Source organism: Brassica napus, chromosome C9 (genome assembly GCF_020379485.1).
Source record: "Brassica napus cultivar Da-Ae chromosome C9, Da-Ae, whole genome shotgun sequence".
Lineage (NCBI taxonomy): Eukaryota > Viridiplantae > Streptophyta > Magnoliopsida > Brassicales > Brassicaceae > Brassica > Brassica napus.
In genome coordinates this window covers 46,910,156-46,982,244 of record NC_063452.1, presented here as the reverse complement: position 1 = coordinate 46,982,244, position 72,089 = coordinate 46,910,156, and the positions used below count along the sequence as shown (strand labels likewise).

General features: G+C 35.2%; 1 protein-coding gene and 2 long non-coding RNA genes across 4 annotated transcripts; 1 reads left to right on the top strand and 2 right to left on the bottom strand.

Moving 5' to 3' along the window:
* Positions 1–23,278: 23,278 nt before the first annotated feature.
* On the bottom strand, positions 23,279–24,395 carry LOC125592970. 2 transcript variants are annotated; one of them, XR_007328806.1, is made up of 2 exons: positions 23,756–24,395; positions 23,279–23,686 (listed from the first exon to the last, which is right to left on the bottom strand). It is a non-coding gene; the product is annotated as an uncharacterized LOC125592970 (long non-coding RNA). The 2 variants fall into 2 exon arrangements; XR_007328805.1 differs by having other exon boundaries at positions 23,779–24,395.
* Positions 24,396–38,388: 13,993 nt separating this feature from the next.
* On the top strand, positions 38,389–40,490 carry LOC106435559. Its single transcript, XR_001287000.3, has 4 exons — positions 38,389–38,974; positions 39,116–39,161; positions 39,740–39,789; positions 40,058–40,490. It is a non-coding gene; the product is annotated as an uncharacterized LOC106435559 (long non-coding RNA).
* A 21,861-nt stretch (positions 40,491–62,351) lies between these two features.
* LOC106435560 (L-ascorbate oxidase homolog) lies at positions 62,352–65,636 on the bottom strand. The gene is made up of 4 exons (XM_013876466.3): positions 65,296–65,636; positions 64,498–65,150; positions 63,434–63,893; positions 62,352–62,886 (listed from the first exon to the last, which is right to left on the bottom strand). The coding sequence occupies exons 1-4, from the start codon at positions 65,538–65,540 to the stop codon at positions 62,580–62,582; spliced, it is 1,665 nt and encodes a 554-aa protein (XP_013731920.1). The 5' UTR covers positions 65,541–65,636; the 3' UTR covers positions 62,352–62,579.
* Between the last annotated feature and the right edge of the window lie 6,453 nt (positions 65,637–72,089).

The window sequence follows — 72,089 nt, the reverse complement described above, 5'->3', positions numbered from 1 at the left end:
ACCGACAAGTGCCTCCCCTTCTACGATCTCTTGCGAGGAAATAAGAAGTTCATTTGGGATGAGAAGTGTGAGGATGCATTTACTCAACTCAAGCAATACCTGACAACACCTCCAGTACTCGCTAAGCCGGACGTAGGTGATGTTCTATCTCTCTATGTCGCGGTGTCACAAGCTGCTGTCAGCAGCGTTCTGATAAAGGAAGACCGCGGCGAACAAAAGCCCATTTTTTACACAAGCAGACGCATGACCGGACCAGAGACGCGATACCCGACTCTGGAAAAGATGGCTTTAGCAGTTGTCGAGGCAGCAAGAAAGCTTCGACCGTATTTCCAGTCACATTCAGTGGAGGTACTGACTGATCAACCTCTCCGAACGATACTCCAAAACACCAACAGATCTGGCAGACTCACGAAGTGGGCCATCGAACTCGGCGAGCTCGATATTACCTACAAGAACCGCACAGCGGCGAAGTCCCAAGTCCTCGCGGACTTCCTGGTCGAGTTGGCCCCAGAATTGGAACAAGATCTTATACTCCCAAACTCAAACTGGACGCTTCACGTCGATGGATCATCGACCAACAAGGGAGCAGGAGCCGGAGTCCAACTACAGTCCCCGACCGGAGAGCTAATCAGGCAGTCTTTTAGCTTTGGCTTTCCCGCGTCAAACAACGAAGCAAAATACGAATCTCTGATCGCCGGACTCCGCTTAGCAAAAGCCGTAAAAGCTAAACGACTAAGCGCCTATTGCGACTCTCCATTAGTCGCCAGTCAGTTCAGCGGCGACTACGATGCCCGCATTGACCGAATGGATGCCTATCTCAAAATAGTGCAAAGCCTGACAGCAGAGTTCGAGTTCTTCGAACTCATCAAAGTTCCCAGAGGCGAAAACGTCTGCGCCGACGCCCTCGCGGCCCTTGGCAGCAAGCTTCGTGATCAAGTTAAACGAACCATCCCGATACATCGTATCAAGAAACCAAGCATCGATATTCCTATCGAACAAACCCTCGTTGCCCCGGTCATCGAACCCGCTACTCCAGATGACGACGAATTTGGTCCTGATTGGAGAACTGAGTTTATCGACTACCTCTCGAAGGGAGAACTCCCAAACGAAAAATGGGAAGCTCGCCGACTAAAAACACGCAGCGCCCATTACGTCGTTCTTGACGATGAACTACACCGCTGGACCGCGAGTAAAGTACTCCTAAAATGCATTCATGGCGACGAGACAGCAAGGGTTATGGCAGAGATGCACGAAGGCGCTGGCGGAAATCATTCGGGCGGACGTGCATTAGCAATCAAAGTAAGGAGCTTGGGCTTCTTCTGGCCAACAATGAACGCAGATTGCGAGTCTTACGCGCGAAGCTGCGACAAGTGCCAACGGCACGCACCTAGTATCCATTGTCCAACCGAAATGTTGCGAACAACCACCGCTCCATACCCGTTCATGCGATGGGCAATGGACATCATTGGACCACTTCCCTGTTCCCGCCAAAGACGCTTCATCCTCGTCCTCACCGACTACTTTACCAAATGGATCGAAGCTGAAGCATACGCTCAAGTCACGGACAAAGAAGTCCGCGGTTTCGTCAAGAAAAATATTATTTGCCGCCACGGTTTACCTTATGAGATCGTTACCGATAACGGATCGCAGTTCATGTCAGGCAACTTCAAGGAGTTCCGTGGCAGATGGAACATTCGACTAAGCCCCTCCACTCCTCGTTACCCGCAAGGTAATGGCCAGGCAGAATCCTCCAATAAACTCATCATCGATGGCATTAAAAAGTGCCTGGATCTGAAAAAGGGTCACTGGGCCGACGAGCTCGATGGGGTCCTATGGAGCCATCGCACAACGCCGCGAGGATCGACTAAATCGACACCTTTCTCCCTCGCCTACGGTGTAGAAGCCATGGCTCCCGCTGAAGTCAACGTTTCAAGCCTCCGACGCTCCAAGATGCCTCAATACGTCGAACTCAACAAGGAAATGCTACTCGATGCCCTTGATGAGATAGAAGAATGACGAGATCAAGCTCTGTTGCGCATCCAGAACTATCAACACCAGATCGAGAGTTACTACAACAAAAGGGTTCGTGCCCGACCTCTGGAACTCGGTGACCTCGTCATGCGCAAGGTGTTTGAAAACACTAAGGAGCTAAACGCCGGTAAACTCGGCGCCAGGTGGGAGGGACCTTATAAAATCATCAAAGTCGTCAAACCCGGAGTATACCGACTTCAAACTTCACGTGACGAAGAAGTTCCCCGATCATGGAACTCGATGCACCTAAGATGTTTCTACTCCTAGGTGTATCCCAAAAAAAAAAAAACAAAAAAAAACCCGAGTAGATGCACCCCGTGGTCACTTCTACTCGACCGAGTAAATGCGCCACTCACGGCCACTTTTACTCGGGAAAAACGAACTACGAATGGCTTGATCCTCAACCGAGGTACGTAGGCAGCCTTAAACAGGTCCAGCTGTAACAAAATCAAAGTCAAAATCTTGTTCTTTGTCTCAACTTCTACTGAGTGGATGCCTGTTATCAAACCCAACGGCTCCCGTGTCTCCAGCAGAAGATACGCGGACACTATCGTTCCATTTCCTGGCTATGTCCTGATCAGACACTTAGCCTGAGGACCCAACAGTCGCTAGTCACCTATGCCCAAGGAGCATTGACCGACTAAACGGAGTGAATCTTTAACCTTTCCTCGACTAAACGCGTAATGGACTAGCTACCCAATTACTCGATTGTCATTGAGGAAACGGACGAAAGAACCTTCCACTCTTAGATCCAGTCCCTTGTTTTCGATATAGAACGATGCGCCTAAACGTCGTCTCGATCGAAACGCGACAAGAGCTGAATAAATCCCCTAGCGGTTCGTTTCCTTATCTATTTGCAAAAGCCAAAGGTCGGGAATCTATTGTTTCTAAGCGAACACATCGCAGACACTAAAGATACTGACATTTACTTTAACAAAGTTTGCAAGTACAGATGAGAAACACAACCCACAAATTTAAAGTCCGCTTAAAACAGCGACTTCCCAAAAAAAAAAAAAAAAAATAATAATAAAAGCATGTCTAATCGTACAACAACAGGGTCTATCAAGACCACAACAGACAAGAACATAAGTGAAACGTCAAAGAACAGAATCTTGATCGTCAGGACCCTTGGTAGCAGCAGCAGTTGGGTCCTCCGCCCGAGTAGGAATAGAAGCAAGAGAGTCTACAACGGGACGTGGAGGAACATCTGTATCCCCAGCTTCGTAGATCGTCTCCTCCTCAGCGGGACGTGGCAGCGACGCCTCCTCGATCCCATCGTTATCCTCCTCCCCATCCTCTCGTCCTTCGGAGGAAGAATCCGAGACGAGCACAGGATCCTCGACACCCGCGTTCTCGGTCTCTCCCTCTCGAACCAGAGTGTCGCCTATCTCGAGGCCGTCCTTTCCAGGAAACCCCTTCAGATTCTCATTCTCTGGGCGCTCGTCAAAACCGCTTCCCACCGGGGACTTGACAGGCTCGGTAGGGATAGACGTGACATCAACAAGTAGTTCCTCCGACGGCTCCTCAACAACTTCGAGCGAGGTAACGAGCCGAGAAGCCGTCTCTGGCCCGATCAAATTTACGTTCGACCCATAGGGATCGAATGACGTTCTGAACCGGTCCTCGGCGAAACGAGAAGGAAGGACCAGCGGAGAAAGTGTAAGGTCACTATCGGACAGCGGCTCTACTCGGAGCTTCATAACCTCCGCCTCGTAAAGTTTCTCCTGCTCAGCGAAGACATCGATCATTTCTTGGGGGATCTCTGTCCCACTCGCCTTTATAACCTCGAGGCACTTCTTCGTTCCCGAAGCTTGACCATACAGGTTCTTCGACTTCTCAAAAGCCTCCAGACGAGTAAAATGGCCGCGCACGCGATCAAAATGGCGACTTGCCTTCTCAGCCATAGCAGCCTCAACTCTTTCCCTCTCTCGAGTAACCTCCAAACCCTGGGAGTCCCTCAAGTGTTGCCTCTCTCTGATTAGTTTGTCTACCGCGGCATCTCTCTCTTCGACTAGCTCGGTCTTCTCCTTCTCCAGGTTCGCAGCCGTTTTCTCCAAATGACTTTTCTCTCGAACGAGCTCTTTCCTCGCCGCGCTGGAAGACTTAAGCTTGCCCTCCAGTTCTTCGAACTTTACTCGAAGAATCTCTTTCTCCTATGCGGCCTTCTCGTTGGCCTTCTTATGCTCCGCCCTTACTCTCTCGATGACCTTCAACCTCGTCTGGGCAAGCTTCTCCGAAGATCCCAACTGGATCATCGTCTGTTTCAGAGCACTATCGTATTTCTCAACCAGAAAGTTCATACTCCCGTCACTCTGCAAAAATGACAAACACAGACCACGTGAGACGAGTAAACCCGACGAATCGAATAATGAGATAAAGTATGAAGGGTAGCGCAGTTACCCAAGCTCTCGAAGAAGCAGCGTCTATGTATTCATTCCTAAAGTAATGGTCGTCCAACTGTGGCATCTCCTTCGTCCCACCACGAATTTGGCGCGTCAGCTCCGCGCATCTAAGAGGATTAAGGATTAGGGGGGTCGTCTCGTTGTAGGAAAACTCGACGCGATCGGGGAACTCGATCTTCTTCCTCCTCGCAGTAGAACCCTCTGAACGAGACTCTTTCCTCGCAGACGGATCAGGAATAGATCTCTCACCCGTAACAGGATCACTGCCTGCGCTGAGACCTCTCTCTCCTCAGGAGGGGTTTTTAAGAGAAACGTCTTCTCCCGCGACAACATCGACGAGGCCCGTCTCCGCATCAGAAGGACGCGGCTCTGCCTCGACGGACTTCTTCTTCTTCTTCTTTCTGGAACGATCTTCAGGCGCCGCTTCGGAACGGTCAGACTCGACAGAACCCCTTGTAGCGCCTTCTCGTCCTACTGCCGGCACCTCGCCGCGATCAATGGAGGAAGTAGCCCCTTCGTAAGGCCTCTTCCTTCCTCTCTCTCCCTTCCTTGCTTCCAAACCCTCGGAGGTTTCGTCGAGAGAAGCGATCTCTTCAAGAGGAAGCTCTTCGGTTGCTTTCCTCCTGGGTTTCTTGCTCTTCTTCTTCTTTTTAGGACTTGAGGCAGGAGGCTCCGCCCCAACGTCTTTGTCGACTAAACCAGGAGCTCCTTCCTTGGAAGCTCGGCCTGCGTCAGAACTGGTCGACCCTTGCACATCGGCAGGAATCGATTTCTTCGAAAGCAATTGCAGCTTCCCCTTCAACAGTGCACTCAAATCCGGCACTCCGTCCATCTTCGTAGCTTCGTCCAGAAGTTTCTGCTGTTTCCGAGTAAAAAGGGACAGACGCGACTTACGGGGCCCGAGCACAACAGGAAGCCTCGATTCCCAATCAGCTGTAAAAAAAAGAAGAGAGACTAAGTTGTTGATAGAACTTCTCGGAGAAAGATCGATGAACCCACCTCTAGCAATCCGAGCTTCTTGGCGTCTTATCCACTCTCGACTAAGATCAGGCCAACGAAGATGACTGTGAGCCGCGATCGCCTGAGCACTCTCGAAGAATTTCTCCGGGTATGCGATCGTATTCGGGTGACGAACTGCAACAACAAGAAACACGCCGTTAGGATACTCGAATAAGGCATGATGACAACGAACACTATCTACCAAGCGTTTTGTTCCATAGAACGTGGTAGTCGTCCCCAGGTGGCTCCGAGAAGGCATGCTCGTCAGATTTGATGTAAAAATATGAGTGCTGCCTGTCCTTCGTCTTGTTCGGGTGCCCTGACAAGACGTTGTAGCTCGAGCGCATCTTCACTGAGAATATCCCATGTGGCTCCGCCTTCGTAAAAGTTAACTCTTCGAATACTCTCACACTCATCGAAACATCTATCTCCGCTGCCATCACCATTAACATACGCGATGCGCAGCGACCCGCTAAGCAACTGACAGATGGCGATGTCCCGACGGAATGCGTACGATGTGATCAGTCGGGGAATTGGAAACCAGAGCTTCGTATGGTCTCCAAAATAAGACTCATAGACACACTGATAGCCAATCGGAGGCGACCAAGGACGTTGTCCCTTGGAAGGAATGATGTATGTAACACCGGCACCTCCACTTCGCCTCAATAAATCCCTCACCGTCTTGTGGGAGGAGCAAGAATCGAAGACATTCCCCCACGACTGAGCCCGCGGGTCACGAAGCAATTCGGACAGGAGTGGGCCGAGTTCTTCGAAGATCCCACCAGGATGATAGATCGTGGGTCGGCAGTCTATCTGGTCGAAAGGAATCTCCCGACTAGCTCGTCTCAAAGACCTTGAGGCTTGGCTAGACGCTTCAGAGCCGCTACCGCTCACGTCACTGCTCCCGACTTCAACGCGATCCGCGCGTTCGTCACGGATCATCTTATGAGCATCAGCGACCAAAAGGCGTTGAGATAGGGTCATATTGTCTAAATCCCGAAGAGCGTCACGATGAATCAAGTCGAAATCATCCAGCGGGCTGTCAGCTGCCTGTTCATCTCTGGTCGGACTCGGAGAATCTGCGACGCCCTTCCCTTTTTCTTCTCGCGACAAACGACCTCTCAGAGGCATGATCCTGGATTTAGGGGACGACTACAGCCGCCAGACGATACCGACAAGCCTGTGTAAGGAGAAACGTACCTAGAGAGAGAAAGTAAAAGTAGAGAGAAGGGAGAGAAAGCGGAATACCTGAACTTGCAGAGAAGAATGACGAAAGCGAAAGGGAGGAGTCTATTTATAGCAAAAACAAGGGCACATCCTCCGAAGCGCAATCATTAGGTCTAAAGAAACCTAAATGGGCCTCAAAGGCCGCCTAAATACCCAAAGGCTTACTCGCGACGGTTCAGTTTCTCGTTCAAACCGATCTCTAATCGAGATGCCAAACCGAAATTAATCCCTGATTTCGGTCTAAACCGGTTTTCTAACGAAAACCGATGAGATAAGCTTGAGCTCTTATATCGAAGTAATTCGCCTACCGAGTAAAACGTGCCTCCGTCACAAAAACCTCGGCGAGCAAAGCAGATCATGAAGAAGTACTACTCTAAGCGACTAGAAACGTCAATAAAGCGGCATGCGACTAAACACGCTAGGACCTGATATACGAACAAACCTGACCCACAAATTCACTGAGACCGCTACGCCACTCACAAGTGAACTGGGGGGGGGGACTTATTGAAGGAGATGGATTACATCCCTCCACAAGGCCCATTGAATAACAGGCCCTAGCCCGGCAAGCTTGATCAGTTTAGTCGGCTTAAGTGGCTAAAGGTGTCGGCTCCACCTAGAGTCCTTTTAGCCAATCAGCTAAGCCGACTAAATACGCTCGGCTTATAGAGAACAGTACCAAGGCCCGCATACTCGGCCTTTAACGACAGGGCCCAAAAGATGACACGATTAGGGCATCACGGACGGTTACACTATAAGAGGGGGATGAGGAGACAACGAAAGGAGGACTTTTGGACAACACACACAGAAGCGGCTAGATCTAGGGTTTCCTAATCATCTCTTTGATCCTGTTGCTTAAACATTTGATCCTGTCTCCTTATTTCCCGTCAATCTTGTAACCTCTTATTTGATTCTAATAAAAGCGTCTTTAGTCACCCCATTCATACGTTCATTATTCTAATCAACCGAATCCTGCATAAACAAAGAGTTTGATGGATTGGAGAGATGAGAGAAGGATTGGTTTGCTTAAGGTTATATAGCCAGCGCTTGAGAATCAGAATTGTTGACGTAGCTGACGTCATCTTCGCCGCCTTGCATACATAGTACACGGTGGAGACTGGGGGTGGTCAAGTCTTTTGCCGTTATTGGAAGACTTAGTGACTCCATTGATTAACGTTTTTTTTCTATCGGATTTATGTAAAAGAGACCAAAAAAAAGAGAGGAAGATTTTTAGTTTTGGAGTTGCAAAGCATATACATAAGTGATATACATACACAAACATTCATGCATATTTTGGGGTTTCTCTTTTGGTTATTGGGTCTCGTGAGTGGTTAATTATATTTTTACAAAAATTTATTTATGCTATTCTGAAATGTAAGATGTTTTAAATAATTTTTTATGTTTAAATATATAAGAATTTTTTATAAATTTTAAATAAATTTTAGCTTTATCAGAAACTATGCAACTAATAATATTTTATAGTCTATTTTTTAACTGGTTAAAAACATTTTAGTTTATAATTTAAGAGAAATTACTTAGAATGACTCAAATTATACTAAGAATTACTAGACTAATTCATATAAAATTGTAATTACTAGAATGACACAAGCAACAAGCAAATTTACTAAAAACCATCATTTTACTTCTTTTTTTTATAACGTCAAAACCATCCTTTACTTCATTAACACAAAAGTTCCATTAAAATTAATAAAAATATATGTTCTCTTAACACCTCAAAGAGAACGACCGAAGTCGGAGTAATCTCTTCTCGAGAGTCGGTTTCTTCATTATCCATCTCCGACCCCAACAACATCTTCTCTGTCACAGCCGACATCCGTTTCGTCATGTCTTCCTCAAGTCGCCGTCATCCCTTTGATTCACGAAAACCCTAGCTCCTATTTGGGTTCAATTTTAAATTGACAAAATTGAAACCGTAAGTGCTAAATCTATGCAATTCCAAGTTTTTATTACATGCTTTTAACAAATATTGTTTTATTGAATGTTTAATTTCGAAAATCCTAATTTCCAATTTCATCATTCCTTCGTGTTTGAAATCGAGAGACTGATTATGTTTTTTCTTAAGCTTGGTTATGACATTGGGTTTGATTAAGGTTTCGAAGCTGGCAGAGATAAGTGAACGTTCCCAGCTTCGTACTCTGCGGCTTCCTGACAGCTTGCTACCAGCAAGAGTATGCAGCTTTTGATGATGGAAGCGTGAGTATCTTGACGGCAACGACATTGCAACTGAAGTGCTGCATTGGAAATCATATTTTGCTCTCTTTTCAGGTTATGGGAGAGATCAGGAAACATAAGATGGTGGGATGTAACAACTGGACAGTCATCTGCATTTAATAGTCACAGAGATGAAGTACGTAGAATTAAATTCTCACATGTTGTTGCTGGAGATCGCAGCCGAGGGCGTGTAGCTGTGCTATTTAATGACAATACATTCTTTGTATATGATCTTGTGAGTCCTAAGAGCATGATTATTGGGAGGTTCTTAGAGTGGCGTTCTTAGCGGAATATAAGAACCTGTCTCTTAATTTTTAACTAAAAAAACTAAGAACCGGTTCTTAAATAAGAGTTTTAAGAGCCGGTTCTTAACTTTTTTAGTTAAAAGTTAAGAGACGAGTTCTTATATTCCGCTAAGAACCACACCCTAAGAACCTCCCAATAATCATGCTCTAAGAGAATTCGCTATTTCCTATAAGTTGGGAACGTCTTGTGTTTTCAAAGCTATCTTAATAATATTCTGCAATTTGAGGAAAAAAGAAGCACAATACTGGTTTTCCATTAATTCTAGTGTTTTACTTTTGAAGATGAAAGATGAAGTACATTGAATGTCTGGCTGCTGTTGGATGTACTTTTATGTTATCTTAACCGTTGTAGGACGTGTAATTTGGATCATTTTATTTAGTAGTTTTATTAGTACGTTTAACTTGGATGAATGTATTATTTGGTAGGTTTTTGTTACTTTCGTGGGGATGTCTTACTTGTATGGTTTTACTTTTTCTCAGATGGATATATAAGGTTTGTATGTGGTTTCTTTCACTTGTGTGATCTCAGATGTATATAAAGGCTTGTTTGGACCTACTTCTGAAAAAAAAAAAACTTAATGAAATGTAATGTACCACCAAAGACAAATGACCAACATGTAAATCTAATGTAATACCACCAAATTTAGCACCAACATAAATGAAATCTAATGACCAGTCTCAAACTAAATCGAATACTTATCACTTAAGAGAACATGTGTTTAGAATTATGTATGATTTTTTCACAAAGTTCTCATATCTAGTTTCCTCTTTAGCTACAAGTATGAAACGGAGGAACTTGATAAGAAAGAAAAAGAAAGAAAAGAAGATGAAAAAGATGACGACCGATACCAAAAATTTACCTAATTATGATCTTAATTAACTTAAAAATGAACCAGATTTGAAACTAATGTAAACCAGTTCGAAATTGAATATTAAATTAAGTTTGGTTGACATAAACCTAGATTTCCATCAACAAATCTGCCACAACATAAATTAAGAAGTCTGTCACCACATAGAATAAAAAGTCTACCAACCATTTTAAGTCGGATATATAAATCTGTCATAAGAAAATAAGTCGAACATAAGAAAATAAGTCGATCACACAAATCTACCATTTATAACAAATCTGCTACCTCATTCGCCAAATATATCCTAAAAAATCCGTTTTCTATTCAAATCGGACAATTAACTCTACCGTGGAAACAAATCTGACGTTTCTAAAAAGTCTGACACCACTTTAACGGTAGATTTCTTTTTCTAAACAGATTTATTACTTGATAGATTTATTTTGTTGAAAATAAATATGCCGACGATCAAATGGTAAGGGTACTTTAGTAATAGTTTTTTTTGTTAAAACTATGGGTAAGGGCAATTTGGACCTGAAAAATATTCTAATAATTTTAAAAAAATATGAGTCATTCTAGTAATAACACAATTAATTTGAATCATTTTAGTAAACTTCCCTAATTTTAATGATAATTTTTCAAGAAAAAGAGCATAATTGATATAGTTTATAATTTTAACAATAATTTTAAGGGGAATAAAACCTCAAAATGAGAATTTGAGGGTTGATTACTGCAACCATGAATCCTCAAAAAAATCCTTAAAATTTTATTCATTTGCATTATAGTCCTTAACATTAACAAAAGTTACAAATAATGATAAAAACTTCACAAATACATGTACATTTAATATATTATACACACACAATATTACAATATAATATAAAAGATGATATAAATTACATTTATAGTAAAACAACACACATACACACAAATTTTAGAAAATTACATATAAAATACCAATTCTCAAGCATTGTTCCTGTAATACTCCCACATGTGCTCAATCAACGCATTCCAAATTGATAAATGAGCCTCCTTATTTTTAATTTATAGATTACAAGTTAGAAATTGTTGAAATCGGATATGTTCATTTACTACTATTTCAACAGTTAACTCAAGCGCTGATTTTGCATCTCTAATCGGTGCACTTATATCACGTTCATTCTCGATAATCATGTTATGTATTATGATACACGCTGTCATTATATCATGCATGTCTTCTTTCTTCCAGTAACGTGCAGATCCTACTATGATGGGAAACTAAAATTGTAGAACACCAAAGGCACACTCGACATCTTTTCGACATGCTTCTTGTTTTGCTGCAAACAATTTTTTCTTCGAACCTTACTCAGCGCTTATAGTTTGAACAATAGTTGACCATTTTGGATAAATACCATTGGCTAAATAATAACCTATATTATACTCATTTCCCTGAATAATGTAATTAGCAGGAGGAGCCGTACCTTGAACAAGCTTTGAAAATAAATTTGATGACTTCAAAACGTTACTGTCGTTGTTGCTTCCTGGCGTGCCTCATAATCTGCAACTGCTTCAAGAATGATTGTGGGTGCTCCGCTGCAACCTGCGAATTGTCCGGTCCACTCCGGTCCAAACAGTTGGACAATTTTTCCATTTTCAATGCATACAATCAAGATTCTGTCGATGATGATACACGTGAGTATATGCAATTGGAAAAAGCGAGAATCATGCAAAAGCGAACTCAAGAGAAACAACAACCTTCATTTGATCCAAATATTTATCAACCATATTTTGATTATCTTGGAGGTTAATTCTACCATTTGTAAGATATGTAATATTTAAGTGTTTATGTAATTTTCTTTAATGTGTGCTATAAGTTTGTTTAAAGTATTTTTTATTTTGTGTGAACTTTATTTTATGTATTTTTGTACTGTGTGAACTTTATTTTAATGTTATATAATATTTATCCTATTTTATTTTATTTTGGTGTACTTAAGTTATTAGCTCTAAATTAAGTGTAGTATATGTATTTGTGAAAATAAATAACTATAAAGGCGAAAAAATAAAATAAAAGATAGTTTGGAGGTTCTGAATAGTGAAACTTCAAATTTGAGGTTTCACTATTTAGAACCTCAAAATTCGAGGTTAGGGTTGGAATGATACAAAACCTCAAAATTTAAGGATTTGAAGTTGGGTTGGAGATGCTCTAATAGAAAGTATGCATGAATAAGTGTGCATATACATATATTTTTTTTAATAAAATCTATTTAAAAAACTTAGTCAAACATTATAAATTTGGGAAATTTTTATTTTATATGTCATTTTGTATAAACATTAATATTTACCTGTCGTTTTTATTTTGTTAAATGTTTTAAATACATATAATTGTTATTATAAACTATAATTCTGAAAAAAATATGAGGTTCCGTATTTTGATTTTACCAGTTTATTGATACTTTTAAGAATTTGAAGGGCGACAGTAAATATTTAATATATGGTATGGAACAAAATAGTATATACACAGTATTTCATATATAATAAATAGATCGAAACGAATAAACAGTTAAAAATATGTAAAAAAATAATTTTTTAAAAGAAAAATTGGGTAAAGGGTGGGTTTATGTTAGGAAAATTATATTAGCTAAACTATATATTATTATATTGATTTCTTATTTATTTTTAAAACTATTTAACTTTTTTTGAATTTTTAAAACTAGTTTAACTTGCTAGCTTTTCTATAAATCGTATACTATTATAGCTAACATATTGGTTGTTTATTCACAACAATAGCTAAAAATTAGAAAGTTAGCATGTCTATTTGGATAACGAAATTGCAGATACAAATTCGACATAAAAACAGCAGAAGAAAACTTCTAACACCACATGTAAGAAGAGTCGGTCCTAGTGTTTTTACGGCTGCAAGCCTAGCATGTAAAATGTGGCCGGAAAATATTTTTTTGTGCTCGGATGGTTTTGAACCTGGCTCTTTTCGAAGTGACAAATGATATTTTAACCATTAGACTACACATACTTTAGCTAATTTTGCGGCTGGTTTTGTATTCATAAATTGACGGCCGGAAGCCCATGCTTCATCCGCTTTGGGTTAGGGCCAGCTCTACATGTAAGCTTGTACGCCATTAAATTTTGTGCTTTCAGTATATGCATGATCTTGAAGTTAGGGAAAAAAGTCTTACTCTGTTAATATTTTTCCATACAGGTAGTGAGCGCTGACCATTTTTTAAGTGTCGACATTATCTTCTGTTGAAAACAGTTTGTTGCAAAAACTACCTAGAAAAATTGAAGAGTCTTAATATACTCTATAACCCAAATCAGAACTTTACATTATGTATGTAAGGTGATAAAATTGCCGGATATTCATGTTTCCATCATTTTGTCGTCTGAGACTGAGCCTATGGTTTTGCAAAACCACCTCTGACTTGTAACATAGTGGTTGTTCTAAGAAAATAAAATAATTATATGGAAATATACGATAAACGGATCGTTGCTAATTTTCTAGACAATTTGTAGCAAGGAAGTAAATGTTTTCGCTGATGGTTTTGCAACCATATGTGATATAATTTAGGATTTTGTGATATATACATATACAGGTCGAAGTCAATCTTTAATCTAAAAGAAATGGGCAGTTACGTTTTACATTGTATGCAGCGTTATTTACGAATGTCTTTATCTTTCTGCTCTATATTATTTTCCTCATTTGATTACTTTATACGACGAAAATAAACGTTTCAATCTTCTTTTTTTTTGGGCAAAAAACGTTTCAACCCTTTAAGGTAGCTTTATTCTTCTAGAAAGAGAACTAGGTCTTTATTTATCCATCCTTATCTTCGTCACTTTATCTAGGAATTAACCTTCTATAGATATTGCATGTAATCGCCGGCTATCACTACAAGAAAACAGCGATATTCTGACGGACATTCCGACGGAAAATGAAATCCTCGGAATATACCGAGGAATTTCCGAGGAAATTCCGAGGAAACACAAAATTGGGTTTCCTTGGAATTTCCTCGGAATATACCGACGGAATTCCGAGGAAACTACAGTCCGTCGGAATATTCCGAGGAAATTCCGAGGAAAACTCTGTTCCTCGGAAAAAACCGATGAATTCCGAGGAAATATTATAGCCGTTGGAGAGCCGTTGGGGGATTTTACAAAATTCCGAGGAAATTCCGACGAACTAGTTTTGTCCGTCGGAATTCCGTCGGAATTTCCTCGGTATGTCGGCAGGATTTAAACTATAAATACAAGCACTCCTCTTCCTCTTCATTCACTTCATATCTTCATCCTCCCTCTTACTCTATTTACACACGAATTTGATTCATAAAAAATATGTCTTCTTCAAATTATTTTCGTTCTTGGATCGATCGACCTCATTTGGATCCGAACACGAGATTGCTTACGGAAGAATACCAACGAGGTATAACTGAATTCATGGGGTTAGTTCACCGACAACCGGAAGCAAAAACAGGTATGTTAAGATGTCCTTGCTCTAATTGTAAAAATAGAAAGGTTATTAAAGAGTGGGATGTTTGGACTCATCTATATTTGAGTGGGTTTACACGAAGTTACAAAATTTGGTATTATCATGGGGAAACTGATTATGAACATGGTAGTACTAGTGAACCTCAGCCAGCGGTTAGATTAGAAGAACCAATTAGAACGGATGTAGATTATGGTGTAGGTACTGAGCAGATGGTAAATGATCATTTTAGAGGGGAAGATTTACCCAATGCAGAAGCTAGGAGATTTTATGATATGTTGGATGCTGGAAAGCAACCATTGTACGAAGGTTGCAGAGATGGTCATTCAGCTTTATCATCTGCTACAAGATTGATGGGCATTAAAACAGATTATAATTTGGCTGAAGACTGTGTAGATGCGATTGCTGATTTTGTAAAAGGTATTCTACCCGAGGATAATGTAGCTCCTGGTTCATACTACGAGGTTCAGAAACTCGTAGCTGGTCTTGGTTTATCGTATCAGGTAATAGATGTATGCAGCGACAACTGCATGATTTATTGGAGGGTGGATGAACAGCGGGTTACATGCAAATTTTGTGGAAAGCCTCGTTATAAAGATACAATTGGAAGAGTTCCAGTGCCATATAAAAGGATGTGGTATTTACCTTTGACGGAAAGGTTGCAGAGGTTGTATCTGTCTGAACGCACAGCGCAACCAATGAGATGGCATGCGGAGCACTCAACAGATGGTGAGATCAGACATCCTTCAGATGCAAAAGCGTGGAAGCATTTCCAATCAAAGTATCCCGACTTTGCGTATGAGAGAAGAAATGTCTACCTTGGATTATGTACTGATGGTTTCAGTCCGTTTGGCAAGAGTGGAAGACAGTATTCTCTATGGCCCGTCATTCTTACACCATACAACCTCTCCCCAAACTTGTGCTTGCGACGAGAGTTTTTGTTTCTCTCGATTCTCGTTCCCGGACCAGAGCATCCTAAGAGATCACTTGATGTGTTTCTTCAGCCACTAATATATGAGTTGCAACAACTATGGGCTCAAGGTGCTGAAACATACGATGTTTCGTGTAAAGAAAACTTTCAAATGCGGGCAGTACTAATGTGGACAATAAGTGATTTTCCAGCATATGGTATGTTGTCTGGATGGACAACGCATGGAAGGCTATCATGTCCATATTGTCAAGATAACACTGATGCTTTCCAACTAAAGCACGGAAGGAAAACGTGTTGGTTTGACTGTCACAGGAGATTCCTACCACCTGATCATCCATATCGTAGGAGTAGGAATTTGTTTACGAAGAACAAGAGGGTGTTTGACAGTCCACCTTCGGAAATTTGTGGGAAAGATTTGAAGATACAACTAAGAGATTTTGGTGCAGAAAGGACGCCAGAAGTCGGTGGACATGAGCGTTTTCCGGTAGATGATGTTGGAGAACTACATAACTGGCACAAAAAAAGTATTTTCTGGGATCTGCCATACTGGGAGGATCATCTGCTAAGGCATAATTTAGATGTCATGCATATTGAGAAGAACTTTTTTGACAATCGATCGATCACAATCTTACGGCCCCGTCCATCCTAGTAATCGATCGATGCGTTTTTGTTCTATAACGCATCGATCGATGCATTTTTAAAAAAACATACAAGATTTTCCGATGAAATTCCGAGGAACAATTCAGATTGTCGATAGATCGATGGGTTAATCTCATCGATCAATCACAATCTTACGGCCCGGTCCATCCTAGTAATCGATCGATGTGTTTTTGTTCTATAACGCATCGATCGATGCATTTTTAAAAAAACATACAAGATTTTCCGAGGAAATTCCGAGGAACAATTCAGATTGTCGATAGATCGATGGGATACTCTCATCGATCGATCACAATCTTACGGCCCGGGCCATCTTAGTAATCGATCGATTTGTTTTTGTTCAAAAACGCATCGATCGATGCGTTTTTTTAAAAAAAATTACGTTTTGAAACCCCAAACACTAGTTCGTCGGAATTTCCTCGGAATATTCCGAGGAAATTTCGAGGAAGAAGAGGGTTTCGTCGGAGTTCCCTCGGAATAATCCGAGGAAAATCCGAGGAAATAGGGTTTTTAAACCGAAAACAACGTTTTGCCATTTGAATAACACCTATATAACCCTTATTAAGTGTCTTACGTTCATTATGAAGTCAAAAATTTGTTCCTTACCGTATAATTAACACTTTTCCGATTGTATGAACGAAATCTCGCAACATAAGAGAAACACTTATACCTTTTAACGAACGGTAAAGGGAATACTTTCAATTAGTTTTGAAATTTGTTATTTCATGGTTTATGCTCATGTATACAAAGAATCCTCAATGGTATGCATTACAATTGTATAAGAAATGAAATACGGCAAAAAAAATTGATGTTTTGAAACCCCAAACACTAGTTCCTCGGTATTTCCTCGGAATATTCCGACGGATATTTTACTATCTGTCGGAATTTCCTCGGAATATTTTCATTTTACCGGGCAAATATTTCGCGAAAATTGAAATTAGAATTCCGGCGGAATTCCGACGGATAATGTCCGTCGGACCCTAGGTTTTATAACCACGAGCCCCTTCTTCTTCCCCATTTCTCTCTTCTTCCTCTGCGCGACTCCTCTCTTTCTCTCCGGCGATTTCCCCCTGAAATCCGACGATATCTCCGGCGATCTCCCTCTTCTCTTACACAAATCATGTAAGGACCCTATCCCACTCTCTTAGGTTCTATTTGTTAGGTTTTTGTGTAGTTTTGATAGATTTTTGTTAGGGTGATTGGTTAGGATTGTGATTTGGTTGTATAATAGGTTTAGAATTGTGATTTGGTTGAATAATTTGTTTAGTTGAATTGATTTAGAATTTTTTTATAATTTTTTTTTTTTGTATTTATAAAATCGATTTTTGTATATAAAATCGATTTTTGTATTTTACAAAACGATTTTTCTATATAAATTCGATTTTTTGGATTTTACAAAAAAAAAATTTCTATATAAATTCGATTTTTTGGATTTTACAAAACATTTTAATTATTAAACAATTTTTATTTATTAAAACTATTTTTTGTTTATTAGAACTATTTTTATATATTTATTAAAAAAATTTAATATATATAAATCTTTTTCTGTGATTAAATTATTTGGGATTTTTTTTTTAATAAAAAAAATAATTTATATATTTCTGTATTTATTAAATATATTTTTTTAATTTACAGGTCTCATGATGATCAGACCCGGCCTCGACAGCGTCGTGGTCGTGGTGGTACGGGGAGCCAGTCTCGGGATTCCAGCCATTTTCAGGATTCCCCTTCGCCCCACAGCTCCAACCATACATCTCCCTCTGCTGCACCGCTCATGCTCCTCTCGCTCCCGCTGCTGCATCCGCTCTTGTTCCTCCGGGTCCTCCGGGAGTGATGAGGGTTGCGGAGTTGGTTCAACAGCCCGGTCGTGACCATCTTCCGTATCTCACTCCGTATCCACATGGACGGGGTCAAACATGGTAATTAAACATTTTTTTTTCTTTAAATTTGGATTCATTATTAACCGTTTGTTCTTTTAATAAGGTTCAACCGATCCGGGAACGGGATCAGCGCATGGATCAACCGTATGATGTACTCGGCCCTCGACAGTGGACATCCGACTTTCACTCACTTCCCAACCGACAAGCAGGTTCTGTGGTTTCGTCAGTTTGCGGTAAGTATTCTAATTTTTTACTTATATTTTTAATCTTTAATATAAATTTTCTACTAATTGTGTTTTTTTTTTCAGCAAGAGTTCAACTGGAATTCCGATGAGACGCTCTTTATCTATCACCACTTCGTCCATAAAGTAATGGACAACTATGGGAAGCAGATCCACGAGTGGAAGAAGAAGTGGGAAATCAATAAGGTTCGATTTAATTTATTAAACAATTTTTTAATTTATTAAACTATTTTTTAATTTATTAAACTTTTTCTTTTTTTTTAATTAAAAGGTCCCAAAGTCGATGAACGACACGGTCTGGAAGGAGTTGTGTGCGCATTGGGATAAGGAGGAGACGAAAGAAACTTCTTCCACCAACTCCACCAACCGCAGGAGCGACCGTAAAGGGAAGGGCATCTACAAGCATAACTTGGGTGCTCAATCTATTGCCACTCTCGGAGATCGCATGGTAAGTTCAACCGCTTTTTCTTCAATTATTTGAGTTTCAGAATTTAAATTTATTGTGCATTTCTTCTAATTTCTAATGTTTCTTTAATTTTATGTTTTTTTTCAAGGCGGAAGAAAATGATGGCGAGCCGGTCGATGATCTCGCCCTAATGAGGAGGGCGTATACCAACAAGAAGACCGGCCAGATTGATGACGGTCTTGTGAGGGACGTGGTCGACCTGGTCCAAACTCAGGTGGTAGACGAAGTGTCTCAGCTTCAAACCGAGGATGACGCTTCGACGGCTTCGACCAACTTGTCCCGGTTTCGAATCAACGAAATCGTTGAATCCGTAAGTTCTTTTTTTTTAAGTTCAATTCATTTATTTCTTGGTTTAAATTTCTAAATTTGGCTTTTTTCTATTCAGTCGGTTCCAAAGAAGAAGGGACGTTTGTTCGGTTTGGATCGTCGCACCCGGTCGGTTCCTCCTTCTTCTGCACCACCGCCCTTTGTTGATCCAGAAGTACTTACGGCTCAGTTGAAGGACAAAGATGATCGAATATCTTTGTTGGAGACCCAGATTGCGGCTCAACAGGCGGGCTATGAGGCACAGAGGAGGCTGAACCAGCAAATGATGGAGATGATGCAGAGGATGTACCCGAACGAGGTGTTCCCGGACGTGCCAGACCCGTAGTTTTTTTTTTCCCCAATCTCGGAATGTTTTATTTTTATTTGTGAAACTTTGAATATTAATTAGTATGATTTCAATTTTACTTTTAATTTCATATTTTCGAATTTAAATTTCAGAAATTTTATTTTTTCAAAAAAATTAATATTTTTTACATTCCGAGGAAATTAATTATATTTTTCACTACATCGATCGATGCGTTTTTGAACAAAAACGCATCGATCGATCCGTTTTTTTTTTAAAATATAGCGAGGGACATTTCCCTCGGAATTTTCCGAGGGACAACTCCCTCGGAAAATTCCGAGGAACGGATCCCTCGGAATATACCGAGGGAACAGTTCCTCGGAATAAACCGAGGAAAAAGTCCGTCGGTATACTCCTATCGATCGATGTATATATGTCCAAACACGCATCGATCGATGAACTTCCGAGGAATTATCCCGACGAAGTTCTACCTCGGTATATTCCGAGGACTTTTCCGACAAACAAGGGATCCTCGGAATTTCCTCGGAAATTTATTTCCTCGGAATTCCGTCGGAAAATTCTGAGGGATTTCAGAGGAAAAAAAAAATTCCGAGGAATTATTTCCGACGACGTGTTTCGTCGGAATTGCGTCGGAATAACGATATTCCGATGAAATTCCGACGATTTTTTTCCTCAGAATCCTTGATGTTTTCTTGTAGTGTATTGTGTATCAGTTTCATCTTAATATATTTTCAAAGTGTTAAAAAAAAAGATATTGCCTGTAATTAATATATTATTAACATAAGTAGACTAAAGATTTCGTGGACATCTTATGCTCTCATCTAATAGCACTATAAATATAACTGTTTTCCCTAAATGTGAATTTATCACAAAAACTGAACGAACGTACTCAAAACCACCTCTTTATATTTTTGTTATGGTATAAATTAGTTAAGTAGACTGACTTGCATTGTTTCTTGTTTTGGTTGGTCGAGTAACAAAATATTGTTTATCAAAACAAGAAAGTTCGATTTGGTACATTGGTGGTTGATGTTTTATATTTATTCCCTGTCTTTTGGTTATTAATTTAATATATTTTATTCAGCTGATTGATAAAACTTTTTGACAGGAACACTACTTGCGACTTCTTGATCTTCCCTGTCTTTTGTTTATTAATTTAATATATTTTATTCAGCTGATTGATAAAACTTTTTGACAGGAACACCACTTGCGACTTCTTGATCTCATATAAACTTGTTTACTCTCTTAGTATAGGTTTTCTCTCCATAAACCTTGTCGCCTCTCGTAACTGCGACATAATATTTTCGGTATCATCCAAACTTTGTAATATGTTCATGTTACGGGTTTAAAATCAATTATAGAAGAAAAATTACATTCTATGTTTCTTTAAATTGTGGTTCCTATATCTTTTACCGAAAATATTTTGTACTTTAGAAACTCTGGTTTGGTAAAATTTGTGTCTATGTTCGCTTTCCAGTTCGAGAATTTTGGGATGGAGTGGTACTATGTTTTTTTGTCACGTAGATATTATTTGAGACTAGTGGATATTGTTATAAATCATTATGTGGATGCCCATAACCAAAACTAAGACAAGACCCAGCCGTGTCCAAGAGGAGAGAGAGTCGGCGTCCAAGAGGAGAGAGAGTCGGTCCATGTCTTGGCCGACTTTAGTCTTAGGATGTTTTCCATTTATCTGTTTTAGATCTTTTCCTATTTCATGTTGTATTAGGTTTTGGATAATTTCTTTTTTCTTATACTTTGTAATCCTTATATAAGGAACCTCTATTACTCATTAATAATACATAGAAACAATTCCCCATTCTTTCACAACACGTTATCAGCACGATCGTCTCTAGATCCCTGAGACAAATCGAAACCTCCAAACCCTAAAAGCTAAAACCGGCGACCACAACCAAAAACCCTAATCACGTTCTTAGTTCATCCAAGAACACAGTTGATCCCTCTTGAAACCTAAACGTTCTCAGATCACGTTCCAGCTCAGAAGAGCCGTCCAGCTCGCGATCAACACCCGAAGACGCGATCGCACCCGAGACGACCCGATCTCCGCGCAGCTCGCAGCCGAGACGCCTCCAGCCCGCGATCGTCCCATCCGCGACCCGATCCGTTCGTCTCTCTCTCTCTAAAGGTGGTCCGGTTCTAAATCCCCTACAAAGCAAAGGTATAACTTAATCTGAGAACCTAGATTGATCAGAAACCCTAATCCATAATTATGGAAACTTTGATCTTGATCAAAACCCTAAAACCTACAAGATTAAAATCGACAATCTCCTAACTAGAAAAAATGGAAATCGATTCCATTAGAACTTAAATTGATTGTTCCTGATTTGATTTTGAGAAACCCTAATTTAGGAATCGAAACCCTAAACCCTAAAGGACTGAATTCGATTTTTGTTGATTGAATTGATTGATTTGAGGTTTTAGGATTGTTAGATTGATTGAAGTAATCTGATCTAGAAATTGAATCCTAAAGGCCTTGAAACCTTTAATTAAAACCGACAGCCTTAGATTTTAAAGATGAAACCCTAAAATTCATAAATCAAATTGCTAAGGTTGTTTGCATTACATATGAATATGAATTGAATTGGATCCGTATTGTTTAATGAAATCGACCAGCATATAGAAACATACGAATTCGAATTTGATTGCATTAAAACTCATATGGCCGTGTGGCATTAATCTCCTTGGTACATGTAGAATCAAATATTAGGATTGTTCGCACCATGGTCAATTAGTTTTACACGTCCGATCCTATTGCTTGTCAACATAGCCGTGCGGCTTGTTTGTTCGCTCCATGGTCGATTAGATTGATTGTTTTCTCATAGATGCGTAAGACAAGTTTGTGGCCGAGCTTGTTATACCATGCGGCCACATGATCACATTGTGAACCTAAATTGAAATCATGATGTGATTCAAATGTCGAAAATCTCAAATAGAGACTACGCAGCCCTTAATCTCTCCGGAGATAACTACTTGCAGTAGGCGCTAGATACAAAGATCAGCTTAAGGTCAAAAGGACTTGGTGATACAATCATCAAGAGCAACAATGAGACTGATAAGAATCGGTACAGGGCTATACGTATTATACGCCATCACCTCATTAAAGGTCTAAAAGATCAGTACATTACGATGGAAAATCCACTAGAGCTTTGGGATGCTTTACAGCATAGATATGATCACCAGAAAACGGTGTTACTCCCAAAAGCTAGAAATGACTGGAAGAATCTAAGATTCATGGATTATAAGTCAGTGGATGAGTACAATTCGGTCTTGTTCAAGACGGTCTCAATGTTGAGACTTTGTGGTGAAGTAGTAACCGAAGAAGAGTTGCTCGAGAAAACATTCTCTACGTTTCATTCCTCAAACATAATCCTGCAGCAGCCACTACAAGAAAATATTTATATTGTGACAATTTTTTTAGTCACAATAAACATAGTTCCGTAACAATATAACCATTGTGACAGAATTGTTACCATTTATGAATAGTCGCAATAATGTCGTCACAAATTTATGCGGTAACAAAAGACGTCTTAGTTTGTAACAAATAATTCTAGTAACTAGTTTGTCAGTAAAAGTGACAAAAATAAAAGTAACAAAACCGTCACAATTATTGACTAAAAATCTGGTGTTAAAAACGTTGGCTTTGGTGACGACTAAAATGTCTCCATTTTGTAATTAATTGCAACAGAACTTAGTTACTAATTTTCCTCAATAGTGACTACAGCGTTGTCATCAATTCGTTACACTTACATACTAAAAAAAGTCTTGAATCCGTCACTCAAATTATCAGTATTATTACAATTTCCCAATTCGGTCATTTTGGTTTCCCTATTACTAAAACTTTGTCACATTTAAATAGCTACTAATTTGACGTATATAAACTGTTAATATTTTGTATTAAATATGTTAGCTCCGAATTAGTATTATTTATACAATTTTCATTAGAACTACACAATTAGGAAATTATTATTAAAAGAAAAACATACACAAAAACTTACATAGATATGTCAAGATTATTATAATACTACATTATACATCGAACAAGAGTCTGTTAAACAATATCAGAAAGAATAAACTAAACGAAGAAGAAAATCCCAGAAGCAGAGGAAAGCAAATGAATAGATTCATCAAATCTTGTAGTGTTATTTCCGCACCGGCCTTATTAACAGAATCTCGATCTTATAAACCGGCCATCTTGGGAGGTTTGTGATCTTGTCGAGTGATCTTATATGGGTTGACTCTCGTTTCTCTTCTTGATAAAGTCCAAGAGAAAAAGGTCTTCCAAAATCGATAGGCTGGGAATTTGATCCTCTCTCATAAAGGCGCACACTCATGATTAGAAGATGCATCTACAAGAGGCAAAAAAAATTGAGATTCAATACAACAAGAAGTTTAAATAACTGATTGAAAATATACACCTTCTACAGAAGATTAACCATACGTAATGCAAACTGAAATTAGTGATTGTGAAAATTTAGAAACCAAAAAAGAGACGGCTTCAATTTTGTACAAGAACAGTTCTTAGGTTTGTAGGTAAACTTGTGAATGAGGGAGAGAGTAAGTTGTTAACTTGTTTATTTATATATTGTATTCGGTTAAATCTTTGGATACTAATGAGTAATAACGTTTGGTGCCTATTATGGTAACAACCCGGATTTTAATGCTTTTTACCGGGATTTATCGCACCACTTTGATTCTCTAATTAATTTCTTATACTCCTTTCTAAAATTAAATCTTTGGGTACTAATGACCAATGACCGATAATCTTTGGATATCAATGACCGAAGAGTAATGACGGTTGGTGCTTATTTCGTCCGTCTTTCTTCGACTACTAAATTTTATACTCTCCTAAAATTGAAAACTGTTTCTCTAGTTAAAAATTCCAGTAAGAATTTTTTTCTGAGAAAGGGCTAAAAATTCCAGTAAGAATTATTATTTTTAATTCCCGTACAAACATAATCCTTCTTTAGAGCATCTCCAAAAAGACACTCTATTATGAAGTTTTCAAAACTCTATATTTGAAGTTTCAATGTGTTTTCCTCCAAAAGCAAAACTTCAAACTTAACTTCAAAACTATTTGTATTTTATACCATGGTCCTTATATTTGTCATAATTAATTTAAATTCATAAAACTTTTTAGATAACTAAGCACATATATAAAAATATTAGAACAATATTAATTAATAAAATGTTATATTAAAATAGAAATTTTAAATAGAAATAACGTAATTAATATTAAACTTCAAGCAAAATATCATATTATTCAATAAAATTATTTTTGTAATATATATATGATCAACTAATGCATTTCGAAGTAAAAAATATTTCTCTTTATTTTTAATTTGTAGATTACAAACTAAAAAAATGTTGAGATCGAATGATCTTAGACTTGTAAATATATTAGATCTGAACAAGAAAGTAAAAGAGAAATTTTTTTTGCTAAAAGACTTAACTTCTATTGATGATATTAATACTCGTGAATACATTCAATTTGAATAAGAAAGAATTGTACGAAAATGACATCAAAACAATAACAAATATCTTCAGTTACACAACATTTGTTTACAATATTTTGAGATTTGGAGGTTCCGGATCAAATGTATCTGACTATTAGTGTTGTTGTAATATTTAAATTGCTGTAATAGTTATGTCTTCGTGTAAATTTTTAAAAGTTTTTTGTTGTCAAGTTTATTTTGTATTGGTATTGTCTAAATCTAATTTTAAAATATTTTTAATCTTATTTAAAAGTTTTATTTAATTTTATGTGTAAAACTTAGATTTATAAAAAAAAAATTGAAATTTTAATGAGATATAAAATTTTAAGGATTAATATGATAAACTAAAAATAGTTAAGAATTATAAATGTGATTTGTAATTTTGGAACCAAAATGCAAACAAAAATATGAAACTTCGATTTTGAAGTTTTGAGAAGTGAAACTTTAAATATAGAGTTTCACTCCTCAAAACTTCAAATTTGAAGTTTTGAAGTTCTTTTTTGGAGAGCCAAAAATTTCATATTTGAAATTATAGAATGTCTTTTGGAGATGCTCTTAGCTATTGGCATCACAAAATTTCTATCTCTCCATTGCCATTTTATTTATTTCGTTTCCATAACATAGGTTTGCTAACACTTCCATTTAATTTTATATAACTATATTACATAAACGACAATGAATATTATATCTCTTAAAACAATATCTCCACTCTTTTCTTCACACAGTAAATTCTAACTTTAACTAGATTAATATTTTATAGTTTTAGTTGCACACGTATACTTGTACAAAGAATCAGTGTGAACAACTGGATTAATGTTACATTGCACTGAAATCTATTTTTTGCAAAAAAATTTAAATGTATCATGATTACGAGACCAACATATATTTATATTTTTGCATAATTTATCTCTTTATTATTCATAACACCAATTAGAAGAAAAAAATAAATAAATGGTAGTAGTTTAGTAATCCTCCAACTTGCTTCTCATATTTTTGTCATATTTACAACAGTTTTTTTTTTTGGACAAATCATATTTACAACAGATAATTATGCATTGGTTTATACCAATTAGTAACTAAGATTTAGTTTTTCTTTCGCCACAATTTGAAACTCTCTGTTCTGCCAAAAATTTATACAACATTAACGGTCAAAAAGTTATAGTTATGTCACGATTGTTACGAAATCTCTTTTAGTCATAGTTATGTTACTAATTGTGACGAAAATTAACTACGGCTTAGATCGTCACTATATTATGACTAAACGGTTACTATTTTATGACTACAACTTTTTAGTCACATTAATGTCTCTAGAATGTCACAGTTTGTGACGAAAATTAACTACGGCTTAGATTGTCACAATACTGTGACTAAACAGTTACTATCATATGACTGAAAAATTTAGTCACATTAATGTCTCTAGAACGTCACAGATTTGTGACAAAAAAAAATTGTCTCAAAATTCTGTCACAATATCCCTTTTTTTTTGTAGTGAGCAGTACCGAATGAAAGGCTTCACCACATACACTGATCTGATCTCGTGCCTGCTACTGGCCGAGGCAAACAATGAGCTCCTGATGAAGAACAGTGAAGCTAGACCTGTCGGATCTGCCCCATTACCAGAGGCCAATGAAGTTGAAAAGAAAAATCCCAACGAATGCAATTACATCCAGAATGATAAGAGATCATACGTCAAAGGCCGTGGTGGATACAGGAACCGTGACAATTACTCGAACGGTCGAGATAGACACTTGGCCGGCCGGAAAGGAAACCACAATAACCGTGGTCGTGGTTCCAATCCCGGCCGTGGCCGAGGCGGTTATGGACGAGGTCGAGGCGGTATATCCAAACCGTCTTACTCAACCAAATCCGTTTGTCACAGATGTGGGATGAGCAACCATTGGGCCAAGAATTGTAGAACTCCTAAGCGCTTATGTGAGCTCTACCAAGAAAGTCTTAAGGACAAGAACCCGGAGGCTCATATGGTCCATGATTCCGGTTATGAGGCTGATAAAGAATCCGATGTTGCAAATGACGACCTGATGGACTTTGAGACTTCTGATTGTCTCAAAGACTAAATTTTCGATACGACTTGTTTTTATTGCTTTATGATTGTTTTATGATTGATTTGGAGTTTTTAATTTCGGTGTTCTGCAACTTTAATAAATGAAAGTTTTGAAGTCTCTGAGAAATGAAATCTTATGAGCATACTCGTGGTGGATAGTGGCACAAGTCATACAATTCTTAGAGATAAAAGATATTTCTTAAATCTCACAATGCAAAGTGCAAACATACACACCATTGCAGGTGTAGCCGGCCTGATTGAAGGTCACAGCCAGGCTTATGTATTGATGCCTAAGGGCACTCACCTAGAGATCAAAAATTCCTTGTATTCCCCAAGCTCTAAAAGGAGCCTATTGAGTTTCAAAGATATAAGATTGAACGGTTTCCATCTTGAAACATGGGAAGAAGGAAATAAAGAATTCCTTAACATAATTTCGATCACCAAAGGCTATAAAAAGGATCCAAGAAACCTTACCTGCAATGTCTACTGGCCTATACTATGCAAAGGTCAGTATGATCGAGGCTAATGCCTGCGACAATTTCACCTTATGGCATAACCGGCTTGGCCATCCCGGTACTAACATGATGCAAAAGTTGATGATGAACTCACAAGGGCACACGTTCAAAGGAGTTGTCCCATACAATCTCACATGTGCAGCATGTGCACAAGGGAAACTCATAACCAGGCCGTCCCCAGCCAAAGTTAATAAAGAGATCATAAATTTTTTGGAAAGGATTCAGGGAGACATATGTGGACCAATACGCCCACCTAGTGGGACGTTTCGGTATTTCATGGTCCTGATTGATGCATCGACCAGATGGTCGCATGTCTGCCTACTGTCCACACGGAATTTGGCATTTGCACGCCTACTTGCTCAGATAATAAGACTGAGAGCACACTTTCTAGACTTTCCTTTAAAGACTATACGTCTAGACAATGCTGGTGAGTTTGTGTCCCAGACGTTTAATGACTATTGTATGTCCATGGGGTAAGTGTAGAACACTCCGTGGCACATGTACATACACAGAACGGCTGGACTGAATCATTCATTAAACGTATCCAGCTGATAGCCAGACCATTGCTCATGCGGTCTCAGCTCCCGGTATCAGCGTGGGGACATGCCGTATTACATGCAGCAGAACTTATTCACATCAGGCCATCTAGTGAGCATAGATATTCGCCATCCCAGTTACTCACGGGTCATGAGCCAGACGTGTCCCACATCAAAACATTTGGATGTGCCGTTTACGTTCCAATTGCTCCACCACAGAGAACGAAAATGGGACCACAAAGGAGGATGGGAATATACGTAGGATATGACTCCCCAAGCATTATAAAGTATCTTGAGCCAACAACCGGTGATTTGTTTAAGGCCAGATACGCAGACTCACAGTTTGATGAGTCCACATATCCGACCTTAGGGGGAGATAACGGTCGGTTGAGCAAAGAATTGAGCAAAGAAATCGAATGGTCTCGACCATCAATATCTTGGCAAGATCCTCGGACTAAAGAATGTGATATGGAAGTCCAAAAGATTATACATCTTCAAAAGCTAGCTAATCAACTGCCAGATTCATTTGATGACCCAAATAGAGTGACAAAATCGTATATCCCGGCTTGTAATGCACCAATACGAATAGATGTCCAGAAGGGACAAGGTCAAGTGGCTACAGAGTCTAAACAACGTCTCAAACGTGGTAGACCTATTGGTTCCAAAGATAAACAGCCTCGGAAGTCCAAGAGAGGTGCTGGATCCGAGAGCATCAAGGAAACCGTCCAGAACATTGATGGACCGGCCGAGCCGACCCAGACGGTCGAGCCAAGTGAGCCGGCCACGCCAAATGATCCGACCGTTCCAAATGATGGGGTTCGGGACGCCGAACTTCATGGAACACAAGGGCCGGATAATCAAGAGATCTCTATAAACCATATAATGTCTGGAACGAAATGGAACAGAAATGATATCGACGTCGATGATATTTTTGCTTATAAAGTAGCACTTGAGATCATGGAAAAAGATGAGGATCCAGAACCCACGTCCATATATGAATGCATGCAAAGATCAGATTGGATCAAATGGAAAGAAGCTATAAACGTGGAGTTAGAATCATTAAAGAAAAGAGGCATTTTTGGCCCTATAACCGTGACACCTAGAGAAGTCAAATCAGTGGGATACAAATGGGTCTTTGTGAGAAAGAGAAATTAGAAAGGAGAAGTAGTGAGATACAAAGCACGGCTTGTAGCACAAGGATTCTCACAGAGACCAGGAATAGATTATGAGGAAACTTTTTCCCATGTGGTGGACGCAACTACATTACGATACTTGATCAGTCTGGCCGTGAAAGAGAAGCTTGATCTGCGCCTAATGGATGTAGTAACTGCGTATCTGTACGGTTCACTGGATAATGAAATTCATATGAGAGTTCCATAGGGTATTGAGCTCAAAGATAAGAAAGGTTCTCGAGAACAGCATTGTATTAAGCTGAATAAAGCCTTATACGGTTTGAAAAAATCAGGTCGAATGTGGTACAACCGATTATTAGAGTACCTAATGAAAGAAGGTTATAAAAACGATCCAATAAGTCCATGTATCTTTATAAAGAGATTTGACAGCAAGGGCTTCGTGATTATGTCTGTCTATGTGGACGACCTGAATGTGATTGGAACCTCTGGAGAGATTTCCCAAACGGTCGAATGTCTAAAGAAAGAATTCGAAATGAAAGACTTAGGAAAAACTAAGTTCTGTTTGGGACTGCAATTTGAGTATGTGGATAATGGAATCCTTGTGCATCAAAAGACATATACAGAAAAGATACTCAAGCAGTTCAATATGGACAAGGCTCATCCTTTGTCAAGTCCTATGGTCGTGAGGTCCTTAGACCTTGAGAAGGATCCATTCGGACAAAAGAAGCCGGACGAGGATATGCTCGGGCCGGAAATACCTTATCTAAGTGCCATTGGAGCCTTAATGTATTTGGCTAGCCATACAAGACCGGACATTAGTTTTGCCGTGAGTTTACTGTCTAGATTCAGTTCATGTCCGACACTTAGGCACTGGAACGGAATAAAACATCTGTTCAAATATCTGCAAGGAACAACCGACCTCGGTTTGTTCTATACGAGCCGACCAGGTGATAACTTGGCCGGGTATGCAGATGCTGGCTATTTATCTGACCCACACAATGCTAGATCTCAGACAGGTTACGTGTTCATACACGGTGGGGCTGCAGTAAGTTGGCGGTCCACAAAACAAACCTTAGTGGCAACATCATCTAATCATGCCGAGATCATAGCCATGTATGAAGCAAGCCGAGAGCTTGTGTGGCTGAGGAACATGACCGGCCATATCCTAAGGGAGAGTGGCCTGGCCGTGGGAAAGGAAAAGGAAGAACCAACGATCATCTATGAGGACAATGCAGTTTGTATAGCTCAGCTCAAAGATGGATACGTTAAGGGAGATAGAACGAAACACATCTTGCCTAAGTTCTTCTTCACCCACGACCTGCATAAGGCTAAAGAAGTCGAAGTGGTTCAGGTTCGGTCCAGTGACAATTCGGCCGATCTGTTCACTAAGTCTCTGCCGACCTCAACGTTCAAGAAGCTGGTTCATCAGATAGGAATGCGCCAGTTGAAGGATCTTCAGTGATGCCTTCATCAGGGGGAGTGTCATGTGTTGTACTATTTTTCCTGTCTACAGTTTCCATTTTTCCCACCTTGGGTTTTTGGTTTTCCTAGAGAGGTTTTAATGAGGCAACGTCGTGCATGATACAAACCCATATGGTTATGGCATCCAAGGGGGAGTGTTATAAATCATTATGTGGATGGCCCATAACCAAGACTAAGACAAGGTCCAGCCGTGTCCAAGAGGAGAGAGAGTCGGCGTCCAAGAGGAGAGAGAGTCGGTCCATGTCTTGGCCGACTTTAGTCTTAGGATGTTTTCCATTTATCTGTTTTAGATATTTTTTTTATTTCATGTTGTATTAAGTTTTAGATAATTTCTTTTTTCCTATACTTTGTAATCCTTATATAAGGAAACTCTATTACTCATTAATAATACATAGAAACAATTCCCCATTTTTTCACAACAGATATGTTCTTACAATTATCTTGTTATTTTACTTTTTTTTCTTCACTTGTTATTTTTTACATTAATTTTGACATTAATGATTTTCGGTTTGATGTCTTACTTAAAATGGGACAATTTTTATACTACAATTCATTAATTCATTGTTGAGTCATTTGGTAGATCCGGGTCGACCGACTGACTTTCCCGGTTGATAGTGAGTTAAGAGTTGTCGATGTCCTCTTCTTAATCTGTGCATGGTCTGAATTTCCACTTGCTTCCACCAAATTTTTCGTTAAAAACATTGTATAACCTATGTGAGAACTTCTGATTATTTTGCCATGACAGAGACCTATCATTGGGTGAAAAGTTATACCCGAAGAATGTATTTACGAGTCTCCCGAGACAGTTAATGTTGAATGGAGGATGTATTGCTTTCTCCAATTAATTTTGGGGCAAGCCACGTAATTAATTGCACTGTACCTCTATTATTCAACAACTGGAAACTCCCACAGGTCACAACATCACTTACAAAACATAGGTTCATGTGATATTCTAATTTACATGGCCACTCAATTCGAATGGAAATATAGTACAAACGTGATTAAATACAGTCCCCTAGGTAAAGACCCGCGCAGGGTTACACAATTCATAAAACATTATGTAATAATCTGTGCATTGCGCAGAATGAAATATTATATAAAATATTTGTTAAATAAAAACGTTTTTAGAAATTTTTAAAATAATAACAAAAGATATGTAAAATGTATTTTAATGTTTTGATCAAATTAAAATTTAAAAAATATTTAATTTTTATCAATTCAAATATGATAGATGTTTATATAACTTTATATATTTTAATGGCATATAGTTTAACTTAAACAATATTAAAATAGATATACATTTTCACTATGGATATATATTAAATGAAACTTCATATTCATATAGATTTATGATCATCTGTATTTTGTTATTATAAGAATTTAAATCATTCATTACAAAATTTTCATGGTGAAACTTTGTACAGTTTTAGTAATTATAATTGATGTTTAAAATCAAAATATAAAAAAAATTAATTTTTTTTTTATTATATGACTAATATGATTGATTAATTTATTTAATAATATAAAATTAAAAATGATAAATGATACACAAATTAAATTGTTATCAAATACTTATTATTTAAAATTATTAATTGTCATATATATTTTAATTGCATTAGGTAATTTCGTAGCTTCTATTTACCAAAATAAGAAATGATCTTCAATTTTTGTAGATTACTAATTTATTTTATAATTATTTGATGAGAAGTATATTATATGTTTAGAAAAACTATTTTAATTCTCTAACGATTCTAAAAGTGATTCTAGTGATGACACATGTCATAGTTCAAAAGTTGTAATGTTTCTCAAATAATATATAAGAGATTATGATATAAATATGACTGTAATTATTTACAATTTATAATTTTAAATATAGAACAACAAAAAAGTTATAAAATTTTAAATTATTTGGATGCAGATTAATACTAGTATTAAACTGTCGATTTAAATAAAAGGGAATAAAATGAGCTATAACTTTGCATATGACCACTGCATGTAGACTTAATTTTTTTAATTTGTTCATAAATAGCATACTCTGTTATTTCATTTCATTCATTTTCAAGTTAAACACACAAATTCTCAACAACAAAAAAGATTCAATATTTTGTCTTATGTAATAATTTAATTTAAACAAACTAGTTCAGAAAAATAATTAATATATTTTATAAATACGTGTAAAATATATATATATATATATATATATATTTAAAATATTCAAAATTCATATATATATATATATATAAATATAAATATATATTGTTAGTAATAAGTAGTAATGCATATTATTTTGTATCTAAATGCTTTTGCTTCACTAAAAATCACATATAATATTTACATTGTTATAATTTTATTTTATATTGTTGCTAATAAGTAATATAATTAAAATATACTTGTTTATAAAAATTAAAGGTTATTTTATAATATTTTGTCTAAATTATTTTAATGAATTCATATATGTTATTTGATCATTTATATTTTATCATGTATATTTAAAATTTGTATCTGCTGATTTAGATATTTAATTCATATTATTTTAAATTTTTCTCACATTCAATCAAATATAATAATGTATTAAATTTTTTGGTCAAAAAAAAATATTTTTGGTTTTGCATAATTTAATCAATCTGCATTTGTTGTTTTTAATCTGCATTATTTATTTGATTTGCATTCTTTTATCTGCGTCGAAATATATATAAACTGCATATAAAAAATTATTCTAATTTGAAAATCAAAAACAACGTACAAACAACCGATTAAAATATAAAATTATTTAGTATCAATTTATAATTGAATATATGTTTATCTTAGACAGCATACTATATTTGATGTGATTATAGGAACAATACAACTCAGCAATCTATTAAAAAGTTCAAGGTTAAGTAGATTCAGTTGATATCCACCAGCAAGAGAATATACCAAAATTGAAAAATTATAAACTAATAATATTGGAATTTTGAAAATTTATTACTTATAAATTATTCATTACTATTTAGAAAAATAACTATTCAATTCATAATTTTAGAATTATATTATTTTCAGATGCACTGTTCTTTAAATATTGTTCTATATCATTATTTTGTGGACATACAATGTAATCTTTATGATTTCCATAAATTTTGGACAACACAAAATCATATTTTATTACATTATTTTCTGAGAGAATTTCATGTATACAATTTTCATGGTACTATTATTCATTTTTACCACCACTAAATGTACATTTTCAAAAATATCTTCTTCATTAAGTGGCAAAAAACTCTTATACATTTGTTCTCTATATATATAATAATAAATATTTACTTAAAGAAAAAAATAATAATAAAAACTTATATTTTCGAATTATATTTTTTTCAAATTCGAACTTTTTTATAAAAAAAAATTTTGAATTTTTTTTGATATAGTTTTTTTTCAAAATTTCTGTTTGAAAATAAAAAATTGTGTTTGAAACTATTTTTTTTAAATTAAGTATTTATTTACATATTTATTAGAGTCCTAAATTTTACATTCCAAAATTTTTTATCCCACCCTTCAACTCTAAACCTTAAGTCTAGATTAGTTAACCCTAGGGGTATAAATGTCTTTTACCCTTCATTAAAAGTGAGGGTAAAAGTGATTAGTGTAAACATAAAAAGTTGCATTATGAATGTGGTATTTGTGGCAATTTCTCTTATTCTCGTTAAGTATGTATGCCTACAATTTGTAATTGCTAATTTATGTAATTATTATTAATATATTTATATAACTAAAACTATATTCAAATTTTGTTACTTTATATTCAATTTAGAAGCAAATTGTTTTATCTTTTATATATATATTAATCTATAAAAAATTTATTTTAATTAAACATGTGTAGATATATTAAATTAATTAAATATTAAACATGTGTAGATATATTATCAAGAAAATTGGATCACACCTTAAAATGCTATCCAGTTAAAAGAACTTAATCTGTTAAATTTATTTAATAACATGTTAAATAACTTGTTAAAAGTGAATTGGATTAAATTATGTTGTATTTAACACGTTAAATCGTGAAAATAGAGGAGAGATAATGACAATCAGTTATCGGTTATTGTTATTTTAATATTTTTAATTATTTGTGGTTATCTTTAATTTCTTATAAACTAAATAAATTTATTTTTATTTTATTTATAAAAAAAATTTATAATTTTCATATTTTATAAATATACATTTGTTTTATTTGGATACAAAAAATACATTTTACTATGATTTCATATTATTTTTTAATAAATTTAACTCTTTCTATAATTTTATGATCAAATGCTTCATTCCATTTCTTATTCAAAATATTACTAAAATTTCTAAAGTGAAACATTTTACAAAAAAACAATTTAATATTTTAAATTTTATTACATAAAATCTATGTATGATATAAAAAGAAAAAAAGTGTTGATTATTAAAAGAAAATATAAGATGTTAAAAAGTTGTAAATTGACAATGGAAAATATTCGATCACATCAAAGAGACGTGTTTCGTTTTGTTTTCCGAGGTCTAGTGGACCGATTTAGATACATGACCTTGTCATACTACCGTTTTACTATGCTCTACTTCTTCTTTTTCTTTTTTCTGACAGCATTTTTTTTCGTTTTTTCTATGATCTTCAATATTATATATATATATATATATATATATATATAGATATTATATAGTTTTTTTTGGATAGAATGTTAAATATTATTAACAGATTTTTAATTTTTTACAGAAATCACAGAGGTTAACAAGTAGCATAGTTGAATAAATTTAAACTAAAGCGAAAAACCTAAACAGTGACTAATGATAATATGAGAGAAACAAAGACATAGAAGACAGCACCAAAACAATGACGGACCACAGGAACATGCATGAACGGAGTGAGAACTAGTTACCGCGAGTTACCAGAGAAAAAGGTGCCCTCAAACCTTGAAACACACGGCTCTTACAGCTTCCGAAAACTCACAAGCCACAACCTGCACAAAGAATCACAGTCTCGAACCCACTCACTCACCCAAGAAGCATCGCATCGGCAGCACAAGGAAGGTCATGAACCAGCGATGCCGTTGTTCGGAAAGGACAGTTGAAGATTGCTGCCTCCAACCAACCAACTCGGGACCGTGTACACCCATTTAACCGCAGACTCGTATAGAACCGCCAGACTGACCGAGAACACAACCTCCGGTGAAGCACTACCAAACAAACAAGAAGTCCGAAAACCCAAGTGAAACGCATACATCATCCACAGACTCAAGAGACTCACCAAGACCAAACCACTTATAGGTTGAGGAGGGAGAACTGGTGGCACGGAGAGCCACATCGGGAAGCACACTCCGACATTGTGAAAAAGCCACACTTACACGCACCGAGTATACTCAAACACGCAAACAAAGAGGCTTACAACTATCACACGCCGCCACCAAGGCCACCCGAAGAGAAGGAAGACCCACTCTCAGGGGCACTCGACGTGATACCACCGTAGACCACCAGCAGAAACGAAAGACGGAGGTGAGAGACCATAGATCGACGAACCCATGTCCCTAGCCGGCCGAGAACACACCACCACCGCAGCCACGCGCCACGATGAGGAAGAGGTAGACCCGAGACAAGCTACCCGACGTCTCACACCTCACCAAGTTCGAAGAAGCAACCACCACGAAAAGGGAAAAATCTCTGGACAGAGATTCCAAAGCCACGACCGGAAACAGACACGACGAGCAGGGAGCCGTCCTTTAGCAACCCCTCAACACCATGCGCCTCCTAGATCTGGCTTGGAACAGCTGGATATGAAACAGAAAATCCAAAGTTGAAGATCAACCTCCGCCGAGAATGAAAAGCAAAGAGAAATAGAGATGGACAAGGGGGAGAAGAGGCAACGGAGAAGGGCTCCAGCAACCGCCAAAAGAGGACGCGGCGGCGCCGGAGAAGCAAACATTCTTTCTAAAAATCCTAGATGCGAAAGAGAGAAAATAGAGAGAGAAAATAGAGATTTTATGTCGACGTTCTTCGAGCCCCAGAAGTACTCTCTCCCTCTCGAGCTCACCAACTCTAATGAGAAATCAACGCATGAGAAATCAACACATTAAATTTAGCACTATTTCATTTTTAGGACATAAAAATTTTCACTATCTCAAATTTTATATTCTGAATGTAATATTATTTATGATACCAAATATTAAAAAAATATTTTATCACTTTTATTTAGTTATAAGTAGATTAGTATTATTGATAGTTCTAATTTATAGTTAAAAATTAGCATATCATCTATTTTATATTTTACATTTTTTCACGTTACAAGATATTAAAATATTTTTATATATTTAAAATGATAATAAATCTAGATAAATATTATCAACTAAATCAAATTGTAATAAAAATTTAAAAGCCGTTTGTTCTGTTTTTATTTTTAAATATATAAAAATTTTAAATTTTAAATAATATTTTACATAAAATAAATTAATTAATATATAGTTTAACTAAAACAATAATTTTAGACAGTAAAAACCTAAAATTACCAAATTTTAATAAATAAATATAAAATCTAAATTTTATAAAATATATATTTATTTAAAATAATCAATTCACTAAATTATTAAACCTAAAATATTAATAATACAATTGGTGTAAGATTTGATGTTGTGGTTAGAGAAAAAAAATAAATTTCAATATCAAAAAATAAATTTAATTTAATTTTTAACATCAAATTTGGTATTTTGGTTAGAGTTGCTTTTATAATAATCACATCACATCTTGCCAAGTGGAAACCACAAATTTTAAAGGGAAAATTGTTTAAAACTATCACATTTCTTATACCATTTTTATGTTTATTTTAACAACATTTACCTTTAATTTTAAAGAGGTAAATAGATAGTTATAACCATATGTTTAACTAATCTAAATTTAAAGTTTATATTTGAGGGATGAAGTTTTGGACGGTGAGATTTATGATTTTAATAAATATATAAATAAATATTAAAATTAAAAATTAGTTTCAAAAATAATTTTCAAATTTCAAATATTTTTTTGAAAAAAAAAATTATAAAAATGTTTGAATTTGAAAACGTATAATTCGAAAACTCTAAAAAATATATTTATTTTAATAAATGTTTATATTTTTATATATTTAAAACGAAAATAGAAAAATATTTTGCATCTTTGATGAAGAAAGTATTTGTGAAGATGTCCATTTAATGGAGATAAACATAAATTGTGGTAAAAAAAATGGGATAAATTTGAAATTCTCACAAAAAAATGGGATAAATTGTGGTACATAATGATTACCTACAAATCCTATTTTGCTGAACCAGTTAACTACCTGTCAATATTGATTTAACATTTTATATTGATACTCTTCATATATTTTATCCAAAATTACAAATAGTAAGAAGATCAAAGATTTAATTTTTTTTATAAAATAAAACAGCTAAATCTCACCAACTTTAAAAAAAAAGCAATAAATTTAAAGCACTAAAAATATAACATTTTCGTACCAGTTATTCAATAAATTAGTATATTCAAATATTTTAATCATATCTGTGTCAGTTGATAACAAAAAAAATTCCTTACTTTTTTATGTGGCATGTTAGATAGAAAATAATTTTAAACAGTTTTACCTTTAGAAAGAAAAAAAAATTGATATCGATACTAAGATATAGTCAACAGTGCGCTATAAACAATTTCAGTATTTTGACTATGATCATTACTTTTTCAAAAAACTGAGTATTTCAATAAAAATTTTAATTTTTCTGATACAGATTTTCAGAAAATCTTCAGTTGTTATTCTCAAAATTTCTTTATACATATAAAAATTGTCTTTCAACTAAAACTAATTCCAGGAGGGAGAAAGGGAGGGGGGACCGGAGAAAAAAACTAATTTCTAACTAAATTATATTGTAATCTTTTATTTATTAAAACACAAGTCACTCACATAATAAAAATCTGGAACATGGAATTGTGCTTTAAAAAAAAAATTCAACTAATTTCTTGATTTTCAATTTTTTGGTAAAAAAAAACTTAATCCCTAAAATTTCTCATGTCAATGTCAACACGTTCACATTTCTTAAAGAATTTTATTTATAATTAAAAATCATGTCACAATTCAAACTGTTTTAACTCTTTTTTTAACACCAATTAACTCTTTTATAAATTCAAAAAACTTATTTATTCTCCCTACCATCTTTTTCTCTATCTTCTCTTTCTCTTCCAATTCTTCTACATCTTTTTCTTCTCGTGTTTTGAGTGTAGTAAAAGATCTATACAAGTTTTTATTTCAGATTTAATTTGCTCATTTTCAATTCAGTGTTCTCTCATTTTCTTAATTCTTTAGGCATGATTGAGGTTGAAGATGATACTTAAATATACTCCAGTTTCAAAGCTTTTTTTCAAACAAGAAAGAAAAATCAGAATTTTGTCAGCAATTTTAGGTAACAATATGTATATATGTTTCTGCTAAGACAAATCGAGTATTTACTAATCGGTTTGTTTTTTACAAATATGTTTTCTATAACAGAATATACTCAACTAACTATTATATATTTGTCTTTGTTTTACCCTTGAATTTCAAGGTTAATGATGACTAAAGAAGGAAGCTATGGAGAAGAAACCCAAAATGTAAGTTCAATGAAGTTTTTTTTTTTTTTTGAAAAAGAGTTATCATTATCAACGAAATTGTTGCTTCCATAGATATCTCTTTTTGGAAAACTCATAATAATTGTATTTTTTTTGTAAACCGTAATTGTTTTACCCTTCTAAATGTTTTGCTTCAAATGTTACACGCCTAATTTCTGGTCTCTATTTTATCCAGCTACCAAATGTGACTAAAATAGTATATAGTTTTGATATAAAAATAAATAAAAAAACTATCATTTGGTTAATCTAAAAATTATATGACTTGCGCTTTCAATAAATACAGATTTTGACACATAGAATACTTTAACAATAATAATAAATATCAAAACAAACTAATTGCCTAAAAAAAATTCGATCCAATTTTAAAAAATAATAAATTCAAATAACTACATTCCTAAATTTTCTCCCAGTATCACCACCACGTTCAGTGATATAATCAGATTTAAAACTGCATTTATCTCTTCTTCTCCAATGCATCATATTTTTTGTTTTATCTCTGTTCAAATCTTCGACTGATGCAAACATCATACAAGTAATAATCTTTTAATTGTTAATTTCAGGTTGAATATGACATGTGAATATACTCATGTTTTAATCGTCAACAATCAAGGTAACATTGGTATTTAGTATTTACAAATATGTTCTTTATATGGCTTATCTTTAGGAAATTAACTGTTATCTTGCTTTTACCTTAACCAAAACTGAAACAGAGAAGGAAGAAGATAAAAGAAAAAAACTAAGATTTAATGAGAATGAAAGAGCTTTCTCTGCAACAAACATAGTGAATAATATATAATCTGAAAACAAGTGTATCATTATTTCTTCTCTGATTACCGCTCTTATGTTAGCCTATAAACTTTTCTATTTTGTTTCTGTAGCCTTGAAGAAATCTTATCATGTGGCTAACACATGTGATGCTGCTTTCAAAGATGTGGAAAAACAGAAGTGGTCCAGACTAGTCACGTGCTGCCACGTGTCGGTTCTCTATCCCTGGCGATGCCGAAATGTTGATTCCCCAGTGACCGAGACTCGAACTCTGGTGGCTTCACTGTATTGGGCTTTTTTCCTCATGTTAATCACCACCAGGCCACAAGCTTTGGTTTTTAAATAATTATTTACCGGTGTTTCTCTGACTTCAGTAGATTTAAGTCCCATAAGTAAATATATGGATTTAATAAGAATAAAATTTTTTTAAGAATGTAATTTCTCTTTAGTGGTTCTTATTAGAAAGCACCAAATTTAATCTTATCATGTGTTTATATATTATTTTGAAAATTTTAACTATTACAATAAATTTTATAATTTGATATATTTTCAAAGAAAAACTCGCTAGCTAAAAATTTATGTATCGTGTAATAGTTGGATCCATTTAAATATTTTATCGTTCTTAATCTTTTCTTTTATAAATTTTGATACAAGTTTATGTTGGAACGAAATATGAAAAAACAGCCAACATGAAAAAACGAACTCTGGTGGCTTCACCGTATTGGGATTTTTTTTTCATGTTAATCACCACCGGACCACAAGCTTTGGTTTTTAAGTAATTCTTTACCAGTGTTTCTCTGACTTCAGTAGATTTAAGTTTCGTAAGTAAATATATGGATTTAGTAAGAATATAATTTTTTTTAAGAATGTAATTTATCTTTAGTGGTTCTTATTAGAAAGCACTATTTTTTTTGTCATCAACAATACAGACTCATACTGACTCTATAAACCAAATCGGGTGATCTGAATCCATGTGAACGACAAAAGACAGTTGCTTTCTAGCACTGCGCGCTAGACTATCCGCCTTTGAATTTTTCGTCAGTGGTACATAGATAATCTCTGATCGGGTGAAGCTCTCTTTCAGGATCTTGATATCTTCCAAATAATTTGCAAAAGCTGGCCATTCTTCAGGTTCGGAAACCATCTTCACCAATTGAGAACAATTCGTTGCAAACGTAACCTGAAATTGACGTAAATTACATTCCATTGCCCAGAGCAACGCTTCAATCTCTGCATGAAGAGGCGATAGACTAGCCCTAACATTCCTCGCCCCCAACAATCCATCAAAACCTTCCAAAGTACTGAGCCAACCTTGTCCTGAAAAACTATCCCCCTCTTTCCACGAGCCATCTATAAAACACCATCTTCCTGGGATCGACGGCAATATCACATCTATTATTTGTGGTGCCGTCCTCTGGTCATTCACTACTTGTGCCTCAGCCCACAGTGTTGACTCTGTTTCAGCCAATTTAAGCGTATCCATAGGATCCATATCCAAATTACTGAAAACTTTATTATTCCTAGCTTTCCAGATATACCATAGTATCCATGCAAACTGATGATCCTCCATCTGCGGGAGAACTCTCCAGAATAGATGATCCATATTTGTGAAGAGGGATCTAGTTGGAAAAATATATGGATGTGATGGTATCTTCGAAAGAGCCCAGACCTGAACAGCTGGAGGACATTAAAAAAACACATGATTTAGCGATTCCTCAGGAGCTCCACATCTGGTACAACAAATATCCCCTTGGATCCCCCTCGCTTGTAAATTCTTCCGCACTGCTATACATCCTGACACCAGTTGCCATAGGAAATGTTTTAGCTTTGGTGGGCACCGTATTTTCCAGCAGTAAGCCTTCAAAACATCAACTGTGGGACCAATCAGTGATGGTGGTCTTTCTCTATCTAGATAAATCTGCTCGACCTGATATCCTGATTTGACCGTATATTTCCCATTTTTGTAAAGTGCCATCCATCTCTATCCACCCTCTGAGTCCTGCTCAGTGGTATGCTTTCTACATGTTTCGCATCCTGAGGATCCACCAATGTCCAAATTGCCTCTAAATTCCAAGTACGCGAAGTAAAGTCAATGAGGGACTCTATAGTAAGGTCCGAGTATAAATTGTGTTGATTTTTATTAGCTGGTCTCGGGCGAGTGGTTAGGAGACAAGGATCATTCCATACAGATATTGAAGACGCTGATCCCACCCGTTTAATTAGTCCTTTGCTAACCAGAGATCTAGCAGAAACAATACTCTGCCATCCATATGACGGAGAATATAAACGAATCAGTTCCAAGGGTGAAGCATTCCCATAATATCGACCTTTGAAAACTCGAGAAAATAAAGTGTTTGGCTTTTCTATCAGACGCCATAGCTGTTTACCCAGCATCGCCGTATTGAAATCAGTGATGTCTTTAAACCCCAAACCTCCTTCATCCTTATCTGCACATACCTTGTCCCATGATTTCCAATGCATGCCCCTTGTGCTTCCCCCTGGACTCCACAAGAATTGTGATACCGCACTCGTTAGTTTCTTTATTGTTGCTTTCGGTAAACGATAGCAGGACATCGTATGATTTGGTAATGATGTATTCACTGATTTAATGATCACTTCCTTTCCTCCATTTGTAAAGAACTTAAAAGTCCACCCATTGACTCGATTATTTAAACGATCTTGTACAAAGCTAAACACTTGGATCTTTGAGCCCCCCATATTTTCCGGTAAACCCAGGTAGGATCCCATTCCTCCAAAATTCTGAATTCCCAAGATATCTCTTAATTCTTGCCTAACAGATTCTTCAATCTTAGGTCCAAAATGAATAGAGGACTTATAAAAATTTATTAACTGTCATGAAACTGCTTCATATTCCTTCAAAATCCTAAGAATGGTTTGACACTCCTCTTTTTGAGCTTTACAAAAGAAAAGACTATCATCCGCAAAAAGCAAATGAGAAATCGACGGGCAAGCTCTCGCTACCTTCATCCCCGTTAATTGTTGCCCTCTCTCTGCCTTTTTTATATTTGCAATTAGAGCCTCAGTACACAGAATAAATAGATAAGGCGATAAAGGATCTCCTTGACGTAAGCCCATATGGGGAATAATGCAGCCATGTGGTTGTCCATTTATGAGAACCCTATATTGCACCGATGATATACATTCCATCATTAATTTAATCCAATGAAGGTCAAATCCCAATTTCTGTAATAAGGCCATTATAAAGTCCCACTCCACTCTATCATACGCTTTGCTCATATCCGTTTTGATTGCCATATACTTTCCTTTACATGCTTTATTAGTCCGCAGTCCATGAAACATCTCCTGAGCGATAAGAATATTATCAGAGATCAACCTTCCTGCCACAAAAGCCGACTGAGTTTCGGAAATGAGCAATGGAAGATAAATTTTCAGCCGCTGGTATAAAACCTTCGAGATAATTTTATACCCTACATTACAAAGACTAATAGCCTCAATTCTGTCATCCTTGTGGGTCTCTCTGTTTTTGGAATCATACATATATTAGTAATATTTAATCATGTATCCATTTCTCCCGAGACCAAAAAATTATTCACCATCTCTACTAAATCATTCTTAATAATATGCCATGAGTGTTGGAAGAACAGAGCTGTCATGCCATCCGGCCCTAACGCCTTTTCTGGGTGCATCATAAACAAAGCCTCTTTAACCTCCTCCTCTGTCGCTAGCCTCAACAAATGTTGATTCATCTGAGGAGTAATTTCCGGTGTAACCTCTGTAAGAAAACTATCGAATTCCGATGGGGAGGTGGTACTAAATAGATCCTCAAAATAATCAATTGCCACCTTTTCCACGCCAGTATCCTCTGTAATCTAATTCCCATCCACATCATGTAATCCAACAATTCTATTACGGACCCTTCATTGCCTAGTTAGAGCATGATAAAATTTTGTATTAAGATCCCCAGATGAATACCACATGTTCTGACTTTTCTGGTGCCAGTAACCTTCCTCGTCCTTATATGCATCTTGTAATTTCCTAGAAACCTCCAGAATATCGTCTTGAGACCTAGAATTATCTGTTTGGACCGCTTCAAGAGCTTGTTGTAATTCACTTATTTTTTTCTTTCCATAAGGGGGATTATCTTTCCGCCACTTAGCAATTTTGTGACGACAATTACTAATTTTTTCCACGATGTGTTGTGATCTTCCTTCATCTCGTCTTTCATTATAGTCTATCCAACCCATTGTAATTGATTCCATGAGACCCGCCTGTCCAATCCACCTCTTATCAAACCGAAATTGTCCTTTCCTCCTAGTGACTTTATCCTCATGATAAGCCACCACTGGCCGATGATCAGAAGCCACCAATCCTAAATACTCTGTAAAAGAACATGGAAATTAGGTGTGCCACTCTTCATTCGCCAAAGCGCGATCTAGACGACATCTAACTGTCACTGCCCCTTCGCCTTTTCCTCTTCTCCCTTGCCATGACATTTTGTTCCCCCGTGCCGGGAACTCGAGTAAGCCACTATTTTGTAACATATTATTAAAAGGAATAAAAGAATCCGCACTCCTCAAAGATCCTCCATCTTTTTCATGATTTCCTGTAATCTCATTAAGATCACCAATAATAAACCAGAGCTCAGAACGCGCTAGTCCATACCTAGTTAAACGTTCCCACACTTGCTCTCGCATCTTTTGAACTGGATCCCCATAAACAAAGGTAATATAAACCTTTTTACCAAGAGCCTCCGCTTCCACATCAATCATTCGATTGCTAGAATATAATACCCTCACCTGATACTCGTTATTATAAAAAAATGCTAGTCCCCCACTTCTCCCCAATGGATCTACTGTGACCAAATTACCATAGCCAAAGTGAGCTTGAAATTTTTGGACAAATTCTGGTTCTTGCTTTGTTTCTGCTAAAAACAGAAAATCCGGCTTATATTTATGCCTTATCTCGCTCAAATAGCTTATAGTCCACTTGATGCCCATTCCTCGAAAATTCCAACTTAAAACTCTCATTTAAGAAAATAATCTTTTAAATACACTCTTTCTCCAATCCAAATATATTCCATTCTTTGTAACCATTCCATAAAACTCCATAAAAACTCGGAGAGAGCCACCAGTCACCTCTATACCACTTTGTAATGTTCCTTTCCGTACATCCCAAACTAAATTGTATTTGGTTTAAAAAGACCAAATGCAGCCATTGCATCAGCAGCACCAATGAAAACCCCATTCTCCCATTTTGACCAAAAGAATAGGACGTACATGTATTTGTAATATTATACAATGACCAAGAGTACCACTGGATATATGTTCTTGAAAAAAACATATTACAAACATAGTAAAACTCAGCTGAATCCAGTTTAGTCCCACACATAAACACACCAACATTACACACACTTACCAATAGACTACTATGATTACAAAAATTCGCACCAAGATAGTATAAAAGGACATTTTTAGTACCCACCGTAAATCCAAACGTAACAGCCCCACTGTCAACCAAAATCACCGATAATAACAGATCCAAACCACTGAAGTTTACACACCCCCGATCTTCATAGAGAGTGTAATCCCTTAGCTTCATTAAGTCATCAATATTTGTCATGTCCTTCTGTCTGTAGACCAGAATGCCATACCTTTGTAGCCTTATTCTCCATTCCATAATCACTACATTACTTGTCCACTCCTGCCTGAGCACTTGGTCAGCCCTGTAATTAAAATAACTATACACTAGCTTAGTCTGTGCCTGGTATAAACAAAAACAACATAACCATCTTCCCCATACAGAAAGCAACGTCCATATGAGATTAAAGCTATCAACCCACATAGCCACAAAAACCTTTCCACACATACCCTATAAAATAAAAACGCCAGAATATATAACAAAGACAATTATGAAAGCCATCTCTAAAGACCCGAAGTGCCAGCAAACCAAACGCCCATTATTATTCCACCGGTTAAACAAAATATCAAGCTTCGCAAAGACTCTTAAGGACCAAGAAATAACTAAAACCATAATACCCATAACCCCAAAGAACAAACAACAAAGAGAAAACCAGCACAGCCTTTTATATTGATCCCAAATTTCCCTTTCTCCACACCAGAGAATTTTCCCGATAATACTATATCTTTCCGAATTGAAACTTTCACACTCAATCTCGTAATTGTATCGCTAATCCGTTATCGTCCATAATATTTCATTACCAATTCCACAATGGATCCCAATTCTCCATACCCCAATGAAACCAGATCCGTGATTGATTCTCCCTATTCTTTCCAAACAAAAGAAAGTCGTAGTAGTGAAGTAATCAGAGGTTATACCTTTATTATCCTGCAATTTCGTCTTGATGATGACCGAAATCGAGAGCAGCTTCGCTATTATCCTGATTTTCCTTAGTGTCCCCAATTCCCCTTTTCCTCTTATCACTTCAAATCTCCCGAGATCTGAAAGAAATCTCTTTTTCGTATCTCTATAAATCTTATCTTAATGATTTTCTATTCCAATCCAAACCTCCTCACCGATTCCGGGATCCCATCGCCGAGAGAACATCAAAACCCTAGATCACTTCTTGAGTCGCCGTCTTCTCTTTTCCAGAAAAAAAAATTAACCTATTAGAAAGCACTAAATTTAATCTTATCGTGTGTTTATATATTATTTTGTAATTTTTAACTATTACAATAAATTTTATAATTTGTTATATTTTCAAAGAAAAACTCTCTAGCTAAAAATTTATGTATCCTGTAATAGTTGGATCCATTTAAATATTTTATCGTTCTTAATCTTTTCTTTTATAAATTTTGATACAAGTTTATGTTGGAACGAAATATGAAAAAACAGCCAACATGAAAAAAACAACCCATCGTGCTCTTCCCTTTTTTGCTTTTCTCCCAATTCAACGTGGGAAAGTCAATGCAGTATTATAGCTGTCTCTATAATATTAACCATTTTAAATATTGCTACATCAATTTTTTTTGAAACATGGTTCAGAAAAGTTCGGTATCTTACCATGGATGAAAGTTATATGTCCGGAAAAAAGCAGAAATATAATATATGTGCCCCTTCCCTCATTGGTGAAACTACTCTGGATTGCTAAAAATCCCACACCATAGAACTTAAATCACAGAATTCATTTTATTAGACACTTAAATTTAATCTCTTATATTAATTAAGAAGCATTACAATATTTTTTTGTACTCACATGTCATCACTACGATGATTCTTAGAATCTTTAGAGAAATATGTTGGTCCATCTAAACATATAATAAGTTTTTTTATTAAACTAACAATAAATTCATTATTAATGTTCTTCATTATTTTCTTAATAAAAATTACGGAATTGCCTAATGTGGCTAAAGTATATATTATAATTAATAATTTTGAATAATAAAAATTTGATTAAAAAAATAGTGTATCTTCTATCATATTTGTATAATTTTAAACTATTAAAATAAATTAAACAAACAAACTAATAATATAATAAAAAATTAAATTTTTCTGTATATGCTATATTTTGAATTTAAAAAAAGACTATAAATTACTAAAACTATTAAAAGTCTGACACTCAAATTTTATGATCCATGGTTTAAATTTTTTTTTAAGACAAGATACAAATGATTACAAAATTATAGAAGTAGAAAGTCTCATTTAAACTATATACCATATAAAATACAAAAATATTTTAATTTTAAAATTTACTTTAAACCATATTTTTGATAAATGCTTTGAAAAATATTGATAACTTAAATTATTTTTAAATATAAATTACCAAAATTATTAATCCCATATTTTGTTATCAATAATTTAAAGTTTTTGCTATAAAAGATACAAATGATAAAAAAAATATATGAGTAGAAAGCATCATTTAATAGATTAATATTAAAAATATACTATATATATGTTAATATCATTTAAATTTAATTATTTACCATATCAAATAGAAAAATATTGTTTGAATTAATAAAATTTATTTATATATCCGCACCAATTCAATTATATACGTAATAGTTACTGATTTTTAATTATTCACTATATATTTATTATTTCATAATATGTAAAAAATAGAATACATAAAATAATTTATATATAATGTTCAGCTCGGGTAAGGCGCGGATCTTAACCTAGTATGTCATATTGTGGAAGCCCCTTCATTAATGTTGGATACTAAGAGGTACGAGTTTCGATCAACAACTATGATGATACAAAAAGGTATCAACAACTATTTTTTTCCTAAGTTATCTAATCTAAATTTGACTATTACATACATGTTTAATATTATTGTTTTATTACTTTAATCCTAAAGAAATTTATATTTCAGGAACGACTTATTAAAATATAGTTAAAACTAATTATATCACGTATGATATTTTATATGCAAGCAAAAAGAAATATATATATATATATATATATATTGACAAACAAAAATTGATAATTTAAATGCAAACAAAACCTCACCCGTGCTTAGCACGGGATGATATACTAGTAAGATATGAAACTAATGTGACAAGTCATAATATATGTCATACGTCTTGTACCATGTAGGACAGCATTTTCATCACTGAAAAACTGAAAGTTTTCTTTAAAAATATTAATATTATGTCTATATTTTTGAAGTACTTATACTATTAGTTAAAAGAAAAATACAATTTTCAGTCATTCATATATTATATGATTCACTATAGAAATTTTTATATTTTAAAAATAAATAAAACAGATGAATAAAGATAAAAAAAATTGAATGAATCCTATGAAAATTTAGGTTTGTAACTTTGAAACTGCTTTTTACATTAATATAAATCTTCTAACACATATATAATCACGCATAATAAAAATTATTATAAAATAACTAATAGTAGCATAATAACACTACTTCACTATCACACTAACTATTATCAAAATAAACATATCTTTTTGCAAACTCAAAATAAACTTATATTGTTGTTATATATTCACAAAAATCAGAATTTTAATCAGAATTTCTTTTGTTAACTTAGCCAAAGTGGCTAAAAATGCTTATTACCAATGGGGCCCAGTTTAAGGTGAATGAATGTGTTAGGATTTCACATCAAAATTTTGAATAGACAAACAATATATAGTATATAAAATGTTTGAGCTAACAAACTTATTATTATATATCAATTGGTTTCCGGGTTAAAACTCGAAGACTCTTATCAGTTCTTAGGTTTGTGACGATGACATATCGTTATTGTGGTGTCCGAGATACCCCATTTTCATACAAGCCACGCTTATTTATGGACGTCTCTTTCCATAGTTCCACTCAAAAGCCAAGCTTGTTATCTTCTCCTACGTCTTTTATAAAAATGTGTCCCTATTATTTTCATTATGCTTATGGTCCCCTACCTTTTTCCTTCTTCCTACTTTGATGATTATTCTCTACGGTCATCTTAGGTCCATAGAGAATCTAATATCCGAGAAAGATACATATCTATTTTAATATTTGAATGATCTCTTCCCATGAATTGAAAACATTTATATAGTTGGTACAATGTTTACCTAAATTGAAGACATTTATATAGTTTTTTTTTTGGTCTAAAAGACATTTATATAGTTGGTACAATGTTCTTGACAAACGTTAAATAAAACTTTTAAGTAATTCTTTTGTTTTTGAATTATACAGGGTATCCTGACCCCACAGAAGTGGTCCAGATTAGTCACGTGCTGCCACATGTCGGTCATCTATCCCTGGTGATGCCGAAATGTTAATTCCCCAGTGACCGAGACTCGAACCCTGGTGGCTTCACCGTATTGGACTTTTTTCCTCATGTTAATCACCACCAGACCACAAGCCTTGGTTTTTATGTAATTCTTTACCAGTGTTTCTCTGACTTCAGTAGATTTAAGTTCTGTAAGTAAATATATGGCTTTAGTAAGAATATAATTTTTTAAGAATGTAATTTCTCTTTAGTGGTTCTTATTAGAAAGCACTAAATTTAATCTTATTGTGTGTTTATATATTATTTTGTAATTTTTAACTATTACAATAAATTTTATAATTTGTTATATTTTCAAAGAAAAACTCTCTAGCTAAAAAATTATGTATCGTGTAATAGTTGGATCCATTTAAATATTTTATCGATCTTAATCTTTTCTTTTATAAATTTTGATACAAGTTTATGTTGGAACAAAATATGAAAAAAACAGCCAACATGAAAAAGCTAAGATCATTTCCGAAGCATCTCCTGAGCGATAAGAATATTATCAGAGATCAACCTTCCTGCCACAAAAATCGACTGAGTTTCGGAAATGAGCAATGGAAAATAAATTTTCAGCCGCTGGCATAAAACCTTCGAGATAATTTTATACCCTACATTACAAAGACTAATAGGCCTCAATTCCGCCATCCTTGTGGGTCTCTCTGTTTTTGGAATCATACATATATTAGTAATATTTAATCATGTATCCATTTCTCCCGAGACCAAAAAATTATTCACCATCTCTACTAAATCATTCTTAATAATATGCCATGAGTGTTGGAAGAACAGAGCTGTCATGCCATCCGGCCCTGGCGCCTTTTCTGTGTGCATCATAAACAAAGCCTCTTTAACCTCCTCCTCCGTCGCTAGCCTCAAGAAATGTTGATTCATCTGAGGAATAATTCTCGGTGTAACCTCTGTAAGAAAACTATCGAATTCCGATGGGGAGGTGGTACTAAATAGATCCTCAAAATAATCAATTGCCACCTTTTCCATGCCAGTATCCTCTGTAATCTAATTCCCATCCACATCATGTAATCCAACAATTCTATTACGGACCCTTCGTTGCCTAGTTAGAGCATGATAAAATATTGTATTAAGATCCCCAGATGAATACCACATGTTCCGACTTTTCTGGTGCCAGTAATCTTCCTCGTCCTTATATGCATCTTGTAATTTCCTAGAAACCTCCAGAATATCCTCTTGAGACCTAGAATTAGCTGTTTGGACCGCTTCAAGAGCTTGTTGTAATTCACTTATTTTTTCCTTTCCATAAGGGGGATTATCTTTCCGCCACTTAGCAATTTTGTGACGACAATTACTAATTTTTTCCACGATGTTCTGTGATCTTCCTTCATCTCGTCTTTCGTTATAGTCTATCCAACCCATTGTAATTGATTCCATGAGACCCGCCTGTCCAATCCACCTCTTATCAAACCGAAATTGTCATTTCCTCCTAGTGACTTTATCCTCAAGATAAGCCACCACTGGCCGATGGTCAGAAACCACCAATCCTAAATACTCTGTAAAAGAACATGGAAATAAGGTGTGCCACTCTTCATTCGCCAAAGCGCGATCTAGACGACATCTAACTGTCACTGCCCCTTTGCCTTTTCCTCTTCTCCCTTGCCATGACATTTTGTTCCCCCGTGCCGGGAACTTGAGTAAGCCACTATTTTGTATCATATTATTAAAAGGAATAAAAGAATCCGCACTCCTCAAAGATCCTCCATCTTTTTCATGATTACCTGTAATCTCATTAAGATCACCAATAATAAACCAGGGCTCAGAACGCGCTAGTCCATACCTAGTTAAACGTTCCCACACTTGCTCTCGCATCTTTTGAACTGGATCCCCATAAACAAAGGTAATATAAACCTTTTTACCAAGAGCCTCCGCTTCTACATCAATCATTCGATTGCTAGAATATAATACCCTCACCTGATACTTGTTATTATAAAAAAGTGCTAGTCCCCCACTTCTCCCCAATGGATCTACTGTGACCAAATTATCATATACAAAGTGAGCTTGAAATTTTTGAACAAATTCTGTTTTTTGCTTTGTTTCTGCTAAAAACAGAAAATCCGGCTTATGTTTATGCCTTATCTCGCTCAAATAGCTTATAGTCCACTTGCTGCCCATTCCTCGACAATTCAAACTTAAAACTCTCATTTAAGAAAATAATCTTTTAAATACTCCGGAGAGCCAAAACTACGGGTGTAATGATACCCTCTTTCTCCAATCCAAATATATTCCATTCTTTGTAACCATTCCATAAAACACCATAAAAACTCGGAGAGAGCCACCAGTCACCTCTATACCACTTTGTAATGTTCCTTTCCGTACATCCCAAACTAAACTGTATTTGGTTTAAAGAGACCAAATGCAGCCATTGCATCAGCAGCACCAATGAAAACCCCATTCTCCCATTTTGACCAAAAGAATAGGACATACCTGTATTTGTAATATTATACAATGACCAAGAGTACCACTGGATATATGTTCTTGAAAAAAACATATTACAAACATAGTAAAACTCAGCTGAATCCAGTTTAGTCCCACACATAAACACACCAACATTACACACACTTACCAATAGACTACTATGATTACAAAAATTCGCACCAAGATAGTATAAAAGAAAATTTTTAGTATCCACCGTAAATCCAAACATAACAGCCCCACTGTCAACCAAAATCTCCGATAATAACAGATCCAAACCTCTGAAGTTTACACACCCCCGATCTTCATAGATAGTGTAATCCCTTAGCTTCATTAAGTCATCAATAATTGTCATGTCCTTCTGTCTGTAGACCAGAATGCCATACCTTTGTAGCCTTTTTCTCCATTCCATAATCACTACATTACTTGTCCACTCCTTCCTGAGCACTTGGTCAGCCCTGTAATTAAAATAACTATACACTAGCTTAGTCTGTGCCTGGTATAAACAAAAATAACATAACCATCTTCCCCATACAGAAAGCAACGTCCACATGAGATTAAAGCTATCAACCCACATAGCCACAAATACCTTTCCACACATCCCATATAAAATAAAAACGCCAGAATATATAACATACACAATTATGAAAGCCATCTCTAAAGACCCGAAGTGCCAGCAAACCAAACGCCCATTATTATTCCACCAGTTAAACAAAATATCAAGCTTCGCAAAGACTCTTAAGGACCAAGAAATAACTAAAACCATAATACCCATAACCCCAAAGAACAAACAACAAAGAGAAAACCAACACAACCTTTTATATTGATCTCAAATTTCCCTTTCTCCACACCAGAGAATTTTCCCGATAATACTATATCTTTCCGAATTGATACTTTCAAACTCAATCTCGTAATTGTATCGCGAATCCGTTATCGTCCATAATATTTCATTACCAATTCCACAATGGATCTCAATTCTCCATACCCCAATGAAACCAGATCGGTGATTGATTCTCCCTATTCTTTCCAAACAAAAGAAAGTCGTAGTAGTGAAGTAATCAGAGGTTATACCTTTATTATCCTGCAATTTCGTCTTGATGATGACCAAAATCGAGATCAGCTTCGCTATTATCCTGATTTTCCTTAGTGTCCCCAATTCCCCTTTTCCTCTTATCACTTCAAATCTCCCGAGATCTGAAAGAAATCTCTTTTCCGTATCTCCATGAATCTTATCTTAATGATTTCCTATTCCAATCCAAACCTCCTCACCGATTCCGGGATCCATCGCCGAGAGAACATCAAAACCCTAGATCGCTTCTTGAGTCGCCGTCTTCTCTTTTCCGAAAAAAATTAACCTATTAGAAAGCACTAAATTTATTCTTATCGTGTGTTTATATATTATTTTGTAATTTTTAACTATTACAATAAATTTTATAATTTGTTATATTTTCAAAGAAAAATTCTCTAGCTAAAAATTTATGTATCCTGTAATAGTTGGATCCATTTAAATATTTTATCGTTCTTAATCTTTTCTTTTATAAATTTTGATACAAGTTTATGTTGGAACGAAATATGAAAAAACAGCCAACATGAAACAGCTAAGATCATTTCCGAAACATCTCCTGAGCGATAAGAATATTATTAGAGATCAACCTTCCTGCCACAAAAGCCGACTGAGTTTCGGAAATGAGCAATGGCAAATAAATTTTCAGCCGCTGGCATAAAACCTTCGAGATAATTTTATATATAGGGAATTACACTGTCTTAGAATAATGGAAAAACTAAAGAAAGGAAATACAGATATGGAAAGAGTACAAATCATAATCTAATAAGGAAAATGCAAAATGCTGATTCTCTCTCTCTAACATTGAGCCGGTTATGAACCGGACCGGTTATGGACATCCACAATATGATATATAACAGTAATACAAATGTTATTTTTTTCGGTACGAGAGTGACAAAAAAAGATGTCGGTAAGAGAAAAACTGGTTTTCGCTATTAGAAAGGCAAACCGGCATAAACCGGAAGCGGACCAAACAAATTATAAAAAGCTTGGTTATCAAAAGACTTAAACCATGTCAGACGTTAAGAATGACACGTGCCGTGCGTAGAAATAACACCGTGTTGTATTTCATGTGAGCGTGTTATAAGGAAGACGGAAAGTTTTGAGACAAAGTGAAGAGGAAATAAGAAAGCGCTAGAGATGGCGATGAAGACGGTTTGGATCCTTCCTTGTTGTTAATCAATACTAATAAAAGGGACCTTTTGAGGCTCCATAGAGCGTCCACATCAGCGAAAAAAACTTCTCCTGAAAGATGACACGTTTCATAAAATATAGTTTTACATTTTAATATTACTAATTTTCGAAAATTATAAATAATATGTAAACATACAGCATAAAAAATGGAAAAACTTCAATAAACATATAAACATATGTAAAATTACCATTTTTCACTTAAAAAAAGACTGCTTATCTCCATAATGTAATATTACCTTTTTATAAAAAAAAAACCGAAAGATGACACGTGGCATAAAATATAGTTTTACATTTTAATATTACTAATTTTCGAAAATTATAAATAATATGTAAACATACAGCATAAAAATGGAAAAACTACATTAAACATTTGTAAAATTACCATTTTTCAATTAAAAAAAAGACAGCTTATCTCCATAACGTAACATTACCGTTTTAATAAAAAAAAACATTATATATAATTTCAAAAATAATAAATATATGTAAACATACAACATAAAAAATAGAAATACTACATTAAACATATGTAAGATTACCATTTTATACTAATAAAAGAGACCTTTTGAGGCTCCATAGAGCGTCCATATCAGCGAAAAAAACTTCTTCCGAAAGATGACACGTGGCATAAAATATAGTTTTACATTTTAATATTACTAATTTTCGAAAATTATAAATAATATATAAACATACAGCATAAAAAATAGAAAAACTAAATTAAACATATGTAAAATTACCATTTTTCACTTAAAAAAAAAGACGGCTTATCTCCATAATGTAACATTACCGTTTTATAAAAAAAAAAAAACCAAGAGATGACCCGTGGCATAAAATATAGTTTTATATTTTAATATTACTAATTTTCGAAAATTATAAATAAAATGTAAACATACAGCATAAAAAATAGAAAAACTACATTAAACATATGTAAAATTACTATTTTTCACTTGAAAAAAAGACGGCTTATCTGCATAATGTAACATTACCGTTTTATAAAAAAAAACAAAACAATTATATATAATTTCGAAAATAATAAATATATGTAAACATACAACATAAAAAATGAAAATACTACACTAAACCTATGTAAGATTACCATTTTACATTTTTATTTTTAAAAAATAATATGTAAACATACAACATAAAAAATAGAAAAACTACATTAAACATATGTAAGATTACCATTTTTCACTAAAAAAAGACGGAGTCCCGAAAGATGACACATGACATAAAATATAGTTTTTCATTTTAATATTACTAATTTTCGAAAATTATAAATAATATGTAAACATACAGCATAAAAAATGGAAAAACTACATTAAACATATGTAAAATTACCATTTTTCATTTAAAAAAAAGACGGCTTATCTCCATAATGTAACATTACCGTTTTATAAAAAAACAACAAAAAACATTATATATAATTTCGAAAATAATAAATATATGTAAACATACAACATAAAAAATGGAAATACTACATTAAACATATGTAAGATTACCATTTTACATTTTTATTTTTAAAAAATAATATGTAAACATACAACATAAAAAATAGAAAAACTACATTAAACATATGTAAGATTACCATTTTTCACTAAAAAAAGACGGCTTATCTCCATAATGTAACAATACTATTTTGTAAAAAAAAACATTATATATAATTTCGAAAATAATAAATAATATGTAAACATACAACATAAAAATGGAAATACTACATTAAACATATTTAAGATTACCATTTTACATTTAAAAATAACAATAATATGTAAACATACAACATAAAAAAATGGAAAAACTACATTAAACATATGTAAGATTATCATTTTTCACTAAAAAAACGGCTTATCTCCATAATGTAACATTACCATTTTATAAAAAAAAAAGAAAAAAAACATAAATATAACTATTTGACTATTTGTCCAAGTTCTTCTATTAAACATTGCCGTTTTATATTAAAAATGGAAAAAATATATTAAGATTTAAACATCTATCTTAAAATATAAAATATAGATATTAACTAAATATAAAGTATAAGAAAGAGAAATACTCAATATATAGAAAAATAAATAATAAGTAAATATTATAAATATATAAATATATGAATTATATATACAATAATAAGTAAATGCACAATTTTTAAAATACGGAAATAGTACATTAAATATTAGACATCTATCTTTAAATGTAAAATATAGATATTAAGTAAATAGAATGTATAAGAAAAAGAAATACACAACTTAAAAACAATGGAAAAAGTATATTAATATTTAAACATCTATTTTAAAATGTAAAATATAGATATTACGCAAATAGAAAGTATAAGAAAAGGACATACACAATTTACAAAAATGGAAAAAGTACATTAGTATTTAAACATCTATCTTAAAATGTAAATCTATCTTAAAATATAAAATTATTAGCAAATAGAAAATATAAGAAATATAAATACACAATATAAAGAAAAATAAATAATAAGTAAATATATAATATAAGTAAATACGCAATTTAAAAATGTAAAATTACATTAAGATTTAAAAATATATCTTAAAATTTAAAATATAGATATTACTTAAATAGAAAGTATAACAAATGGAAATATACAATTTAAAGAAAATGGAAAATGAACATTAAGATTTAAACATCTATCTTAAAATGTAAAATAGAGATATTAAGTAAATAAAAAGTACAAGAAATGGAAATACATATACAGAAAAATAAATAATAAGTAAATAATGAAAATATATAATAAATGAATTATATATGTAATAATAAGTAAATACACAATTTTTTAAAAAAAAAATGGAAAAATTTCATTAAGCATTAAACATCTATCTTAAAATGTAAAATATATAATATAAGTAAATACACATTTTAAAAAAATGGAAAAAGTACATTAAGATTTAAATATCTATTTTAAAATATAAAATATAGATATTACGTAAATAAAAAATATAAGAAATGGAAATAAACATTTAAAAAAATGGAAAAAGTACGTTAAGATTTAAACATCTATCTTAAAATGTACATCTATCTTAAAATAGTAGTAAATTATATAAAAATGGAAATACCACATTAAACAAAAAAAAATGTATAGTTTTACATCAAGAAAGTCCCTATAAAATTCATTATTCCATCAACATCAACCTCACACTATCAAGGAAAACTTCAAAGCACTCGAGCAAAAAAATGGTTCCACCATCAATTCTTGCCGTCCCAAAAACCTTTAATGACCTTGAAGGAAATTTTTTATAACAACGAACTTTTTGTTAGGTGGATTCATTGTTGGGAAACCCGCACTTCCAAAAGCCAAACTTATTCATGTGAATTGAATTGCTTTTCATAGACTCAAAGGTATTCTTACAAATTTAAATTAATCTAATCCATAATTTTATTGTTAATATTCATACTAACTCTTTCATGATCAAACCATTACAGTTAATAACCATTCAAGCGTTTATCCGGAAACACTTCTTTCCTCGCGGAATCAGGTATTGGTTCATGTTGGTTTAGTATTGTTTTTGGTTTATTAACCGGTTTAGGATGGTCCTATTGTAAATATAATTTAAGTTGGTTTAGCATATATTATGCTTAAAATAACTTAAATTAAATAATAGTAATATTATGCTTAAAATATAATTTTAGAGAGTTTTCAAATATTGTTTACAAAACATTATAGGTGATGAATTTAATTTATTAAATTCGTTTATTACTTAAAACTAAGTTTTTTTTTAAAAAATATACTGAGTTATAAATATCAATGCTGGATTGGTGAGTATAACATGAAGACAAAAATATAAATATTTCATTTTCAAGATAAAAAATTTTAGCTTTTATTCAGTTAATCAATATATAATATCTTAAATTATTTTTTAAAAAATATTCAAAATATATATATATATATATAGATTAATCTTCCAAACTTAAACTATTATATTATATATGAATAATGCTTTTAAATAAAAATAATTTCTGATTTAAAAAAAACAACAAATGGTTATTTTCAAATAATGGATGTAATTTACATTATACTATCATTTAACAAGTATTAAATATGTTTTGATATATCATTATTTTCTATTTACAGAAAAAAATAAATTGTTAAACATCAATATCATCTAGGTTAAGTATACTAACAACACAAATTCAAACATCACAAAAAATATTTACATAACTATTATAATACAATAATTTAATCAAAAAATACAATTCAAAAAAATAATATTCAAAACAATAGTTATATACTTAATATTTGAAAATCAAAGATATTTTTGCTAAAATTGTACTTACATGGCCAAGGAGATCGACCATCTTTTTACGGATCGATCGATTGTTGAGCATGTGGTCGATCCGAAAATACTCTTCGGTTTAATTAAATATCTAAAACATTTATTCCAACACTCAACAGATAGTTTTGCTAAATATGATAACTAGATAGCCAACAAAATTACAAAAAATATTTAAATAGTAAAAAATATGTTAATTTAACGTGTTAAAATTTAAAAAATAAAATTTTAATTATGACATGCATCTTAACATTTATATAAATATATATCATAACCTAAATATAAATAATTTAACAACTTAAATTAAAAATAAAAATAAAAATCCCGGGCGTAGCCCGGGTTAATCTCTAGTAAATATACTAAAGTAATGAAACTAAGGTTAATATTATTGTGCATAAATCATATGGTCCCATCGTGCTCTTCCCTTTTTTGCTTTTCTCCCAATTCAACGTGGGAAAGTCAATGCAGTATTATAGTTGTCTCTATAATATTAAACATTTTAAATATTGCTACATCAATTTTTTTTTAAACATGGTTCAGAAAAGTTCGGTATCTTACCGTAAGCCTGGAACTTATTATCCGATATCCGGATTCGATCCGAGATCCGCTCCAGATCCACTCCGAAAATAAGATATCCGGGGTGCCCGGATCCGAATCCGGATAGTAAAATCTTGGATCCATGCAAACCGAATCCGGATCCGGATATCTTAATTTTTAGGTCCGGATATCCGGATCCGGATCCGTATTTTTAAAACACATTAAATTTTTAAATTTTATTAATATTTATATTTGATATATTAATATTTATACATGAATTAATCTTATAATATTATATTTTAGTTTTTACAATATTATAAACATATATAAATATATTTATAAATATTTAATTTATGTATTATATTAAAAAATTAGTATTTTTTGTTAAAAAATTAGTATTTTTTGTTAAAAAAATTATTTTTAATTATTTTGACGGATCCGGATGATCCGGATATCCGCGGATAATAGAATATCAAGACGGATATCCGAAACCCGGATATCTGGAAACCACGAATCCGGATCCAGATATTAAATCCACGGATCCGGATCCGGATCCGGATACCCTAAATTTTCCGGATATCCGGATCCGTCCCAGGGCTATCTTACCATAGATGAAAGTTATATGTCCGAAAAAAGCAGAAATATAATATATGTGCCCCTTCCCTCATTGGTGAAACTACTCTTGATTGCTAAAAATCCCACACCTTAGAACTTAAATCAAAGAATTCATTTTATTAGACACTTAAATTTAATCTCTTATATTAATTAAGAAGCATTACAATATTTTTTTTGTACTCACATGTCATCACTATGATGATTCTTAGAATCTTTAGAGAAATATGTTGGTCCATCTAAACATATAATAAGTTTTTTTATTAAACTAACAATAAATTAATTATTAATTATTTGTATAATTTTAAACTATTAAAATAAATTAAACAAACAAACTAATAATATAATAAAAATCAAATTTTTCTGTATATGCTATATTTTGAATTTAAAAAAAAACTATAAATTACTAAAACTATTAAAATTCTGACACTCAAATTTTATGATCCATGGTTTAAATTTTTTGTTAAGACAAGATACAAATGATTACAAAATTATAGAGGTAGAAAGTCTCATTTAAACTATATACCATATAAAATACAAAAATATTTTAATTTTAAAATTTACTTTAAACCATATTTTTGATAAATGCTTTGAAAAATATTGATAACTTAAATTATTTTTAAATATAAATTACCAAAATCATTAATCCCAAATTTTGTTATCAATAATTTAAAGTTTTTGCTATAAAAGATACAAATGATAAAAAAAAAACATATTAATAGAAAGCATCATTTAATAGATTAATATTAAAAATATACTATATATATGTTAATATCATTTAAATTTAATTATTTACTATATCAAATAGAAAAAATATTGTTTGAATTAATAAAATTTATTTATATGTCCGCACCAATTCAATTATATACGTAATAATTAATGATTTTTAATTATTCAATATATATTTACTATTTCATAATATGTAAAAAAATAGAATACATAAAATAATTTATATATAATGTTCAGCTCGGGCAAGGCGCAGATCTTAACCTAGTATGTCATATTGTGGAAGCCCCATTGGTCCAGTGATTTGACTAAGAGTTCATTAATGTTCTATACTAAGAGGTACGAGTTTCGATCCGCAGAGAAAACAAAATTATGCAAATTAATGGAGAAAATGCTTACAAGAGAGTGGCGCAATAGATCTCATAGGACGGCTCGGATGATGCACTCAAGCGTGAATCCTGTAAGACAGGTAAAATTATTGGCGGTAGAATCGTCAGTAATATTTATGTAATAGTACAATCATACAACGTTAAAAAATTAATATCTTTCTGTCTTTCTCCGTTCTCTTTTTGCTGCTTCGAATAAATTTATTAGTATTAGACTATTAGTTTTTGATTATTCTCTCACCACTTGTATCTCTATCTCGAAAACATAATATCATCACGTTTTTGCAGTGTTAGACGAGGTTTTCAGTGTCATTCATTCGTCTAAATGTAATTACTTCACCATACACACATTTAAAACAAAGCCTGGCAATAATTTCACACAGACAACACTCCAATACACATTTTGGGAAATGAAGAAGGCATTAAACAGAGAATACAAACCCAAACTAATGAACTATAATTAGAATCTACCCTTTTCCACCCAATATATAATTGGTAGCGTTAGATAGCACCTCTTCTTTTCACAACCAATCTTGTTTTAACAACACCAACAATACTCTCTCTCTCTCTCTCTCTCTCCAAGAAAACTCCATTTCTCTGCAAATCCAAATCAACACAAACCCTAATTTAGTCCCCTTAAATTTCTTCAACTTCTCCGCCGTTTCGTCAAAATCTGGCGGCCGTGGCGCAAATCGTCGGTTAAGATTCACGACACCTACTCTCCCACCGCCACCGCCTCCTCCTTCTCTTTCAAAGACATTCACCACCTCTGCACCGACGATTCGTCTTCCTTACAATTCTTCCTTACACGAAGGCGCCGAAGCTGCCGCGCGTGTTTATCGGCGGACGGTACGTCGGAGGAGGTGAAACAGCTTCACGAGATCGGAGAGCTGAAGAAGCTCGTGCAAGAGTTGCCGAGGATTGAGCCACGTGTGTGTGAGATGTGCGGCGGTCACAGGTTCGTGCCGTGCAACGTGTGTCACGGTAGCCATAAGGTGCATACGGAGAAGCTAGGGTTCAGAACATGCTCGACTTGCAATGAGAACGGGCTCGTTAGGTGTTCCTCTTGTTTGTTCGTTTCCGCATCTCACGCATTTTTTGTTCTTAAAAGTTTTTTTTGTTCTAATTCTACTCGATAAAGTGGAAATAATTAAAAATATACTATATGTTTTTATTATATTTCAGAAGTTTCCGATCTGTAGAAAAAAAGTAGGAGTTATTCATGAGAGTGGTTCTTCATGCAGTTCAAGGTTGTTATTGGTGATGATTCTATCACATGCAAACCTTTAAATGGCTCAATTTTTTTTTTTTTTTTTTTTGCAAATTGCAACAATAAAAAATATTTCGGTAATTCATTTATTATTTAAATACGAATATTATTTTTCCAGAACCTCCGTATGAAATATGGTTGCTCTTATAGAATAGTTCGTAATGTTGTTGAATATGCCCAATTGACGTATTTGTTTACCATGCTTCAAAAGCATATCACTTCTATATTCGAATTCAGCGCAACGTCTGGCTTAAACAAATCAGAAAAATAGCATGCATCATAAACGTGTAATGGATTACAGACATCTCATAACACTTTCACCATCGACCTACAGAAACCAAATTTTAAGGACATACGTATATAAGAATGTTAAAAACCTTGAGCTACAAGTCTCCAGGCTGAACCACGCCAAACCAAATTAAAGCGAGTCTCTGGGAGGCTGAGGATCAGGCAAGCCCTGGATAATGCCACAACGGAGACCGTTTGCTGGAAAGCTGTACTCATCCCTCTGGGATAGTTCTGGCGGGCCGACATTAACATAAAGCTGTTGACCTAAGTAACGTTTCTCGAGAATCTCAGACCGAATATTCCACATGCCACAGTTGTCGAAAGTCAATAAGATGGCTCCCCAACATTTGGGATAAACTTGGATTGTGTGTCGGTATACTGCGTCTAATAGATTATAGTTCTTCCTCTTCGCCGGCGTCCACTTCCCTGGCTCAACCCTACACACACACACATTAGTCCTCTTTGAACCAAATGTTCTTACCAAAACTAATTAACTTGCAAATGTTAGTCCAAATTCGCTACGTTTTCTCTAGTCCTTGGTTATTTTATCATATCATATACTGAAACAGATTCTAAAATATGAAATTTCTGCAGAATATAAATATATGTGCGTGTGTGTGTTCTTTAACATAAATTATAATTTCTGTCATATTCTATATTAGAAGCAATAAGAATGATACAGTTTTATATGTCATATTCTATATTAGAAGCAAGCAGAATGATAGTCGTATTTTACCCAAAAAAAATGATATATAGTCGTACACGTGTTACTTGCGGTTTATATTTTAAAATGATGAATATTGTGTAAATTTAGATTTATATATATGATCATGTACTTAAATCTGTATATACTATCTGAAGTTTTACCTAATATTTTTTTTTTTTTTTTTTTAAGTTTTACCTAATATGCATTTGATAAAAAACATTTTCAAAATTGTGTGTGTGTGTGTGCGCGCGGGAGAGATAGTAGATATATATACTTACGCGACAGCAAAGAAAGAGTATCCATCAAGATGCCAAGACTGTGTAGTCCTTTCCTGATTTTCGAACACAATCTCCACGAATGAACGGTGCTCGATGTTCAAAACGTTTGGCTGCACCAAAATATTACTAGTGTCAACCTTGGTCGGCTCGTCCTTAATAGTATCGTACTTGAACACCTTGTCGGCTACACCAAAATACTGAGCCAGCTTAATCGGCGTTTCGGTTTCCACGTGTGACACTCCGCTAAGCGCGTACCTGAGCTTCTTTCCCTCTATTTTCCCTACGGTGTTGACTAGTTTTATGGACCGTGTGATGTTGATTTTACCGTAGTGGTATGAGCCTTGAGGGTTTGGTCTAGCTGCACTTGCGGTTAGGTTCCATCTGAATGATCGGAATTGGTTTAGTGACCAGGCCCAACCCACCGGAGGTTTAGGAAGCTCTGGAGATGCTGCACCTTTGCCTGCACGGCACAGAGATATAATCCAGAAACTTATTAGGGTCTTATATGATCCTATTAGGATTTGAACCATAAATCCAATATTTCAACAACAAAAAAGTACAACAAGGTTAATAATAGATATAACACCTACTTCTAGTAGTTTTTTTACTCAGTGAAAATTTCAACAAGATGCCATGGAAGAGATTACTTTCAAATAAACGAATAAATTTTTAATCAGTTATAGTATGATACAAGATACTACTCAGTTATAGTATGATACAAGATACTACTTATATGAACTGTGAATAAACTCAGCTAAAAATCCATTGAAACGTCAGTAACTGTACTTGCTAGATCTTAAAACTGTAAAATGATTTTTAGTTCTTTTATAACTAAAGTAGTAAAGTCGGCCCAAGCTTCTGTTTTACGTTTGTAGCATGGTCAATTATTCTCTCTAGGCAAACTATGTTTGTGTTAATGAGAACATTTAGATGCAACTATTTTATGTAGACACGTAGAGTTTCTAGAATTAAGAGCTTATAACTAGAAGAATGTTTCATTTGATAGTGCCAAGGACCGATTAAATTTAAAGTGCGACATCTAGATTGAGTTCACATAACCTTACCTCCCTCATAGCGGAGAAGAGCTGTGGACGTGAGGACGGTTTTGAGGAACCGTGTGGAGGCCACCATGTAATAGTCTTTAGGTTCTTGATCAGCGGTCACAAGAACACCAAAACACTGACCAACATGAAGATCAAGTGAGTCATATAAGTTTTGCAGAGTGTGAGATCCTTCTAACTCCACAAGCTTTATCTTATGGTTCTGAATCCTAAAATTTAACGCCATCTTCAAACCCACATTGCAAATCCTATATTTGTATGTTTTTCCAGGTTTCATCGTGAAAATCGGTTCACCGGTTCCATCCGGTTTTCCTGCTTTCCCATTGATCAAAACTCCTTCAGGCCGCCCGATTGACCGACCGCTATCAAGATTGTCCTTTAGAGCTACATGTGTTTTAGTGTACCAATCGCCTATAAGAACGGTGTAGTCATCCTCAGGATCAGCATATGGCACAGGAATGAGCGCTCTACTGTTGATTCGGAGGCCACCGAATCCACCGGCCGCACGTTGAAGACCTAAACTTGGGTAGTAGAAGTAACTACCGATCTGGTCCTTAGCTTGGAAATGGTACGTAAAGTTTTTACCCGGCGGGATGGGACATGTTGTTCCCGGCATGCCGTCTTGCCAAGAATTCTTCCTATGTTGCATTCCGCTCCTACATAAAACCGGAAACCTTCGTTAAACATTCTCAAATCTATCTGTAGATACTTTTCTTTTAACCTAGCTTGCTACACAAGAAACTAATATATATCAATACCTAACTTGTGCAAGAAACAATATATAAATATGCTTTTGCTCACCACGTGAAGAGGAAAGGCTCGTCGAGATTGTTGATGACATTAATGACGATGTTATTGTTGGTAGTTGTGTTAAGATTGGGGCCGGGAAATTTATCGTTGATCATAATAGCTTTCTGAGGAATTCCGAGGGGTGAAATCGTGCCATACGTTACTTTCCACGTAAAAAATAAGTAAGGATCCTCAGCTTTTATTACTGTCGTTAAAACAGTAAGTAAAAATCCTAGGATCACACTCTTTCTTACCATCGCTCTCTTTAAATTCTTTTTAATGGTACAAGCTTGAAGAAATTAACTCTACTTTTCTTTAAAAGGAGACTACTTCTGGCTTCTTTGATAAATGTTTAAAGATCAATATATACATGATAGAGATGAAAAAAATTCGGACAAAGAAAGCTAAGTTTGTGAAGGGCCGTGTGTTCTCCTTTCGATCCACAATCTATGTATTGAAACCTTTTATTGCGCTCTTCCTCTCCTTCCATTATTTCTTCTTTACTTTTAGTAATGATTAATTATATAGTGAAATTCAAATTTGGTAAGCACGATGGTCAATCCTCTAGACTATATTTGCGAACTGATTTTGCCACATGTCCTATCTACAATCATTTTTACAAAAAAAAATGATGATATGACTAACAAGATTGATGACATGGCTTATAGTTAATATGACATTAACAATCACATTTATTACTGACATATATTTTTGGTACACTTTATAGAATATGACAATAACTAATACATTACATTTAATGTTGATTTATATGTTTGTTAAACTTCTTAAAATATGGTAATAATGTATTATAGTTATTATAGTTGATGGTTAATTAGTTGATAAATATTATAGTTATTGACAAACACATTTATTAACCAGTCTATGACTGTCATACCATAGATATGATATTAAGGAAAGAAGATCATATATATAACTACCGTATATTCTTTCTATATTTGTGTATCAATCATCTTGATCTCCTCCTATAATCTCTCTTGTACTCTTATCAATAGAAATTATTTTTCATATCATATATGGTATCAGAGCATCGATACTAGACTAAATTCTTTTTCTTTCCGTCGCTTTCTTCTTCTTGCATCATCTCTTCTATTATTATTTTTTTCTCTTCAATGGCTACCTCCGATAACAGTCAGTTCACCTCTCCTGTTGAAACCATCGTGCCATCTACCACCTCCCTCTTGAACATCAACATGTCGAACATCACTAAGCTCACTGCCTCCAATTATCTTGTTTGGAGCCGCCAAGTACATGCTCTTCTTGATGAGTATGAACTTTCTAATCATCTTGATGAATCTGCCCCTGCACCAGAAGCTACTGTCACCACAGATGATGTCACCACTTCAAATCCAGTCTTTTTTCTCTGGAAAAGACAAGACAAACTCATCTTCAGTGCGCTGTTGGGAGTCATCTCTCAAAGCATCCAGCCTCTCGTTTCCATGGCGTCCACAGCTGCTTGCGTCTGGACAACTCTATCCTGTACCTATGCAAAACCAACCTGTGGTCACATCAAGTTACTGGTGAACCAGATCAAACAATGGACTAAAGAAGACAAGACTGTTGATGAATATATCCAAGGACTTACCACCCGTTTTGATCAGCTAGCTCTTCTTGGTAAGATTCTAGACCATGAAGACAAGATCGATTACATTCTTCAAGGCCTTCCTGATGCTTACAAACCGGTAGTGGAACAAACGGAGGGTCGCGATCTTCCTCCATCTCTCACAGAGCTTCACGAGAAACTCATCAACTATGAGGCTAAGCTTCTGACTGCTACACCTGCGGCTGTGACTCCGATCTCAGCCAACTATGTCCATGGCTCTCGCCCTCCACAGAAAAATCAAAACCGTCCCAACCAAAACTGGCAATCTGGTCAACACAACAACTCACCTCAGACATGGAATCATGGGTCATCTAACAATCAACAGAGGACTTTTAGACCTTACCTTGGACGATGCCAGATCTGCGGCACGCAGGGACACTCTGCCAAGCGCTGCAGTCAGCTTCAACAGTTCCAGCAGAGCTCACAACCGGCCTTGCTTCCAACGCCTCAGTATCAAAATGAAGCATGGAATCCAAGAGCTAACATGGCTCTCATGAATCAACCACAACCTTGAGTTCTTGACAGTGGTGCTACGCACCACATCACCTCGGATCTCAGCAACCTTGCGCTCCATCAACCCTATACTGGCGGTGAACAGGTGCTCATTGGTGACGACAGCGGTCTTCAGATAACCAATACGGGTTCTCTCTCCCTTCCTACAAATCACAAACCTTTATCATTAACCAATGTTTTACTTGTTCCAAACATTCATAAGAACCTATTATCTGTTTATAAGCTTTGTAACCATAACCAAGTTTCCGTTGAAATTTTCCCATCTCATTTCCAGGTGAAAGATCTGACCTCGGGGGCGCGGTTACTCCAAGGACATACAAATAAGGAGCTGTACGAGTGGCCAGTCGTGAATACCTCAGCAGTCTCGTTCTTTGCTACTCCCACAGTCAAAACTTCATACTCTGATTGGCATTCAAGGCTTGGTCATCCTTCCTCCAAAATTCTTAAATCTATTTTATCTAAGTTTTCTTTACCTATTTCAGATTCTGTTTCAAAAAATTTCTCTTGCTTTGATTGCCTATGTAATAAAAGTCATAAACTCTCTTTTGCTCAAACTTCTATCTCTTCTACTCGACCACTAGAATATCTATATACTGATCTATGGACTTCTCCAGTGGTCTCTATTGACAAATACAAACACTATCTTCTTATAGTTGATCATTTTACTAGATACTCATGGTTTTATCCTCTTCAGCTGAAATCTCATGTCAAAGAGACGTTTATACGTTTTAAATCTCTCACAGAAAATAAATTTCAAACCAAAATAGGCACTCTCTTTTCTGATAATGGAAGATAATTCATTGCTTTACGCTCTTTTCTCTCTGAATCTGGTATTATTCATCTCACTACCCCTCCCCACACACCAGAACATAACGGATTGTCTGAGAGACGACACCGTCATATTGTTGAAACTGGTCTTTCTCTCCTCCATCAAGCTAAACTTCCTAATACTTTTTGGACCTACCCTTTTGCCACTGCGGTTTATCTAATAAATTGAATGCCAACTCCGGTTCTCTCTTTAAACTCTCCCTACTCTCTTCTTTTCAAAACTCAGCCTAATTACTTAAAACTAAAAAAATTTGGTTGTCTTTGTTTCCCCTGGATAAGGCCTTACCAAGATCACAAACTTCAACCACGATCTACAAAATGCGTTTTCCTTGGTTACTCTTTAACACAGAGTGCGTACCTGTGCTATGATCCAATCTCTTCTCGCTTGTATGTCTCACGCCATGTACGGTTTGTTGAAGACACGTTTTCGTTTCAATCTCTCACCAAAATCGCTTCTTTTCCTACTGCTGAGGTCAATGACTGGGTTTCTCCGCTTACAATAATTCCGACTATGACTGTGCCGCCAGCTACAGCTCCGCCACCGAGTACAGGTCAATCACCGTCTCCTCCCGTGTCTCCCATCTCACCCTCTTGGATACCTGTTACAAAAAACTCAAACACTAACCAGACAGCTGAGGCCCAACAACCAAATACCAACACCCAGGCCCAAAACCTCCCTACCCAGGCCCAAACAGAACCCACAAACACTACAACCCACACATCCTTACCTTCGGCCCAACCAAATAACTTAAGCCCACTAAACAGTAACCCTTCTTCCTCCTCGCAATCAAATCCACAAACGTCTCCGGCTCCACCCGCCGTTGAACCACCACCAAACCAACACCCGATGACAACCCGTGCCAAGAAAGGTATCTCTAAACCCAACTCCAAATACGCCTACTCCACCTTTCTCACTCAATCCCAACCTTTCATACCCACAACTATTACCCAAGCTCTAGCGGACCCAAATTGGAGACCAGCCGTCATCGCTGAGTTCAACTATATTGTTGCGAACTGCACATTCTCTCTTGTTCCCCCGTCACCACATCAAAATCCGGCCAGCTGCCGTTGGATTTTTACTATCAAATATAACCCAGATGGCTCTGTTCGCAGGTACAAGGCTCGTCTTGTTGCCTGGGGTTATACTCAGCTTCCAGGCATCGACTATACAGAAATGTTTAGTCCCGTGATCAAAACGACTACAATTCGTCTTGTCTTGGATATCACAGTGAGTCGTTCATGGCCGATCAAGCAACTCGATGTAAACAACGCGTTTCTTCAAGGCACGTTAACGGAAGAAGTTTACACTGTCCAACCTCCTGGTTTTGTTGATGCTGATCTTCCCAACCATGTATGACGATTACACAAGGCTCTCTATGGCCTGAAACAGGTGCCACGGGCCTGGTATCGGGAACTCAGCAACTTCCTTATTCAGTATGGCTTTATTAACTCTGTTGCGGATACTTCGTTATTCATCTTGCGTCGTGGTTCCAGTCTTGTCTACATGTTCATATATGTCGACGACATTCTTATTACTGGCAACGACCCTGCACTACTTCAGCGGATTTTGGACTCATTAGCCACACGTTTTTCAGTTAAGGAGACTGAGGATCTCAACTATTTTCTTGGTATAGAAGCAATCAGAACTTCCACCGGTCTACACTTAACACAACAGCGATACATTCTGGATCTTCTCTCTCGATTCAATCTCACGAATGCTCATCCCGTCTCTACCCTTATGGCGCCAGATCCAAAGCTTACCATTAAGACGGGTACTCCTCTTACCGATCCCAAGGAAAATCGCTCAGCAGTAGGGAGCCTTCAGTATCTTGCGTTTACGAGACCGGATATCTCCTATGCAGTAAATAAGTTGTCTCAATACATGCATGCTCCAACTTCGGAACATTGGCAAGCTGTTAAAAGAGTCATGCGTTACTTAGCTGGTACTGCTTCCCATGGTCTCTTCTTCAGTCGAGACAGCCCATCTTCTCTTCACGCTTACTCGGATGCGGATTGGGCAGGTGACACTGATGACTTTGTCTCCACCAATGCCTACATTGTCTATCTTGGTAAGCATCCCATTTCTTCGTCTTCAAAGAAGCAAAGTGGAGTTGCTCGATCCTCAACAGAAGCTGAATATCGATCTGTCGCTAACACTTCAGCTGAACTTAGATGGATTTGTTCGCTTTTGGTTGAGCTTGGCATCAAAATAAAGGGTCCTCCTGTGATATACTGTGACAATGTTGGTGCAACTTATCTATGTGCAAACCCGGTTTTTCATTCGCGAATGAAACTTCTCGCACTAGATTATTACTTCATCAGAAACCAGGTAACTGCTGGAGCTCTCCGTGTTGCTCATGTATCATCTAAAGACCAGCTAGCCGACGCCTTGACTAAGCCGTTAGCCCGAGCTCCTTTCATCCAAGTATCATCCAAGATTGATGTTGCCAAGGCACCTCCATCTTGAGGGGGCGTATTAAGGAAAGAAGATCACATATATAATTACCGTATATTCTTTCTATACTTGTGTATCAATCATCTTGATCTCCTCCTATAATCTCTCTTGTACGATGTATAAATATGTGTATACTCTGATCAATAGAAATTATCTTTCATATCACATATATGATCTGTAATCAAGAGCGAGGTTGGACCCTAAGCAAATGCAAAGTGCACATGTGTACAAAAAAAGAGCTGGGACTGTTTATATGCAGTGTATAACTCTAAACCAAGAGTAAACCAAGCTAACCGACTCATTACATTTCTCGTTTACTCTAATTACTCATGCAATATGTCGACAAAAAAAAAAAAGACTGTTTGTACCGGGCCGCATCTTTTTTATGGAGTACCCGTTTGCACCATGGTGAACAAAATAAAATGATTACAATCAAGGGAGAATTGGAAAAAAAAAGAGATACTTGTTGTAAAAGTAATGGAAAAGTCTATCTTTATTCATAACATAGATGTTCCTTATATAAAAGATTACACCGTCATAGATAAATGAAAAGATTACAAATCATAATCTCTTGGTTATGAGCCATCTACAATCTAGTTCATAACACTCCCCCTTGGATGCCATAACCATTTAGAGCTTGTAATGTGTTTTAATGTTGCCTCATTAAAACCTTACCAGGAAAACCCAATTGGGGTAAAACCATGGTGAAGGAAAAAAAGTACAACACACATTACTCCCCATGATTGGACATTACCGAAGGTCCCTTGGACCTCTCCAATTTTTTTGCAATCCGTGGGTGATGAAGATCTTGGGCAGAATATGCTTCGTCCTCGAACATGATAGTTGGTTCTTCTTTACCATTGGCCATGCCACAATCTGATCGAACATATTGAGTCATCGACCTCAAATACACACACACGAAATCTTGGATGATGTTGCTGTGATATGCGTGTACCACCATGTGTAAAACATAACCTGTCTGAAAACAAATCAACAAAACCAAATAACCCCTCTTTGGGCTGGTTAGTATAAAATAAACCAAAATCAAAGGCTTCTTCATCGTCCTTCTTATGGACCAATCAGATCAGTGTCTAAAACAAGACTTCTGCATCGTCCATCTCATGACTAAATGGACTTCTTTATCGTCCACCTTTAGACTGAATGGATCAGTGTCCAAAACAAGTGATCTCACGCCCATGTACTAGATAATGGGTGAGACTGGTCCATATTAAATCTCTTGAGTACTCTTTTCTGTATATACTATTTGATGCACAAGGATTTCATTGTTAATGTACTCAAGCTGTAATCCACTACAAGAAAACACATGCTTTACGAGGAAATTTAACGAGGAAAAACAATCCTCGTAAATTTACGTCGATTTTACGAGAA

Coding starts and splice junctions, on each gene's coding strand:
- LOC106435560 (XM_013876466.3), bottom strand. CDS start 65,540: ATGGTAAGAAAGAGTGTGATCCTAGGATTTTTACTTACTGTTTTAACG. Junction 65,151..65,295: donor GAGCCTTTCCTCTTCACGTG/GTGAGCAAAAGC, acceptor GGTTTTATGTAG/GAGCGGAATGCAACATAGGA. Junction 62,887..63,433: donor TACTCTTTCTTTGCTGTCGC/GTAAGTATATAT, acceptor GTGTGTGTGTAG/GGTTGAGCCAGGGAAGTGGA.